This window comes from Drosophila sulfurigaster, unplaced genomic scaffold, assembly GCF_023558435.1.
Source record: "Drosophila sulfurigaster albostrigata strain 15112-1811.04 unplaced genomic scaffold, ASM2355843v2 contig_289_pilon, whole genome shotgun sequence".
NCBI classification, from domain to species: Eukaryota; Metazoa; Arthropoda; class Insecta; order Diptera; family Drosophilidae; genus Drosophila; species Drosophila sulfurigaster.
The window spans coordinates 777048-849136 of NW_026909668.1; the positions used below are offsets into that span (position 1 = coordinate 777048).

The 72089-nt window shown below is 38.5% G+C and overlaps 2 protein-coding genes and 1 long non-coding RNA gene across 3 annotated transcripts in view; 1 reads left to right on the plus strand and 2 right to left on the minus strand.

The window, feature by feature from the left end:
- Window positions 1-27317: 27317 nt before the first annotated feature.
- LOC133849724 (uncharacterized) lies at window positions 27318-29769 on the minus strand. Its single transcript, XM_062285817.1, has 3 exons — window positions 29760-29769; window positions 28699-28913; window positions 27318-27821 (listed from the first exon to the last, which is right to left on the minus strand). The coding sequence occupies exons 1-3, from the start codon at window positions 29767-29769 to the stop codon at window positions 27348-27350; spliced, it is 699 nt and encodes a 232-aa protein (XP_062141801.1). The 3' UTR covers window positions 27318-27347.
- Window positions 29770-30111: 342 nt separating this feature from the next.
- Window positions 30112-30899, plus strand: LOC133849776 (uncharacterized). Its single transcript, XR_009895458.1, has 3 exons — window positions 30112-30255; window positions 30325-30437; window positions 30507-30899. It is a non-coding gene; the product is annotated as an uncharacterized LOC133849776 (long non-coding RNA).
- A 40651-nt stretch (window positions 30900-71550) lies between these two features.
- LOC133849738 (uncharacterized) overlaps window positions 71551-72089 on the minus strand; it is a 730-nt gene continuing 191 nt past the window's right edge. The window contains exons 1-2 of the mRNA XM_062285832.1: window positions 72071-72089; window positions 71551-72012 (exon numbers count right to left, since the gene is read on the minus strand). The exon at window positions 72071-72089 is cut by the window's right edge and continues 191 nt beyond it. Coding sequence (XP_062141816.1) covers window positions 71551-72012; window positions 72071-72089 — 481 coding nt within the window. The remainder of the gene's footprint in view (window positions 72013-72070) is intronic.

A 72089-nucleotide genomic window follows, 5' to 3' on the forward strand; every position in this document is an offset into this window, starting at 1 on the left:
ATTTGAAACCTTGGAGACGGAAAAGCCATCTTTCGATTCTCGCTGGAGACTTCGACGATGGTTTAAAATGGTCTCAAGTGGCTTATGATCCGTTATTAGTTCGAACTCTAATCCAGCTAGATAGTAGAAGAATTTTTCCTCTCCCCACACTAATGAGAGACTCTCCTTCTCGGTTTTCGAATAGCGCTTTTCGGCATCTGTCAGGCTTCGACTCGCAAAAGATATTATTTTCGGTTCATCCTCTCCATTAAACTGCAACAATACAGCTCTTTTCTGAGCAGCCGTCGCAATGGGTCTGTTTTATTTGCTAACTTTGGAATAAATTTCCCTACATATGTTACAAGGCCCACAAAACTCCGAGTCTCCTCCTTGTTCTTTGGAGGTCGAAATGATGTGATGGTGTTAATTTTCACTGGATCTGCCTCAATGCCATGATTCGATAATATGTGACCCAAAAAATGTAATTTGGAGGCTTTGTAGACGCATTTCTTTTTTTATTTAATACTCCATTGTTTTCATTTAGAATTCCACGAACTCTTTTCAACGCTTCATCGTGCTCGTCCTCAGTTTTTCCAAAACGATGATGTCATCTATGTAATTTACGACATTTGAGGAACCCGACAATCGCTTATACCGAAATAATCCTAACGGAGTTATAAACGTTGTTATTTCTCGGCTTTGTTCATGTAGCTCGATTTGGTGGTATGCATCCTTGAGGTCTAGCCTGGAGAAATATCTAGCATCTCTGAGTTGAGTCATGAACGCTTCAAATGTCGGTAAAGGGTGATTTTCCCTCAAAATGGCTTGAATTGCGCGCCGCATATCCAGGCATAATCGAATGTCTCAATTTTCTTTGAAAACCAGAACCATTGGTGAAATCCCAGCACTTGGTCCATTTACAGGCTCAATAATATCTCGCCTTAGAGCATCCTGAATCTTTTCGCGCACCTTTTCTTCTAATGCTATTGGTATCCTTCGCATGGGCTGTTGTACCGCTTTTATGTCTGGATTTATTGCCAATTTGACACTGTCCCCCTTCCACTTCGGAAAAACTGGTACCTCCTCAATGTGATTCACCTGTAGTCCGAGCCGTAGCACATCCAATTTAATGGCAGTTTCTCGTCCCAGCAATGATTGTTTTCCGTTTTCAATGACGAAAAAGGAGGCAATCATTTCAGCATGTTCACCAACAGAAACTGGTGCCTCAAATACGCAAATTAAATTTAAAATTTGGTCCGAAGCGTATCCTTTGAACTGGTTCTGTGAGTTGGGGCGAACATTGAACACTGTGGCTTTATTCCTTTTTAGAGTGTACCAGTCGTCGTGACAGATGAGATTATAGCGAGACCCTGAATCGATGATCAGAGATATGTCTGTCCCCCCGATTTTGCATTTAATCCATTATTCTTGCTCAACGCAATTAATTTTTAAACAATCTTCCGTTTTTGGCTTTTTAGCATAGGAGTCCGTCTCATCTTGGTTAGAAAATCTCGATTGGAAATGTTGTCTTTTTAACTTCGCCCTACATTTTCGTTCAAAATGGCCAAGGCGCCCGCACCGATTACATTTTGACTGTCGAGCTGGACATGTAGGACACTCATCTTTGTGGCCAGTACGTCCGTATCTCCCGCATTCGAAATTTCGCCTATTTTCTTTCGGTTTACTTGCCATGACCCTGTTTACCGGCTCCTCTGTACCCTTTGTCAACATCTGTGATTGTTTTCTTATTTCCTCGTCCACTTGACAAGCCTCCAGTATCTCATCTAATGAATGTTCCTTTTCAAATAGTTTCCTTTTTAATTCTCCCGACGCCAATGCGTCGATTACTTTTGAGAAAAATCACTACGATGTCAGCTTTCGTTGATCCAAAATCGCACATTGCTATATGTTGCCTTAGCTGGCAAAAATCCTCTGCTGAACCCTCCCCGAGGGTGCTGGCTGGGTAGGATCTGTATTACCTCATTGTCAACGGGTAGCAGATCTCTACTATACGTCGATATTTCAGGAACTGCAGATCTAGCTGAGGACTCTGTTCCTTATCTTTCGGGCATCTGCCTGAAGATAAGTAGCAGAATCCATGGCACGAGGTGTCTGGCGGTCAGACTGAAAACGCTATGGGGGGCTCCCAAGAACAAAATTAGCCAAAAATGGCACAATTCAACCCGGGCTGGGATGTCAGCCCAAACGTCGGTGGAAGGCGTGACTGCTACCACCGGCGGGCACGGGGGGGAGAAATCCTCTCTACGTGACGCCAGCGGTCACACCTCTGAGGCGGTGGGAGCAGGCCGTATCAGTTGTAACAACACTGCCACCAAAAATTCGAGGTTGGTGCGCGCGGGTGCTGTGGTCTTAACCGACACGGACCAAAAGAGCGCTGCGCCAACTTCTACGGTGGAGGGGAACGTCTTCCTCTTCAGTCACCTGCCTATCGCCAGCACCTCCAAGGTTGCGCAGCGGGGCACGGGGGCTGAAGGAGAAGGCCAAAATAAGGCGGCGACCCGTATTCACGCAAGGCTTAGTGGCGTAGCTAACCTGTCCGTCAAGGACCAGGAGAGGTTTGCCTGGGCCAACACGTGGATGCGGGAAAACCAACTTAGCCCCCTTCCAAAAGACACTAAAGTGCAGACCGGTTCTACCGGCCTGCCAACAACAAGGTGGAGTCCATGGCAAGCAAGCGCCAACGGTCCGCTGAGAGTCCCAAGCAAGGGGCCCCAGTGAGCAAGAGGCTGCGAGCACCTGGCTCCACTAATACGGACTCGAACAGAACGAGACAGAGAGCAACGGTTGCTGAAACTGCCAGGCGGCATCTCGCCGTTGCTCTCATGGACAGAGGGGACCCTAACGGAAAAATGTCTGCAGAGCGGTGGCGGTTGACCCATAGTAAGCTGGTCGACGCACTGTTTGTCAGGATGGAGAATGTCCCAGATAGTCCAAAGCCCACTTTCGATGGCACTGGCTGGATGAATGGTGTCAAGATCCTGACATGCAAGGGCGACCCAACATTGCAGTGGCTGCAAGCGACCGTACCCAAACTGGACAGACTGTGGGAGGGGACAAAGCTGGACGTGGTGGACAGGAATAATATTCCGTCCATGCCGAAGGCGAAAGTCTTTTTCCCTATAGTTGTGCAGGGCGAGCGGGCGCTTCAGCTGCTTAAAAAGCAGAACCCGGATGAACCTTTACTCAGTGGTGGGTGATCATTGAGATCAATAAGGGGGCCGAGGATCTGTTGTATAAGCGCAATGAAAAGATGGCGTGACCAATGACCAGGACACACACACGCTGAGGTCAGGGGAGGTTGAGGCAGATCTCGGTCTTGAGAGCGTGACCGACGCCACCCAGAACCTCAGCCTGACTGACAAGACGGAGGAGGTGGGGGAGGAACTGTCCATGCAGACGGGCCCCCCTGCGAGTTTGCTAACCTCTAATGAGTGTGCTGCAACTCAACCTCCATAAATCCAAAACGGCTTCGGCGGAGCTACTCCTTGCCCTGGAGGAAGTGTCCGCCTACGCGGCTTTGGTCCAAGAACCGTGGATAGCGTCGGGCAACACGGTGGCTGGGCTGAAGTCGCCTAACTATGATTTATACGTCCAGACATTGGTAAGTAGATCGAGAACTGCCATCCTTGTAAAGAAGGGGCTAAAAGCTCATCTACTACCTAATTACAGCAATGACGATCTAACCGTGGTGGTGCTGGAGAGCCGTGAAGGATGTTTGCTGCTGGCTTCCTGCTATATGGCCCACGACAAGCCGGCTCCACCTGACGAGCTGCGGAGGCTGGTGGACATGGTCTGCTCCTCCAATAAGCATATTATAATCGGAACGGACGCCTGGGGAAGTCCCGACATCAACGACAGAGGTGAGTCAGTTCTTGATTTTATCCTTAACCATAAGCTTAGACTAGCCAACAGAGGTGAGATATCTACCTATGTAGGTCCCACCTCCAGTAATGTGCTAGACTTAACGATTGCAACTGAGTGTACCAATGTAGAAGAGTGGAGGGTCCTGGAAAGACCCTCCTTCTCGGACCATAAGTACATTCAATTTACCATTCCTTTTAACAGGGTACCTGCGGCTCAGCCGTTCAGAAATCCCCGTAACACGAATTGGGCGAAATTCTCTAGCCTTGTTTCTAAGTCTCTTGGTCCGCCGGGTAACATCAACTCGGTACAGGACCTAGAAACTACTGTCAATGTCCTCTCAGCAGGACTACTTTCAGCATTTCGCCAATCTTGTAGGCTCTCAAGACCGACGAGAAGATCGAAGCCACCCTGGTGGAACCCAGATCTCTCATCGCTACGTGGGGAGCTTACTAGCATGTTTCAACTTGCTAAGAAGGCGGATAACGAATATGTCTGGGACGAGTATAGGTCTCTCCTGAAGTCGTACAAGAAGATGATCCGATCATCCAAAATGTCTTCATGGAGAACCTTTTGCTCGGACCTGGATAACATCAAAGACACCTCCAGACTGAGGAAGCTGCTGTCCAAGCAGGCTTCCAGTCCTAGTCTGCTCAAGTCGGACGATGGAGCGTGGACGGAGAGCAGTGCTGAATCTCTTGAAGCACTGCTCTCAACTCATTTCCCGGGATGTATTGGAATAGAGAACAGTGACTGGCAGCTCTTTCCTAGTCTCCCTGTTATGAGACCCCCTGCCGGTCTAATTACAGATAACAAAATAATTTGGGCTATCGACTCCTTTGCGAAGGTCAGGTCGCCCGGTCTCGATGGACTTTCGCCAGCAATGCTGCAAGCCAGCAAGCCCACGATTGTTCCGTGGCTATCGGGTATCTATTCGGCGTGCCTCGCATGGGGTCATATCCCCACTCTTTGGAGGACCTCGAAAGTCATTTTCCTGCCCAAGGCGGGCAAATGCAGTCATGTGGTCCCAAATGACTTCCGGCCTATCAGCCTAACCTCTTTCCTGCTAAAAACATTGGAAAAGCTACTTGATTTGCACATCAGAAGCAACTCAATGCATCTGTTGTCCCCAAATCAGCATGCGTATACAAAGGGCAAGTCCATTGAGACTGCTCTCCATGCTCTAGTAGCCTCCATCGAAAAAGCAGACCACTATAAAGAATATGCCTTGGGTGCATTTCTTGACATTTCAGGCGCCTTCAATAACGTCACCACTGATGCTATTATGAAGGGCCTTACCTCAGTTAACACGGCACCAGCGATCCACAGGTGGGTCAACCACCTTCTTTGTGACAGGCGGGTGGTGGCTACGTGGGGCGATGCGGCCATTACAAAGGTAGTGCGAGGTGGCACTCCCCAGGGTGGGGTTCTCTCGCCTCTCCTTTGGAATTTGGTCGTAAATAGCCTACTTATAAAATTTACTAGACGGCCCCCAAGTTAATTGCCTATGCTGACGACATAAGCATTTTGATAACTGGGAAATGCCCAACCACCCTTAGTTCCGTAATGGAACTTACTTTACGGGAAGTTAAAGCATGGGCCGAATCAGCCGGGCTCAGCATTAACGCGGACAAAACGGACCTTATCCTCTTCACGAAGAGGTATAAGGTACCTGCGTGGTCCCCCCCAAAAATAGGCTGCACTATGCTAAAGCCGAGCCTAGCAGTAAAATACCTAGGTGTGGTCCTCGACAGCAAACTGACATGGAAGCTCAATGTGTTAGAAAGGGTGAAGAAGGCCACCGGAGCCTTGTACATGGCGAAAAGATGCTTAGTTGCACTTGGGGCCTCTCTCCTAATCTAATGCGGTGGATATACATCTCAGTTGTTCGCCCTATCCTCACCTACGGTGTTCTAGTGTGGTGGCAGGCCACTGAAAAAAGGACGTACCTATCCATCATGGATTACCTCAATTCGCTCGCTCTCTCATTCGCAGTCGGACGTGTTTTTTTTTCTTCCCTCTTAAATTTGTGATTTTTCATTAAATTTCATATTTATTTACAATTATTATAACATTAATTTTACTCTCTCACTTGTATTTAACTACTGATCGTTAAATCGCTGTGTGCTTTCGTGTATTTAGTAAATTATTATCATTTTTCTAAAAATATAACAACAAATTGTGTGGTCAAACTTTGCTTTGCTTTGTTAGCAAAACAATTCTGTTTTCGTTGCCGCTGCACTTTGTTTTTGTATTTTTGTTTACTTTCGCGCTCTTCTTTTTTCACTTGCTTTTCTTTGCGCTCAACGCTGTTACAATAGTTAACTCTCCCTCTCTTGGTGTTGTTGTTGGCTATCATCTATCTTGCGTCTCGCTCGACCCGCGCTTTACTCTCAGTGCTTGTGCTTTGTGCTCTCAACGCTCTTTAGAATAGTAACTCTCCCTCTCTTGGTGTTGTAGTTGCCTACCTATCTTGCGTCTCGCTCGACCTGTGCATACTCTCTGTGTTTTGTGCTCTTCGTAAGTACAGATCATATTAGTTTGCAAATAATTTATCTATTTTGATTTATTTCTTTTTTGTTTTTTAATTGGTTTAATAATATTTGTTTTAGCAACATGTTGGTCTGCTATAACAAGAAATGCCGGGTGCCAGTTGGTGCCAAAATGGGTTTTGTTTGTTGCTGGTTATGCGACAACGTTGCACATGAAAAATGTGCTGGCTTTAACGGCCGTATTGTTGATTTGATTTCGGCCAAGTCTGGTTTGAGATGGACTTGTGATCATTGTAGGGACTCTGAACGCGATATTGCTGGGTTTATACGGCAGACGCGAACTGGTTTTAAAGATATATTGGCGGGCTTTAAAAAACTCTCCGATAGCTTTTCTGCTTTGGATTCTGGGTTTAAGAGTATGAAGCTCTTGACCGAGTCTCCGAAGCGTAAAAAGGCCAATACGCGTCTGTCGATTACCCCAATCGAGCTTTCTGTCCCAGTTGATGTTCCAAGCTTATCTGTACCACCTGCTGGGGAATTAATGTCGTTTAGTTCTCCGTCCCCTCAACCTTCGGTAGCTCTGGATGTTCCAGATCATGACATTACGTCATTAAGATTGGAGTCGCCGGCTCCGGCTTCGATTTTGTTGCCGACTGAGATGGAGACGGTTGAAGAAATTCAACCATCACCATCCTCTGTTGAGATCGTTAGTGCTGTAACGATACAAGAATCGCCTCCAGCTCTTACCTCTGTTGTCCGCAATACATTAGTTGCAGTGCCGCCTCTTAAGCAGATTTTCGTTTCAAGGCTTTCCCTGATACGACATCTGATGATGTTCGGGCTTATATTAAGTCCAAATCCCAAGCCAGGGTTAAAGTAGATAAATTTAATTTCTCGTATGAACGGGAGATTTCATCTTTTAAAATAAGTGTTCCCGCTGAACAATTTAGCATGATGTGCAGTAAAGAGTTTTGGCCGGAACACCTATTAGTTAAAGAATTTGTTGCGAAAAGAAAAATCGGTCTCCGGTTTCTCTTCCTGGTAGTGGCAAGAATTTGATTGCAAAGCCTTCTTCTATGTCTGTCAGTTCAAAAAACTAACATCCTCTTTACTTCTTGGCTATCAGAATGTAAGAGGTATTTGTAGTAAACTTACTGACCTATATTTAAATAGTGTATCTTTCCTTTCAATGTCATTGCCTTTACTGAAACGTGGTTAAAAATGACATCCTTGATACGGAAATCTTTTCTAGTAGATTTTCCGTATACAGACGTGACCGCAAGGTACGTCGCGGTGGTGGGGTTTTAATCGCAGTAGATGCTCAATTAAATTCAGAATTGATTGATCACACTTCTGACATTGAGCTAGTGGCTGTTAGATTATCCTTTGGTAGTTTAAACATTTTTATTTCTTGCTCATATATCCCTCCTGCTTCAGATGATGCTTTATATTTAGCTCATTTTTCTATTATTAATGACATTTCTAATATGCTTTCTGATCGGGATCACTTTATTGTCCTGTGGTGATTTTAATATAGCTGGGGTGTCATGGCTTTCAGCCGAGAATATAAATGGACTTTCCCCCTCTGTATCCCATGTTTTTATTGATAGTCTCTTCGGGGTATCATTGTCTCAGATTAATGATATTCCAAATTGCTTAAACAGGTCTCTAGATCTTATTTTTGTTTTAGACCCAGATTCATGTTCTCTATCGAGAATATCTCCTATATCTTCCCCTGAAGACCCTTACCATCCCACTTTAGAAATTACGTTGGAGTTCCCATTTATTGCGTCAGAATCGAGTGTACGTTGTGGTGAGCTTTCTCGTTGTGTAAATCTATAATTTCACCTTACCAACATGGGTTTGTGAAGTCTAGATCCACTTCTACTAACTTATTGGAGTTCTCTTCTATTGTAATTAAAGGATTCGAGAATAAAATGCAAACGGATGTCATTTATACCGATTTTAGTAAAGCTTTTGACTCTGTTAATCATCACCTTTTACTGTATAAGCTTAATGTTTTAGGGTTTCCTCATAGCCTAATTGAGTGGATATCCTCATACCTTTCCAACAGAATTCAGAATGTTTATTTTAATGGTTTTGTATCTAAATGTGTTCAAGTCACTTCTGGTGTGCCCCAGGGCAGTCATTTGGGTCCTCTATTGTTCACTTTGTTCATAAATGATCTTCCTTCTGTTATTGAGCATTCCCGTGTACTTATGTACGCCGATGACGTTAAGCTTTGCCTGACATTTAATGATAGTCTTGCGAGCTCACTGTTACAATGTGACCTTAATCGTCTAGAATCTTGGTGCAGAGTAAATATGTTACATCTGAACTGCAATAAGTGTAAGTTTATGACCTTTTGTAGGGGTTCTTCCCAGTTAAATAACTATATGTTATATGATACTCCTCTTGAGCGAATTGAAGGTGTGAATGACTTAGGGGTTCTGCTTGATGCAAAACTAAAATTCGATAAACATATTCTGTCTGCTGTAAATAGGGCCATGGGTGTTTTGGGATTTATAAAACGCTGGTCGAAAGAGTTCAATGATCCCTACATCACTAAGACTTTATACGTCTCACTGGTTCGTCCTATCCTTGAGTACGGATCTCTTGTCTGGAATCCCCAGTACAGGGTTTATCAAGATAGGATTGAATCGGTGCAGAAACAATTCTTATTATTTGCTCTTCGTAGTTTAAATTGGAATCCTAATATTAGATTACCACCGTATCGAAGTAGACTTTTATTAGTAAACCTTCCTTCTCTTTCTGACCGTAGAACTATGCAAGGTGCTGTTTTTATACAGAGACTAATTAATGGTGAAATAGACTCTTTGGAGCTGTTAAGTCAAATTAGTTTTGCAGTTCCTGTCAGGATCACTAGGAATTTTCTTCCTCTTGTCATTTCACGTAGATCTACTAACTTTGCTTGCCATAATCCCTTCCGTATTCTGTGTGTGAACTATAATAATCTCAATAACGTAGTTTGCTCTAGTAAATCTATTCCTTTGCTTAAAACCTTATTATTAGCATATTTATCGAGTATTTAATTGTTATTTATTCTATTATACACTTATTCTAACATATTTTTAATCTAAATTAATTAGCTGTCCAGCGTCTTTTAATATTTATTCGCGGTTTTCGTTTAATGCATGCTGTTTACAAATTTATTTTGTTTTGTCCGCGCGTCAACAAGCCCGTGCTTGGTATCGCTGGGCCACTTGATGGTACTGCCGTTAGTACGTCAACGTCCAAATAAATAAATAAATGGAAAGGACACAGCGTCAAGCGCTACTGTGTATCACAGGCGCTCTCAGGTCGACGCCAACTAAAGCCCTCGAGGTAATAGCTGGTGTCGAACCATTAAACCTATACGCGCAATCCATAGCCGCAAAATCGTCCCTACGGATTGCCGCAACTGGCAATCTGGGTCTGCTAGGCTATGGTCACAGCGCCATTGGTAGGGAGACTAGTAGAGACTTGGACTATACTATCCCCCTTACCAGCACTGACCATATTAACACAATATTCTTGGAACCGGAGTGCTGGCGGGAAGGGTTATGCATTCCCGAAGCCCTCAACCTCTTCACCGACGGGTCGAAGATGGATGATGGTGTCGGAGCGGCCGTATACTGCCCAGACCTGGTCTCCAAACAATCCTATAAACTCCCAGACCATTGCAGCATCTTCCAGGCGGAAGTTTTTGCCATTGGCAAGGCTGCCGAATTGGCTCGGGGTTTACAGCGTAATCACACATCTATTAACATCTTTGTTGACAGCCAGGCTGCAATAAGATCAATGCACTCTGATGTGGTCAAGTCCAAAGTTGTCCTGGACAGCAGAAGAGCAATAGAGTCGCTGAACGCATCTGCGGTCGTGCGTATCTATTGGATCCCAAGCCACCAGGGCATTGATGGCAACGAGATCGCAGACGCTCTCGCCAAAGAGGGAGTGGGGCTCGAAGTCGGTAACATGTGCAATGTTCCGATATCCCTGCGAACTCTAGGCAGTGAAATTGAGGTGCGCTCTAGACTTCAGTGGGACGCGAGCTGGCGTAATGCCAACTCGTGCAAAACTGCAAGGCTGCCTCTACTAACAAAAACTTAACCAAATTAGTCATGCAGCTTTCAAGGAAAGACTGCAGGCTAAGGCTAGGCATTTTAACTGGTCACTGTCTGTCAGCTGTCCATGCTGTAAAGCTGGACATCACGAACAGTGATCAGTGCAGGAAATGCAACGAACCCGGGGTTAAGGAAACACTTGAGAATCTTCTCTGTAGATGCCCAGCGTTATCCCGACTCCGGTTGAAATAATTAATTCGCCGTGCCACAACGATCTTCGGGACGTTTCACGGCTACCTCCTAAGCTGCTGTTGGATTTTGCCAAAAATGCATCCATACTGCGCAATTTCTGAGACGTAGATAAGTTACCGGTACAGCTACGGACCTCCACTGGTCTATGCTTTGCCCCGTACATGGGCAGCCGGCCCTACCTAAACCTAAACCTATATGTTGCCTTAGGCGCAAAACAAATTTGGCAAAGCTTTCGTCGCCAGATGGAATCAAACTCCTGAACATATGTCTTTCAAATGACGAGTTTTGTTTGGGTGAAAAGATCGCTGTTAACTTGTCCACCAATACCTGGAATACATCATTTTTTTCAACTTCGTTAAAAACGACTACGGCATCGGGCAGTGAATACGGTACTGATTGCAGTTGTGTTCCACCTAAATAAAGTAATTTAGTCCTCTTTTGCTTGTTCGCAGTTATCTCCTCTGACTCGGCATTGATCTGAAATGCTCTGAGCCATTTCTCCCACTCACAACGAAGCAATGCTTTGTCAATGCTTTCGCACAAGAATGGTTTAATAGATAATTCCGCGTTCATCTGTAATAAATTTGAATATCTCTATATATATGTGTATATATGTATATATATATAACATTTATTTAACTGACTGACAACTCTGTCACTGACTTTAGCCAGTTCGTATCCTGTACTATGTACATACTTTGCTAAACGTATGAACATATATACGTACGTTTTTTTTTTTTTTTTTTTTTGTCTTACTGTCTCTGATCTTTGTCAGCTTAGTACATACATATATGGCTAACTGCTTCTGAAAACTTCTTTACAGATTACATCTTTTCTTTTCCTTTCTTTTTTTTCTATTATTACTGTCTCTGACTTTTGTCAGCTTAGTTTGGGGTTAACTGCCTCTGATCTTTGTCAGATAGTCTTTCACTTCCACACATTTTTATATTTGCACACATACATATGTACATATATATCTCGTGTGTAATATGTCTTCGTTTTTATATATATTTATATATATATATACCGGCATACATATATGTATGTACGTGTATAGTCAGTTCTATGCCAGTTCTATGCCTACGTGACGAACGGTGTGCAAAAGGATAGTGCAATTGAAAATTGTATATGCTTGTTATGCGTATTTTGTTTTGTATTAACCCGGTGACCGTACCAATAATAAATCAATCATTAATCACTTTGCAAATATGTATTTATGCGAGGTAGTCTGTTCACTCCGGCTCAACGAATTAGACTAAACTACAAGAATACAAGAGAGTCAGAGTGTAGTCTTTTTGAGAGTTCTAATGACTCTCTCTCTCGCTCTCAGAGATCATTGGAGGTACAGTGTAATATGCACATATGTCATACATATCGGGTGTACACTGTGATTACCATTTGTATCGAGTGTACACTGTGTTTGGCACTTATGTGGCGGCAACACTTTGTGCAGCCACATACAAATCATAATAAACAATAACAAAATCAAGTGAGCGCGTAACATGATCCGCCGCTTGTGCGAATTCGGCTAAGTCAGCATATGCACGCTGACCGCCAGTGCCCTATGCATAAGTGCATAATACACTCTCTCACTCTAAAGAATTTATGTAAGACAAAGCATGCTTGTCCATTGAGGTATAAGTATATACATATAAGTAATATATAATGCAGCCGCGCCGCTGCCGGCTGAACCGGCAGCGCAGTGCGCGCTGAACTTATGTACTTAGGGTAAGAGAGCATTTTACTTACAAATAAAGAACATTGATAAAACTGATTCAAGATTGCACTGACGTGCATGCGTTTTTAATAACAAGTGAAATACACCAAATACAAGATACCACGATTGGATATCAGTGACCTGATATAACAACAGGCTCCCACAGTATCCATGCATGCAAAGGACTTATTCCATATTTATGGCTATCAGTATACATCTGAAAGTTTATTGACTCAATATTTTTGGACTTCCAAAGTCTATTTGGCTTAGCACCACATAATGGACAGGATTGACATGAATTTGTTCTAGTTTGCACATTAAAACTTTGTCATCAATTAAAGTCAAATGTTCTTCATGTTTCACTAATACTTTTTGGTTTCCGTAATTGTAGATGTGTTCATCTTAAAATTTTTTTATTTATTCGTCCAAGTTCGTTTTTTCCATTTTTTTATGAGTTCAGTTGTTACACTAATAAATTCTATTTTAAGGGGTCGGCAGAATCTTACCGATTAAGTAGAAGGATTGGTTAAATCCTAATTTGATTTTTGCAATCTATTAATTTCAAGGGAATTATTGTGATTACAAACAGAGGCTGATCCAATCCAACAGGTTTGTATGTTGACCCATTGAATCCGTAGCTGACAATTAATTTGCAATGCGTTGCTTTCGAATGAGAAAATTCATCTTTCTGCATATCAAATATGCGGTCAGCAAAATGATTTGCAGCTTATTTACGGCTTTTATATTCGTTTAGTTAGATTGCTTTCTACTAAAAAGGCTAAAGCATTTTCAGGATTTATTGTTGTCATCTCATTCTGCTTAAATTGGTTCGCTAAGTCAGCTATATTTTCTCCATTCAATACTTTTTGCAGAACAGTGTCGACCTTTTTTTTAATTTTTGACCAATGCAGAAGTTGCATTGAACAACAGTGGTATTGAATCTTCAGTTTTATCGACCAGATCAGATGCCTATTTTCGTACGCTTAGCACTGCAAGCTCAATTGGGACAAAAGCACAAAAAGAGCTTTAGTTACTGGAGTGTTTTTTTACGCATGGCAGACGTGTCATGTGTAAATAGTGGCATTGCTAAGAAGCCGGTCGCACAAAAATCAAAAAGAAAATTGCGCGACTTAAGCCTATCCTAAATTTCCAATATAGCAGCATGTCGAGCGATTCCAGGTAGCAGCAAAATGGGTGGTGCGTCGTGTCGGATATGGTGCTGTAAAAACTCCAGTCGGTGTACCTCGATTGCATGCAATTGAAATTGCATGTGTGTTGGAGACATGGCGTGACTCCGTGTATTTGCTTATGGTATACGTCATGATGTTTGCTGCTTTGTGTTCGGTAATTCTGCTGCTCTTCGGTAATTCGACACTGCTGAATGTGATGCCAAACGCGCTGAGCGCGCGACCTAAGCATAGCATCTTGTCCAGTATTGCAGCCCTTTAAGATTGCAGTTATCGGCTAGCGAGTGATGCGTATGTCGGATGTAGTGCTGCCGAACCGCTAATCGGTATCACCTTGTTTACATGCAGGTGCATGTGTGTTGGTATGAGACAACGTGTCTCAGTGTATTGGCTGGTGATTCCTTCATGGTGTTTTGCTTCTTTTGTGTCCGTGTGTCGCGTCAAGCTGTCGAAAGCTGCTGCTGTGTGTGCATGCCGGCCGCACAATATATGCGGCACAAACATAGCAGGAATACCAGGTGCAAATCGTTGATCCAAGTGGTGCGTCTTCGGATGTGTTGCTGCAGGCCGCCGAATCGGGATCATCTGGTAGTACATACCGGTAACACGATGGGCTGATGATTCTTCCGTGGTGTCTACTGCTTCCTCTAAGGTATCTGCTGCTGCTGTTCATCGAGATTAATGCTGCCTGGGTGTGATTGCTGGCGACGCAACAAGTGCGCTTGATGCTTAATGGCAGAGAACTATATATGTAAGTATGCATCGGTTTGATTGCTGCAAATTGCAATATTTTTTATTTGGACGTTGACATACTAGTGACAGTGTCATCAAGTGGCCCAGCGATACCAAGCACGGACTTGTTGACGCGCGGACAAAACAAAATAAATTTGTAAACAGCATGCATTAATCGAAAACCTCGAATAAATATTAAAGACGCTGGACAGCTAATTAAATACAGTAGTAGTATTATATTAATAGGGAAGCAAAATATGTTAGGATATATTTAGAAGAGGATAAAAAACAATTAAATACTCGATAAATATGCTAATAATAAGGTTTTAAGCAGAGGAATAGATTCATTGTAGCAACTACGTTATTGAGATTATTATAATTCACACACAGAATACGGAAGGGATTATGACAAGTAAAGCTAGTAGTTCCACGTGAAATGAGAAGAGGAAGAAAATTCCTAGTGATCCTGACCAGAACCGCAAAACTAATTTGATTTAACAGTTCCAAAGAGTCTATTTCACCATTACTTAGTCTCTGTACGAGAACAGCACTTTGCATAGTTCTACGGTCAGAAAGAGAAGGAAAGTTTAGTAGTGGATAGTAATCTAATATTATTGTTCCAATTTAAACTACGAAGAGCAAATATCAAAAATTATTGCTGCACCGACTCAATCCTATCTTGATAAACCCTATACTGAGGATTCCAGACTGGAAATCCGTACTCAATGATAAGACGAACCAGTGAGACGTACAAAGTTTTAGTAGTGTAGGAATTGTTGAATTCTTTCGACCGGCGTCTTATAAATCCTAGTACACCCATGGCCCTATTTACAACAGACAGAATATGTTTATCAAATTTTAGTTTTGCATCAAGTAGAATTAAAATGTCATTTACCGATTCAATCCGTTCTAGAGGACCATCACATAAAACATAATTTTTGCCTGAGAATAACCCCTACAGAAGATCATAAGCTTACATTTATTTCAAATGAGATGTAACATATTTACTCTGCACAAAGATTCTAGACGATTAAGGTCACATTGCAACAGAGAACTCACAAGACTATCGTTAAATGTCAGGCAAAGCTTAACGTTGTCAGCGTACATAAGTACACGGGAATGCTCAATAACAGAAGGAAGATTATTTATGAACAAAGTGAACAATTGAGGACCCAAATGACTAGCCTGGGGCACACCAGAAGTAACTTGGACACATTTAGATTCAAAGCCATCCACTTAATTAGTCTATGAGGAACCATAAAATATTATGTTTATACAGTAAGAGGTGATGATTTACTGAGTCAAAAGCCTTATTAAAATCGGTGTAAATGACATCCGTTTGCATTTTATTCTTTATTATTTTATGGCCATGACAACCCTTTTTATCGGGTCTCGGCCTGAAGCGCAATGTGCCTCCACGCGTCTCTGTCCTGAGCGCGCCTTCGCCAGTTGGTAACACCAAGTGTGGGCAGGGTTTCCATCACCTGGTCTTGCCAACGCGTTCGGGGTCGTCGTCTCCTTCGTGTCCCAACAATCACCGCATCAAACACTTTACGAGCCGAAGCGTCTTCATCCTTACGGGCAATGTGGCCCAGCCAGCGAAGTCTTTGAGATTTCTTTTGACTGGCTACGTCAACATCACCGTACAGCTCATACAGCTCGTGGTTGTATCTGATGCGATAAACATCGCCCACGCAGATTGGACCAAAGATTTTGCGAAGAGAGAGCTCTACTATTCTCTGCTAGAGCACACCATAAACTTTGTTTTCTCCATATTCACTGCTAGTGCTACTTTTGCTGATTCCTTTTCAATAGCCCCGAAGGCTCCTGTGACATCACGCTTGGTGCGGCCAACAATATCAATATCATAAGTGTAACCAAGGAGCTGGACACATCTGTTGGTTAATATCGTGCCCGTCCGATGCACACCAGCCTTTCTTCTAATACTCTCCATGAGAATATTGAAGATTATACAAGACAGCGAGTCACTTTGTCTGTGGCCACACTTGGTAGTAAAGATTTCGGATTGGCCACTTCCTACCTTGACAGAGCTGATGGTGTTGCTCAATGTCATTCTGCAAAGTCTAGTCAGCTTTGCTGGTATACCAAGCTCAGACATGACGTATATATGCGATCTCACCGGGGGGCTATCAAATGCGGCTTTGTAGTCGACGAAGAGATGGTACGTGTCGATCTGGTTTTCGTAAGACTTCTCCAGGATTTGGCGCAAGGTGAAAATCTGGTCAACAGTGGACTTGCCAGGCCTGAACCCGCACTGATAAGGTCCAATCAGTGCTTCAGCATGGAGTTTCAGTCTTTCACACAATACGCTCGTTAGGACCTTGTATGCAACTGAAGAAGACTAATTCCGCGGTAGTTGGTGTCACCACCAGTCTTAAATCCTTGGGTCAGACGCTTGACCCTCTGGTAGAAGTTACGTGCTTCATTCCTGCATCTGCTGCTCTCTATGCTCTCACACTCTCGCCTTTCCTGCTCTTTCTTCTTGCGTCTGAAAAGGCGTTTTTTGTCTCTTCTTCTCGACCTGTAGACATCCATAATAGCTCGTGTCGCCCCAGCCTGCAGTGTTCTTTTGTAGGCGGCGTCCTTTGCAGCTGTTGCGTCATGACACTCCTGATCGTACCATGGATTCCTTGTTAGAGGACGCTGGAATCCAAGCACTTCTTCTGCCGAAGTTCGCAGGGAGTGAGTTATGAGCGCCCACATATCCCTTATGTCTTCAGGTATTAAAGGTGCTCGGCTTAATAGCCTCGAAACGTGAGTGGAGAATGCATTCTTCGCCTGTTGTGATTGCAGCTTTCCGATGTCCAGCCTTCTTAACGCACTTCGACGTACAATCTTCGCCACACATAACCGTGTGCGAATCTTAGCTGCAACAAGATAATGGTCGGAGTCGATGTTGGGATCCCGACAGAATCGCACGTCGAGTATATTAGATGCGTGCCTTGCATCAATCACAACATGATCGATATTATTTCTGGTCACTCGATCGGGAGAGAGCCAAGATGCCTTATGGATGTCCAAATGACGGAATCCAGTACTACGAACTACCATATTATGCGCAGCTGCAAAGCATATTAATCTGAGACCATTTCTCGAGGTGGTCTCATGTAGACTAAATCGCCCGACGGTGGCACTAAAGATGTCTTCTCGTCCTACCTTTGCATTAAAGTCCCCGAGGAGAATTTTAATGTCATGGGGAGGACAGCGGCCATAAGCTCGGTCAAGCTCCTCATAGAAAGCGTCCTTGGTGGCATCGTCCTTTTCCTCCGTTGGGGCATGTGCACATATCAGGCTGATGTTAAAGAATTTGGCAGTAATTCGGATCGTTGCAATTCTCTCGTTTGTTGGCCGAAAGTGAGAGACTCGGCGCCGCAGCCTCGTACTTACAACGAAACCACAACCAAATTCAAGCCGTTCTGGATGGCAGCTGTAGTAAAAGTCACAGTTCTTCTTCTTTATGCAGCCTTGTCCTATCCATCACATTTCCTGGATAGGAGTGATGTCAGCCCTACATTTGTTGAGGGTATCTGCTAGTTGTTGAGCAGCACCCTCTTTGCATTTTATTCACGAATCCTTTAATTACAATTGAGGAGAACTCCAATAAGTTAGTGGATAACTAACTAGGTCCTAGGTCCAATAAGTGGACCTAGATTTCACAAACCCATGTTGGTAAGGCGAAATTATAGATTTACACAGAAGTTGCAGTTGAAAAGTTAAAAGTTTTCAAATGCTTTTGGAATCGCAGACAATTTAGATATACCGCGATAATTTTGAACTTTAGTTTTGTTTCCTTTTTTAGAATAGGTATAATATATGATTTTTCCAGATTTTTGGAAAAGAGCATGAGGTAACGGATAATTCAACAATTTAAGAAGCGGTTTACAGATACTACCAGCACACAACTAGGCACTCCATCCGGGCCTTCCGAAAAAAACAGGTTTTATAGCCAACAGTTCCGTTAAAATAGAGCTTTCAGTAATTAAAGGACCAAAAATACAATTAGATGAATTTACTTGATAAGGATAAGAGAAGGAATTTTTTGAAAACTTGGGACAGAATATTTCGTTTGGAAAAAGTCAGCAAATAAATCGGCAATACCAGGATCATTAGATACTGTCATATTCTCCAAAGACATAAATGCTGGCGATGACGCGGATCTACGCTAAGAGTTAACGAAGTCATAAAATCGTTTTGGATCACGCTGAAATCTTAATCTGCATCTACTCAAATAATTATTATAAAACTCATTATTATGAGTGCGGAAAGCAGCTTGAGCAACAGAATCAAGAGAAGAGCCAGTTTTCTTTAATTTTTTTTTAAAAGTCTCGACTTACGATTTGTTAAGTTCGATAATTTTTTAGTAAACTAGAAGGGTTTATTAGACAAATATGGAATTCTTGATGGAACACAAGCATCAAATAGCGAGTTCAAAGTAGTATAAAAAAATCAACCGCTATATCCATGTTCCCAGACAAAGAAAGTTGCGACAAGTCAGTTTGATATATAAGCAAGGAAAGTTTCTCAAAATCTGTTTTCCGAAAACAACGAGAACGCTCACCACAACGTACACTAGACCCTGACGCAAAATATGGAAGCTCCAACATAATTTCGAAAGTGGGATTGTAAGGGTCTTCGGGACAGGATATAGGAGATATTCTCGATAGAGAACAGGACTATAGGTCTAAAACAAAAATAAAATCTAGAGACCTGTTCAAACAATTTGGAATACCATTAATCTGAGACAATGATACTCCAAAAAGACTATCGATAAAAACATGGGATGTAGAGGGGCACAGTCCATTAAAATTCTTGGCGGAATGAGATACCAGCAATATTGAAATCACCAAGGGCTATAAAGTAATCACGATCAGAAAGCATGTTAGAAATGTTATTGATTATAGAAAAATGGGCTAAATACAGAGCATCATCTGAAGCATCATCATCTAAAAATGTTAAAAATACCAAAGGATAATTTTACAGACACAAGCTCAATATCAGAAGTGTGATCTATCAATTATCAAGTAAATTGAGTCTCTACTGCAATTAAAATCCCACCACCGCGACGTACCTTGCGGTCACGTCTGTATACGGAAAATCTACTAGAAAAGATTTCCGTATCAAGGAAGTCATTTTTTAACCATGTTTCAGTAAAGGCAATGACATTGAAAGGGAAAGATACACTATTTAAATATAAGTCAGTAAGTTTACTGCAAATACCTCATACATTCTGATAGCCAAGAAGTAAAGAGGATGTTAGTTTTTGAACTGACAGACATAGAAGAAGGCTTTGAATTAAAATTTTGTTACTTTTGGGAAGAGAAACCGGAGACCGATTTTTCTTTTAGCAACAAATTCTTTGACTAATAGGTGATCCGACCAAACTCTACTCCACATCATGCTAAATTGTTCAGCAGGAACACTTATTTTAAAAGATGAAACTTCCTGCTCGTACGAGAAATGAAATTTGTCCACCCTAACACTGGCTTGAGGTTTGGACTTAATATAAGCCCGAACATCATCAGATGTCGTATCAGGGGCAAGCCTTGAGACAAAAATCTGTTTAAGCGGTTGCACCGCAACTAACGTGTTGTAGACAACTAAAACAGGAGCTGGAGGCGATTCTTAAATCGTTGCAGAACTGATGATCTCGATAGAGGATTGTGATGGTTGAATTTCTTCAACCGACTCCATCTCAGCCGACACTAAAATCACAGCAGTAGCAGAAAATTCCATACTTAATGACGTAATGTCATGGTGTAGAGCCTCCAGAGCTACCGGGAGTTGAGGAGACGGTGAACTAAATGACATTAATTTGCCAGAGGGTAGTACGGATAAACTTGGAACATATACAGGAGCCTCAAGAGCTTCATACTCTTAAAACCAGAAGCTATCAGGGAGTTTTTTTAAGCCAATACATTCTTAAAATCAGTTCGCGTCTGCCGTATAAACCCAGCGATATCGCCTTCGGGGTCTCTACCCATTTTGTCACCATTTTTATACCCGCTACCCATAGGGTAGAAGGGTATTATAACTTTGTGCCGGCAGGAAATGTATGTAACAGGTAGAAGGAGGCATCTCCGACCCTATAAAGTATATATATTCTTGATCAGCGTCAACAGCCGAGACGATATAGCCATGTCCGTCTGTCCGTCTGTGTGTCTGTGTGTCTGTGTGTCCGTCCGTCTGTCCGTATGAACACCTAGATCTCAGAGACTACGAGAGATAGAGCTATAATTTTTTTCGACAGTATTTGCTATGTTTGCACGCAGATCAAGTTTGTTTCAAATTTTGCCACGCCCACTTCCGCCCCCGCAAACCAAAAAATCGAAAAACAAGCGTAAATTTAAAGCTAGAGCTGTGAATTTTGGTATATATAATAATAACTATAGTAGTTATGATTCCTGAAAATTTGGTTGCGATCAGATAAAAATTGTGGAAGTTATAAAAGAAATACTTTTGTATGGGCAAAAACGCCTACTTATAAGGGTCTTAGTTACTTTGGCTGACAATCTGGTATATTGAGCCGTCTATGGTATATTTTGAATGTGGTACTATATTGATATACCAAACATACCATTTGGTATATTTTAGTATTTTTAAGTATTTTCGGTATATTTTCAAAATGATACCGCAATATTTTGCCTTTATTAAAATGGGTAGTGGTATCTCACAGTCGAGCACACTCGACTGTAACTTTCTTACTTGTTTTGTTATAGCAGACTAACATATTGCTAAGACAAAGTTAGTTAAACCAAACAAAAACAAAACTAAGAAATATAAACAAAGTATGATAGGTAAATGAATTGCAAACTAAAACAAGTAAGAAAGTTACAGTCGAGTGTGCTCGACTGTGAGATACCCGCTACCCATTTTAATAAGGGCAAAATATTGTGGTATTATTTTCAAAATATACCGAAAATACTAAAAATACTAAAATATACCAAATGGTATGTTTGGTATACCGATACAGCACACCATTCAAAATATACCATAGACGGCACAATGTACCAGATTGTCGGCCAAAGCAACTAAGAGCCCTAGTAAGTGGGCGTTTTTGCCCATACAAAAGTATTTCTTTAATAACTTCCACAATTTTTATCTGATCGCAACCAAATTTTCAGGAATCATAACTACTATAGTAATTATACTATATACCAAAATTCACAGCTCTAGCTTTAAATTTACGCTTGTTTTTCGATTTTTGGTTTGCGGGGGCGGAAGTGGCGTGGCAAAATTTGAAACAAACTTGATCTGCGTGCAAACATAGCAAATACTGTCGAAAAAATTATAGCTCTATCTCTTATAGTCTCTGAGATCTAGGTGTTCATACGGACAGACGGACGGACACACAGACGGACAGACGGACAGACACACAGACGGACAGACGGACATGGCTAGATCGTCTCGGCTGTTGACGCTGATCAAGAATATATATACTTTATAGGGTCGGAGATGCCTCCTTCTGCCTGTTACATACATTTCCTGCCGGCACAAAGTTATAATACCCTTCTACCCTATGGGTAGCGGGTATAATGATCTGTACTTACAAAGAGCACAAAGCACAAAAAGTAAGCGCAGGTCGAGCGAGACGCAAGATAGGCGATAGCCAACTACAACACCAAGGAGGAGAGTCACCCTTCTAAACAGCGTTGAGAGCAAGAGTCATAGAGAGCACAAAGCACAAGCACTGAGAGAGCGCGGGCCGAGCTAGACACAAGAGTCTTGTGACAAGATAGACAATAGCCAACAACAACACCAAGAGAGGGAGAGTTAATTATACCCGCTACCCATAGGGTAGAAGGGTATTATAACTTTGTGCCGGCAGGAAATGTATGTAACAGGTAGAAGGAGGCATCTACGACCCTATAAGGTATATATATTCTTGATCAGCGTCAACAGCCGAGACGATCTAGCCATGTCCGTCTGTCCGTCTGTGTGTCCGTCCGTCTGTCCGTCCGTATGAAACACTGGATCTCAGAGATAAGAGATAGAGCTCTAATTTTTTCGACAGCATTTGTTATGTTTGCACGCAGATCAAGTTTGTTTCAAATTTTTGCCACGCCCACTTCCGCCCCCGCAAATCAAAAAAATCGAATAACAAGCCTAATTTTAAAGCTAAAGCTACGAATTTTGGTATATACAATAATTACTGTAGTAGTTATGATTCCTGAAAATTTTGTTGCGATCAGATATTTGTGGAAGTTATTAAAGAAATACTTTTGTATGGGAAAGACGCCTACTTACTAGGGTCTTAGTCTTAGTTGCTTTGGCCGACAATCTTGTATATTGTGCCGTCTATGGTATATTTTGAATGTGGAACTGTATCGATATAACAAATAAGACTCTTTGGTACATTTTTAGTATTTTATAGTATTTTCGGTATATTTTGAAAATAATACCGCAATATTTTACTTTTATTCAAAATTTTTCTTTATTACTTGTTTTCAATAATACGAATATTCCGAAATTATAAACAAATGCAATTGCTTTAAAAAAAAATGTATCTCTTGTTTTAAAATTACGTTTACTTTCAGTAAAAAGTTTTCTTTTATTTACTTGTACTTGCTTAAATATGTTTTATCTCAAATATGTTTTTACTTTATGTTACTAACGGTAGCGACATATATATATTTGAAGATATTTTGATAAGAATTTTAGTAATTAATAATAAACTTTAATTTTTATATATGTATGCATATATATTGTCTTTTTATTATCTACAATCAAGCAAAATAAAAGCAAATATGAGTAAGAAGATTCAAGCTCAATAAGTTATTTAAGGTCGCAACTGCTTGGGACAAGTGGAAAGGCACGATTAACTAAGCAAGAAATGAATATACAATCGATAGCTGTCAAATATTATAAATAAATCGATAGAGTCACTTGAATTAACTTGTCTCAGCAGTAATTTGCAACAGTGCACTATGGGAAAAAGTCGATTTTTTGGCATAATCTCTAGTTTTAAAGATAAAAACTTGAAATTTGTTATATATACTATTAAGATTAATGTGTAATTTCGGATTTTGTTGCTTTTGAATCGGACCATTGCACAGTGGTTGGGCTTGTATGGAGCCGCGGCCATAAATATTTCCCGTAGAGATATCGCTATGAAATTTTCCCCAAAAATCTAAAAAAATATTTTGTATATATAGTAAAAAAATTGTCTAGATCGGAATACTATATCCTATAGCTCCCATACAACCTTATATGCCGATAGTGCGCCAAAATACTTCCGGTGGAGTTACAATGCTAAAATTTGATTATTAGCATCCAAGATATGTATAAGAGTATTTTAATTATCTTTCTGCTTGCTTCTATCAAACTAATTTCTCTTCGAGTTTTTTCTGCATTCGTGCCCTCTTCTGTGCACCAAAGATCAAAGATGTACATGCGTAAAAGCTCGTAGTTATAAGAAGCGCAAATAAAAATGATAATATAAAAATAATCGAAAAAATAATATGTAAAATTGTCCACAAACATAAAAAAAACATCACAAAGGCAAAGAAGGAGCAGCAGATTGCGTCGCAAATTTGACCTTGAAAACAGTAAGATAGCTTGAGTTTATTAATGAGTATATACACATCTGCCAAAATCTGCAGCTGAACTTAACATTTTTATTACCTGAAAACATTGGCAAATGCACTGATATCACTCATAAAGGGGGAATCAGGGGGCAACATATCTAAAAATCTACTTAAACAGAGAAAATGACGATCACAATTCACTGAAAATTAGTATTAATTAAAATTTAACAATAACAAATAATAAATAATTCAAATTAATTTCCGTAAAAGAACTTGTTAAAGTAAATATCTTCAACTTTAATACCCTTTTTAAATAATTCAATTTGGTGAATTTTGCGAACGTCCGACCACTTTGAACTTCACTTTTGTTTTGACGAAAAGCTCACTAAAGGCAGCTGCAGCACCAAAATTGAAGACGTGTTCACACTTTGCATTCTATTTTTAGAATGTCCCGTTAGATTTCCGGAAAAACTAGCTTGCAATGACAAAATGTGGACAATTTTGAGTCAAATTTTTTACATTTTGACTAATTATTTTTAAGTCGATTTTTCGATTTATGGCCTACGGGCGCAACCACAGTGCATTGCCTTCATGTAAATTCAAAAAATAAATTTTTTTTTTTTAAATAATTTGTAAAATAATTTGATTTTATGCCAAAAATATTGACTTTTTTCCTATAGTGCAGTGCTGAATTCAAGCTATGAAAGAAATCAAATTCGAGAATTTAACTTTCAATTGTAATGAATTTAATATATTCTGTAATGGAAGTAAATTTTTAAATAAAAAGCCAGGTGTATAATAATAAATTAACGTCTGAACTAAAGAATCACAGTCCATTCAATAGCCTCCTTTAGTAAGCTGAACCCGCTATGAGAGCGAAGTGCACGTGATCGGCGCCGGCTTGCAGTAGGAAACACACCGTATCCAAATGACCCATGTAGCTAGCCAGTGACAATGCACTCTCGTTGAAATTATTCGATCGGGTGTTGAGAAGAAGTATGAGAGAGACATTTAAGTATGAGAAGTATGAGAGAGACATTTAGCATTAGATTAATCAACAGATTAAAGGGCGAGAGTAGTTTATACATTCTCTATACATAAGATATCTAATAACGAAATCATTAATCGATTCGATTCAATCAAATCTAGGATTATAATCACTTGTCAATGCACAGTGGTTCCGCCCATAGGCCAAAAATAATAAAAGTCATAACAACAAAAATTTACGAAAAGTAAACAAATCGTTACTAAAATGTCCAAGTTTCTTCATTGCAAACTAGATTTTTCTGAAATCTAACGGGACATTCTAAAAATAGAATGCAAAGTGTAAACACGTCTTCAATTTTGCTGCTGCAACTGCGTTTAGTGAGCTTTTGTCAAAACAAAAGTGAAGTTCAAAGTGGTCGGACGTTCGTAAAAATTCACCAAATTGAAATATTTAAAAAGGGTATTAAAGTTGAAGATATTTACTTTTACAAGATCTTTTACTGAAATTAATTTGAATTATTAATTATTTGTTATTGTTTAATTTTAATTAATACTAATTTTCAGTGAATTGTGATCGTCATTATCTCTGTTTAAGTAGATTTTAGGTATGTTGCCCCGATTCCCGCTTTATGAGTGATATCAGTGCATTTTCCAATGTTTTCAGGTAATAAAAATGTTAAGTTCAGCTGCAGATTTTGGCAGATGTGTATATACTCATTAATAAACTCAAGCTATCTTACTGTTTTCAAGGTCAAATTTGCGACGCAATCTGCTGCTCCTTCTTTGCCTTTGTGATGTTTTTTTTGTGTTTGTGGACAATTTTACATATTCTTTTTTTCGCTTATTTTTATATTATCATTTTTATTGGCGCTTCTTATAACTACGAGCTTTTACGCATGTACATCTTTGATCTTTGGTGCACAGAAGAGGCATGAATGCAGAAAAACTCGAAAAGTAATTAGTTTAGTAGAAGAAAGCAGAAAGGTAACTTAAATACTCTTATACATATCTTGGATGCTAATAATCAAATTTTAGCACTGTAACTCCACCGGAAGTATTTTGGCGCACTATCGGCATATAAGCCATACTAAGGTTGTATGGGAGCTATAGGATATAGTATTCCGATCTAGACAATTTTTTTACTATATGTACAAAATATTTTTATAGAATTTTGGGCAAAATTTCGTAGCAATATAACAACTACAAGTATTTTTGGCCGCATCTCCCATACTGGCGGAACCACTGTGCAATGGTCAATTTACTGCCCATGACTCGATACTAACCTCGTCTACTTTTACATGGCCGGCAAATGCGGGATAAGCGATATGGTCCGACCACATTTTGCTCCTCAACGTTGACGCCATGTCTTAGCAGTACATTCACTACATTCACATAACCGCCCCGCAGGCAAGCATGAGCGGCGTGTTCCCATTGGCACAACGTGCATTTACATCGACGTTGTGGCTGAGCAGCACCATGACAATGTCATTATGACCCGCAAAAGCCGCTTCTATCAGTGGCGTTGAATCTTTTCGTCCCTCGAATTCCTTCTGTATTCCCAACAAAACTTTTATTCTAGAAGAAAAAAATCGAAACACAATTGACAACAACAATACAATAAATAAGCAGATTTTGTTTGTTTTTTTTTATTATTTCATTTATTATTATTTCTCTATCTTATTATGTATTTATACATTTACATTTATAGACAATGTATAAACACATAATATCAACGGTTGCTACGATTAAAAATGAGCCAATTTGAATAAAAAATAGCCAAATTTTTATTTTTTATTTTGATTTTTCTAACTTTTATCATTAGAAAGTAATATAAAAACATAGACAAACCATTTTTCTTCAATGAAACAGCTTATCTTATCTTATCTTAAAAAAAATTAATTCCTTGCATAGCGTTATGCTGTTAATTGCAAAAAATTTTAGCTCTGCTGCAGCAGAGCTGTGTGGGAGTGATAATAAGTTGTGTACAAAATTAACACACTTTCATTTAATCCATTTGTAGTCATTGAAATGTTATACCAAAATGATTGCAATTGTAATTGTAACTGATGGCAATACACATTTGCTTACAACAAAAAAAGAAAATAAAAGAGGAAGTGCAAAAAAGGAAGCACAGTATGTGGATGAAGGAATGGTACGCTAAGCGCCAAAAATTCACACATACGAATCTTTTAAAGGAGTTAAATGAAACGTCTCCTATGGAATGGGCAGTGCTATTTATGAAGAACTTTTAAACTTCGTAGAGCCCGAAATACGAAAACAGGACACACTAATGCGTGAGGCAATAAGCGCAAATGAACGCCTTTCAGCAACTTTGCGAATTTTTGGCTAGTGACCAAAGCTATGAAGACCTGAAATTTTTAACAGGAATTTCTCCACAGAGCCTTGGACGCATAATTATTGAAACGTATACAGCGATAATTAAAATACTAAAGCCTTATATCAAGGTAAAAAATTTTATATTAAATTTTTTGTAATACATATCAATTGGTTTAAACGTATTCATCGTTGTTAAATAAATCTGCAAAGGATGCAGCAGGAACGTTTCTATTTTCTGAAATTATTATTTGATTGTTTATGTCTTGCGACTGTGATGATTGAAAAGATGATGAGTCGCTCATAAGTGGAGTGCTCGCACGAAAAATTTGTTGTCGAGGATACACCGGGATTGGCATCTGGCATTGCATTTGACTATTATTTATATTTATTTTATTCGGAATATTTGCAATGCTTGACACCCCTTGATATGTCAGCATATTCATCCGCCCTTGCATAAGGAGCTCGTCCATGCCTTTTTTGGCAAAAAGCTGCTGCTCCTTCGACAACTGCTTGAACATGGCAGCCCATCCTTCAGCATATATGTCAGCTTCACATTTTGGTTGCTTTGCGCTGATGTTGTCCAAGTGCGCTATTGCCTTCTGTAGGAACTCCGATGATTCATAATGTCTTCGTTTCGACGCCTTCGGCTAAAAAATAAAATTGACTATTAATTACGTATTTCATATTATATTATTTCAGATACCAGGAAATGAAGAAGAGTGGAAAGAAACTGCTGATGACTATGAGAAAAAATGGAATTTCATAAATTGCATAGGAGCTATCGACGGAAAGCATGTGCATATCAAGAGACCAAAGTCATCAGGATCTTTCTATTTTAATTACAAAAAGGACGTTCAGCATTGTCCTGATGGCGATTGTCAACGCAGAATATGAATTTATTTGCGTGGAAGTTGGAGCAAATGGAAGGGCATCAGATGCTGGTGTATTTGCACAATCTGAATACAAAAGGCGCTATGATGACCAATCGCTATTCATTCCGAAGCCTCGCCAAATACCAAGTACTTCATATGAACTGCCATATGTGGTAGTAGGGGACGACGCCTTTCCATTGTCGCAAAATTTGATGAAGCCGTACAGTCGTCAAAAATTGGAAAAGGAGGAGCTCATTTTTAATTACCGCCTCTCAAGAGCGGTGCATTTGGCATTATGGCCAACAGATTCAGAATTCTTCTAAATACTATCCCTTTAGAGCCGGAGAAGGCTTCTGTTATTGTTTTATGTTGTTGCTATTTGCACAACTATTTATCAAAAAAGAATGGCGCAGTATATTTGCGAGACTCAGCAGATGCAGACTACTCATTTCATTCCAACCATCAAATGGACGATTTGGAACCATTGAGAGGTGGGAATTGCCCAGAAAATGCAAAACAAATTCGTGATAAATTTCGCGAATATTTCAACACTATTGGAGCAGTACCTTGGCAGAATGACCGAATATAATATAAAAATATGTTCTTAATATGCACAATAAACTTTTGCTTTTAATTTTATTAAAATACTTACTGTTTCATTTTCCTGGCCGTCATCAAAACTGGTGATTCCATCGACCGAGGATTCTGTGTCATGCAGAAAAGAAGAATCGTTGAAGTACCACAGGCTCAGCTGGTACACATCGTCCGTTCCAGCGCCAGATTTTTCGCTTCTTATTTTTTGCAATTCTCGTCTATATGACGCACGCAACGAGTTAACTTTTTTTTCACTGTGTCTATTGTGGCGTCCTCATCGATTTCTTTATATTTTTCCAATAGCACTTCCCATGACTTATTTCGTAAATTTTTATTTTTATAAGCATCGCATTTGGCATGCCATACAGCAGGCTGATTTTCCAGAGAAAAAATTAATTCTTGTAAAAATTGTTTGCTCATTTTGCGCTGCGCAAATACGTGCTCTACAAAACGATTGCGCAAATGATGTTCGTGCAAACGTTGCCATCCATTGGCGAACATGTTCGTGCAAACACAGACAAAAGAGAATAATTTTAATCTCATGCGAACATTTTGACGAACACGAAATTTGACGACGAACGCTACCATCCACGAGAAAAATTTCCTGCTTAAACCAGAGATAAACAATATAGTACATGATTTCTTTACTTACTTGTCCATTTTGTACAATTTATTTTCGCACACTTTGAGACACCACAATCCCCGCCAAATTTAGAAGCACATGTGAAAGTTACCATACTTTTAGAATTGCAACAAAAATGCATTAATAAACAAGTAAGAAAGCTACAGTCGAGTGTACTCGACTGTGAGATACCCGCTACCCATTTTGAATAGAGTTATCATACCAGCGGAACAATTTAGTTTCGATCAGGCATTTTAGGTTTCAGACATTTATCACTGTTTTAGAATTGCAACAAAAATGCATTAATAAAAATGAATTCGTTTTTTCAAATTTATAATTTGTATAGCTATTAGCAAAAAAGAGACAAATTCAATAAAAATGGTCCGAAGAGCCAACGAGAAAAAAAAGAGCCAGTTTTGGCTAAAAAGAGCCAAATCTGGCAACCGTGATAATATCGTACATAAATGTATGATACGTTACGCTTACAGCCTACTTACTGTTATTCATTACTATAAGTGCAGCCATTCGGTGGAGTATAATTCCCGCTGTACAGTGGTTGGGCATGTATGGAGCCGCGGCCATAAATACTTTCCGTTGAGATATAAATGTAAAATTTTTTCCAAAATTCTAAAAAAATATTTGAAATTCATAGTACAAAAATTGGTCATATCGTACGTCTATATCATATAGATGCCATAGGAACGATAGGATAGAAATAAGTATGAAAAACTTTTTTGTTTTTCAAGATATGTAAACCAAACTTACAGTATGCTTGGACCAGTTTTATATATGCTTGCCAAATATGGTCCACATCGGAAAACTATATCATACAGCTGCCATAGCAAAAATTGTAAACACAAATAAGTAATTGAGCTGTTTCTTTTCCAAATTGGAACCTAATTGGTCTGAAGAAGCGTGTAGATGACGGTCGGGGATTTTTCCAAATTATTTTTTGACCTTTGGGATCACTGGAATTTGTAATCAGCTGCAATGGTACGTATGAGGTAACGAAAAGAGTAGAGTCGTCCAAATTATTGTTAAGCGCTTTCTGTTTATATTCAGACTGTCCGGTGCTACCATCGAATCCCCATTTTCCTATCAAAATTAAGTTTTTAGCGGAATCATCCTTAATGTTCTCAATAACTTCGTGTTGAAGTTTTAAAATCCGTGAGGCTGTATGGTTTAACAAACATTGCAATTGAACTTCAGCTTTTGCTTCAGTAACGCTGATATCTTCTGGGAAGCTGTTTTTTTTTGCTTTCAAAACCTGCTCGTAAATAGGCAATATATCAAATGAAACAAGTGTATTAATAAACTTACGAATAAGCAAATATTGATGTTTCGTTAAATTCGTCTCCACAAAAAGTGATAAAACTTCGTCAATATTGGCTTGACAATGTTTTGGGCCTGAAGACAAGCTGCACGATCGAAGCAAGGAAGCAGCAGAGTTATCAATTTTCGCTATTTCAGCAATCCTTCGACGTTTTGCTCTATTCGAACAATCTGTAAAATCAATTTGCTGCCGTCCAAGATTGGCACTTTCTTGTTTTGGTTGAGACAACTCATGACCACAGGTCAAGACAATTGTTTCTATTTCATTAAGCCAACTTGATTGATATTGCATAATTGCAGTTTTCTTCCGCTTGTAGCTATCCCAAAAAGTAGCAATTTTTTTGTATATGCAATTAATTCGTTATGGTAGTTGGCTTAGTTTGGGAATGTAACCGTTGTTTTCAATTTGCTCTTGCATAACTTCAATAATTTTTTTTAATCTTCCATCGTTGGTGCCACCTTCTGCACACCAAAGATTAAAAATATATAGTCGTGTAAATGCACACTTCTCGGAATCTCCTAAAAAGTGAATTTCAATGAAATAAATAAATAAAAATATTTCAAAAAACATTACAAACACGAGCGACGAGAACAAAACAAAAGCACAATACGGAAAAACTTTCCCTTGGTAAACGTTAGATGGCATCAGTATTTTTCCGATTATATTAACCTCTGCAAATTTCTGCAGCTGATTTTAGGCATACAGTACCCTAAAAGTCAGACGAACACATTAACATACATACTATTTGTGGGATTTCGTGGCATCACAACTAAAACTTTAACTAAACATGAAAAAGACGTTCACAAAATAAATAAAAAAGGGTTCATCGATCTAAAATACACAAATAAAATTTAATTAGTCAGTAAATTTTATAAAACCAATTTATTAAAGTTACTACCTTCAACTTTAAAATGCATTTTAAATAATTACATTTGGAGAATTTATGCGAACGTTCGCTGCGCGCTGCGTTAGAACTTCGAATTTCGAAATGAGTCAAGAGGCTCTGGTGTTCGAATCGCAGTCGGGCCGAGCGCTGCGATTCGAACACCAGCCTCTTTCATCTCGAAATTAAGTTCTAATGCAGCGCGCAGCATGCAAAAAGATAAGATGTACCACGACAATAAACCATTAAATTTAAACTTACTCTTTTTATTTTTATAAAGAATAGTTTTACACGTAAAAACTACTAAAAAAGCTGAGTAGCTCAACAGTATATAAATTCTTAATCAGCGTCAACAACCGAGACGATCTAGCCATGTCGGTCTGTCCGTATGAACACTGGATCTCAGGGACTATAAGACATAGAACAATAATTTTCGACAGCATTTGTTATGTTTGTACGTAGATCAAGTTTGTTTTAAATTATTGCCTCGTCCACTTTCGTCCCCAAAAATCGATGAAACTCGAATAACATGCGTAAGTTTTAAGCTAGAATAATTTTGGTATATACAATAATAACTATAGTAATTATGATTCCAGAACATTTGGTTGCGATCAGATAAAAATTGTCGAAGTTATTATAGAAATGCTTTTGTATGGGGTCTTAGTTGCTTTGACTGACAGTCTGGTATATTTCGCACTCAATGGTATATTTGACTATAATTCTGTACCAATGTACCTAGAATAGCCTTTGCTAAATTTCGAGTATTTTTGCGATTATTTTGATATATTAAAAAAATATTGCCGCTACATTTTGCCTTTATTCAAAATGGGTAGCGGGGGGTCTCAGAGTCGAGCACACTTGACTGTAGTTTTTTTGATTTTTTATGTTCTTTAAATGATCAGCTTAAAAGTATGCAATAATTCGATCTCCAATTACAAATTTGTATAACATAATTGGTTTGTTTATATAAATTTAAAACGTAAACAGTACAGTTCCCGTCAGATTTGGAATTTTATACCCGCTACCCATAGGGTAGAAGGGTATTATAACTTTGTGCCGGCAGGAAATGTATGTAACAGGTAGAAGGAGGCATCTCCGACCCTATAAAGTATATATATTCTTGATCAGCGTCAACAGCCGAGACGATCTAGCCATGTCCGTCTGTCTGTCTGTCCGTCTGTCCGTCTGTGTGTCTGTCCGTCTGTCCGTATGAACACCTAGATCTCAGAGACTATAAGAGATAGAGCTATAATTTTTTCGACAGCATTTGTTATGTTTGCACGCAGATCAAGTTTGTTTCAAATTTTTGCCACGCCCACTTCCGCCTCCGCAAATCAAAAAAATCGAATAACAAGCGTAGTTTTAAAGCTAGAGTTGCGAATTTTAGCATATATAATAATAACTATAGTAGTTATGATTCCTGAAAATTTGGTTGCGATCAGATAAAAATTGTCGAAGTTATTAAAGAAATACTTTTGTATGGGCAAAACGCCTACTTACTAGGGGTCTTAGTTGCTTTGGCCGACAATCTGGTATATTGAGCCGTCTATGGTATATTTTGAATGCGGTACTTTATCGATATACCACATATACCATTTGGTATATTTTTAGTATTTTTGCAGTATATTTGGTATATTTTGAGAATAATACCGCAAAATATATTGCTTTCATTCAAAATGGGTAGCGGGTATCTCACAGTCGAGTACACTCGACTGTAGCTTTTTACTTGTTTGAAGTGTGATTGCGTGAAAATTATGAAAACAGCAGGCAGCGGGAATTCTGGCTTTTTGAGAAAATTTAACCATATTTATTTTTTGTTTACTTTTACTTGATTTTTAAAGATGTTTTAATTAAATTTAATGGTTCTGCCTCTGCAGGCGGTATCGTAGCGCGTTCAAGTCGCTCAGCCTGTGAAGAGCTTAGCATATATTCGCTCTGTTCCAGCTTGCACTCGTTGATCACAAGCAGCTAATCCTCATCCGGTCGAGTTGGTGGCATGCCTAGAGTGTCGCTGACACTGCACACCGACTCTTCTTGCAGCTCAGCCACTGGCTGGCTGGTAGCTTGCTCAGACTCCTTGAGCATTTCCTCTAACTGCGCACAGCGTGCAACACGCACTCTTTTCTTTTTGGTTGTCTGCCAATGCAAAGCCTGTTGTGGAAGATTAGCATCGTCATCAATCACGATCAACTCCGTGTGATGATATAACTGTAAATGATATGAAATAATGAAATTAGCAAGTCTGATGAGATCGATATATCTCGACTGTAAACTAACAACTTACACTGTCATATTTGATCTTGGCTTCGTTAAGCATAGTCTCCAATCTTGTCAGCCTGTACTCGGTATAGCACGCAAACATCGCCGACGACATGCTATATATAAAAGAGATTTGATTAGCATTGTAATTATGGTTTTTACACGCATACATAGAAGCGAAAGCAGAGCGCAACGAAATACGCTCGTGCTCATCGTTCCGCATTTGATCTGCGACTAAACTGAGTGTGTGAATGAGCCGAAGAGGCTCTGGTGTTCGAATCGCAGCGCTCGGCCCGACTGGGGTCGCCATAATTCAGTTTTTAATGATAGGATTTTTTGTATGGGATGACGCATCTATGTATTGTATGGTTAGTGATAATACTGTTTTTAATGCTATAATTTTTTTCATGCAGATGAAATGATCAACTCAAAAGTATGCAATGTTCTTTTGTATTTCAATGACAAATTTCGGTGGTATAAGTTCAGGTTTGTTTACATAAATGATATGCGCAAACAGTAGATTTTATTAATTTTAATATTGCAATTCTCAAGTGGTTATAGATTGACAAATAAGGAAAGGTTTTAAAAGTAAGAGTTGTTGTTGCAACTACAAGTGAATGGCACGCGCCAATTATTATTTTTGTTTGTCGCCGCTAGAATTAGTTACCAATTAAATAAATTTACTTGAGGGAACACCACGAGGGGGCCATTGGAAGCAGTGGTGTCATTTTTTTCTAAGCAAAATAAGCTGGATCAGCGAAAAAAAAAGCAAAAAAAAAACGGAATACCAAAAGAACAAGTAAGAAAGCTACAGTCGAGTGTACTCGACTATGTGATATCCGGTACCCATTTTAAATAAAAGCAAAATCTGCTTGTATAAATTTATTCCTAAAATTAAATGAAGTATGAAAATCATTTCGAAGGTTGTACAATTTACTTACAACTCAGCTGCGTCTCAGCATGCGTATACGTAATATTTACTGCAAACATTTTTGTTGATTTTCTGGATGTTTATTTTAATTTTTATAATTATTGTTATTATACCATTTGTTTTATTACTCTTAACAATTATTGCAATCTCATTGTTTGTTACATTTTCAATGCATTTTGCGTTGCCTTTTTCCATTTTTAATTTTTCATTTTCTGTTTTCCATTTGGTTTAAAATGAGCAAAATTAACAAAGTTAATAAAAACGTTTTTACTAATTTTTCGTTTTGCTTTGTTTATAATCGTTTTAAAATGTTGAAACTGTTTGCTGTTGTTGTTGTTTGTGTGTGTGTTAATTTCAATTCGAAAGAGTACAAAAATCGAGTGTATTTCGAAAAAAGAATTTGAATTTGGTAATTAGATTAATTTCTTGAATATATCATTTTGCTTTCACTTTTGTTCTTGTTGTTTGCAATTTGATAATATCATTTTTTTTTTGTATATTTGATCTTTGAAATGTGCGGCTTATTAATTTCTTTTCTGCATTTAGTTAAGTTAATTCGTTTTTTTTTTCGTGAGCATTTTTGCTATATTGTTGTTGCTTGTTATTGTTTGTTTTCTTGATAAACTTGTTGTTAAAAATTCTTTTGTACATTTTTTTGTTTTGTGTTTTTTCTGCTTCAATTCAATTTAACAATTATTTTTTTTTTGTTGGGGATTTTTTGTTTTATCGTTTAACAATAAACTTAATATGTTTATAAATTTTAATACCAATTAAAAACGTCTTACAAATTAATAAACACATATTATATAAAATTGAATTCGTCGAAAAGTTTGTTTGTTTTGCATTTTCATTTCTTGTTATTGATTTGATTAGATAGAGATAGCGAGCAGTTGATTCATTTGTTTAAGGCTATCCGAAAAGTTATTTAGCTGCTGTTGATTTCTCAGTTTTGTAAACTATACAATTTAAAATTGAAAATATTTTTGGTTGGCTCGCTTTGGTAGCCTCATTAGCAACGCTTTAGATTGGTATTTATTTTGGTTTTAGTTGGTTTTAGGAGTTGTGTTTTTGTCTGTTTGCAATTCTAGATTCTGGCTCTGTCTTTAAACAATTGGGGAAATTCGTTGGCGATTTCGCGCACTAACTGCTGATCGGATACACTGCATTCAAAAATAAAGTACACATTGTTTGGCTTTACCTTCTCGATTGAGCAGCAACAAGAGCTTCTCGGTGAACACTTTGGCTGTGGGCCGATTCTGCATGGCTTCGATGATCACATTCACCGCATGCTCGCTAAACTGCTGATTGAATGCCAGTATCAGAGCGATCACCATATCCACCAGCACCTCCGGGTCTCGGCTGTTGACAATGATCAAGGGTCGGAGTTGCCCCTCGGTTGTTGTAATTCTCTGACGGATTTCAATTTTTTTTTGAAGTGTGATTGAAGAAAAAATATGATGGGCAGCGGGAATTCTGGCTTTTTGACCAAATTTAAGCAGCTTTTTTTTAAGTTTACTTTTACTCAAATTTCATTGATGTTTAAATTGAATTCGTACTTGAATTAGAGCGTCTTCCAACAAATTGACGATGCCAAAGGAAGCCTACAAGCAAGAAGTCAGAGATGTCTGGCTGCAGAGTACGGAATTTAAGGAGTGTATGAGGCCGATAATATTGACGATATCTTAAATATACTTAACCTTTGTACATTAATGTATATTATATATTTTATGTTAAGTATTAAGCATGTAGATACATACACGCATACATAGAAGCGAAAGCAGAGCGCAACGAAATACGCTCGTGCTCATCGTTCCGCATTTGATCTGCGACTAAACTGAGTGTGTGAATGAGCCGAAGAGGCTCTGGTGTTCGAATCGCAGCGCTCGGCCCGACTGGGGTCGCCATAATTCAGTTTTTAATGATAGGATTTTTTGTATGGGATGACGCATCTATGTATTGTATGGTTAGTGATAATACTGTTTTTAATGCTATAATTTTTTTCATGCAGATGAAATGATCAACTCAAAAGTATGCAATGTTCTTTTGTATTTCAATGACAAATTTCGGTGGTATAAGTTCAGGTTTGTTTACATAAATGATATGCGCAAACAGTAGATTTTATTAATTTTAATATTGCAATTCTCAAGTGGTTATAGATTGACAAATAAGGAAAGGTTTTAAAAGTAAGAGTTGTTGTTGCAACTACAAGTGAATGGCACGCGCCAATTATAATTTTTGTTTGTCGCCGCTCGAATTAGTTACCAATTAAGTAAATTTACTTGAGGGAACTCCACGAGGGGGCCATTGGAAGCAGTGGTGTCATTTTTTTCTAAGCAAAATAAGCTGAATCAGCGAAAAAAAAGCGGAATAACAGAGAAAAAAGTTAGGAAAAAAACTTATTTTAATGAAGCAATGTGGTGTATGTTTTTCATTTATAAACCCTCAGTTCAATACGTAATATAAAATATAATTGGTAATTATCTGACAGATGTCACGTGCTACCATCTTTACAGTGAAAAAAAACATAAACTGAAACAATTTTAAGAATAAGTGAAGGTTATTCTTAAAGCTTTGGATAAGCACTATATTTAGAGCTAAGATTAATTTTAGGAACTTGTTCTGTTTTATGATAAAATATATATGTAAATTCGTTAATTTTGCGTACGAATATGTTTATTTTTGCAATTATCAGATAAGAAAACAAAACAGAAAAAAATCCAAAACCATTCGCAGCTTGTAAACTTCCTTTGGCATCGTAAATTTGTTTTAGCCCAAGCGAATTTCACAATGCACTATGGGCAAAAATCCCCGAATTGCGGCATTTTTACCATTTTTGAAGATAGAAACATGAAATTTTGTACACATACCTAAAAAATAAAGATAGAATTTCGGATTTTTTTTTCGAATTGGACAACGTCTTCCCTCCCTCCCACCTTACCATAAAATTGCAATTTTCGATTTTTTTCCTAAAATTTTTTTTTAATATTTTAATGTAATATATTTAATAAAATTGTATTAAATATTTTTAATTAATATATTTTTAACAAATTTGCATTATAAAGTTGATATGGATACCTGAAAAATTAAATTAAAAATTAGTTAGAGCCCAATATTAAGTTTTGTGTCTCCATACCATGATGCCCAGTTAATAATTTATTCTTCCCAAAGCTCTTCCTCCAACTCCAGGGAATCCAGCCCGAGTATTTCAAATTCATTATCTGCGACTTCTTCTACCTGTTCAACATTATGGTCTACACATGCCCCTGTTGTTGGAAGGTCAATGTCAGGAGATTCCAAAAGAGATATAACATCTCTTGGCAGCCTTTTTTTGTAATTTAGTCTTTGGCGTTCCTTTAGATTTATGGTTGAAAGCAGTGGGTCAGAGGAATCCAATGCTCTATTAAACACATCTGATATAGTATTCAGCCGACTGTTTTTTCTTGCTTGGGAAAGCCTATCGCGTTTGTACAATTTATTGCGGGCTTCTGACGCATTCTCCCCCAGAGCACCTAGAGGAAGTACGGAGGTTTCCATTATTTGAGGCCCATGCACCAATACTTTATGCACAGTCGGTGACATTGGATACCAATCATAAGTTTCAACATATACAGGTTGTAGGTTGAACGTTTTCGTACATAAATTTTTGAATTTTGCTGGGCATACTTTATATTCACACGATGCAGCAATTAAAATGATATAAAAATTATACAAAATGTTCTCGTTGAAATTTAAAATTGTTGATAACGTTTTGGTATCTGCAAAAGCTCTTCTGGCGGTAGTTCCATCATTACTATTGTCACTTCTATTTTGTTTAGGGTTGTCTACGTTCAAACCCATTTCATCCCATAATCTACGTTGAATCCTTTTTTTCCGTAACGCAAGGCCATCTTTGTCTGAGCCTGTGACTCTCCATTTTTTTAGCTCCATTCGGTATGCTACTTTTAATACGAACTCGAAGAATCGTATCCATGCATGTAAAGGACTTATACCATATATATGGCTATCAGAATACATATGAAAGTTTTTTGACTCAATATTTTTCGTCATCAAAAGTGTACTGGGCTTAGCACCACATAATGGACAGCATTGGCAGGAATTTGTATCAGTTAACACATTTAAAACTTTGCCGTCTATTAAAGTCAAATATGCTTCATATTTTACTATTATTTTTTGCTCTCCGAAAGTATAGGTGTGGTCATCAAGGTTTTTTATTTGCTCGTCCAAATCCGTTTTTTCATATTTTATAAGATCAGTAGTTTTCTTAATAAATTCCATTTTCAGGCAGAATCTGACCGATTGAGGAGATGGATTTAACCAAATAATTTGATTTTTGGAATCTATTAATTTTAAAGGAATTATTGTAGTTACAAACAGTGACTGATCCAATCCAACAGGCTGATCCGTGTGAAATCGCTGTTTATATATACTTTGACCTGTTGAGCCATCAAAACCGTAGCTGACCATTAATTTGCAATGCGTTGCTTGCGAATGAGTAATTACGTCTTTCTGCATTTCAAATATGCGGTCAACAGAATGATTCAATAAATTCTGAAGTGATACTTGAACTTTATATTCAGAATAAGTTATTAAATCTTGTTCTGGTCTGCATTTCAATTTCATTTTTGTAATTTCCGAATAAGGGGGATAAATATCGCATCCATTGAGCTTACTTATGGCTTTTATGTTAATGTATTGTCGTTTTGTTAAATTGTTTTCAATTAAAAAGGCTAAAGCATTTTCAGGACTTATTACTGTCACCTGTTTCTGCTTAAATTGGTTCGTTATACCATCTATATTATCTTTATTCAATGCTTTTTGCAGTAGAGGAGAAGTGTCGCCCGTTTTCAACTTTTCGGTCAATGTAGAAGTTGCATGCAACAACAGTGGCATGCAATCTTCACTTTATCGACCAGATCAGATGCCAATTTTCGCCTTAACCTTGGTCCTGCCTCAATGTCTGTCAAGCGTTTGCGACCAGACTTGTCGCGTGGAATATCATCTTTAAAAAACTCAATTTTTAAAGATGATGCGAGCCATTGCGCATGCTTTTTTTTGAAACGGTCGAGCATTCTGTTGCATTTTGGCAAATTAGTGGTAATAAATCCAAAGAATACCCTGAGCTTATCTTTTATTATGTTTTGCTGGACATCACTTAATTCAGCCTCATCAATATTTTGTAAAACAAACTGCTGCACAGCAGCTTGTTGGCGGTTGTTGTCGCTCCAAACATCAAGCAACGTTGAATGTAAGAATGTAACTGCAACTGCAACATTGAGTATTGCCGTAAATCGGGCAAAAATGTGCAAAAATGTTAACCACTATTTGATTGTTAACAGTTTGGTTAATAACATTCAGCTTTAATATTGCCTCGACCGGCCTAGACGCACAAGTTACAATCCACAGAAACACAGATACATTTGTTAGCAGCGGCCTAAAAACATACCAACAACACATTGTACGATTGGACAACATAACACATGTACTAAAAATGTAGTTTCAATAATTAATATTACATACCTTGACGATTAAATTCCATATCTAAGCTTTTTTGTTTAATTTACAATTTGAAGATACAACTCACAGAAAAAATCATAAACTTTCGCGCCAAATTCTTTTTTTTTAGATCATAGATCAGATCATAGTCTTTAAATATGGACGAATAACAAAATACCAGCGATGTCTAAAATTTTTTAAAAATATGTTTCAGTATATTTGAAGTATTCTAATTTAAAAAATAAAGTCAATTTAAAAATACCGAACACAAAACAAATGTAAAAGCTTTTTGCCCATAGTGCAATGTTAGATATGCAAGTCGCTTCAATTTAGGTGCAAACTTTTGAGGGAAGTTATTCGATACAAGTAAATATCGATATTTTGTCGATAGAAATATATTTTTAGCATTTCAGCTGTTAAATTCAATTTAAACATCACTAAAATTTTGAGTAAAAGTAAACTAAAGAAAAAGCTGCTGGCAAAAATTTGAAACAAACTTGATCTGCGTGCAAACATAACAAATGCTGTCGAAAAAAATTATAGCTCTATCTCTTATAGTCTCTGAGATCTAGGTGTTCATACGGACAGACAGACAGACGGACAGACAGACGGACAGACAGACAGACGGACATGGCTAGATCGTCTCGGCTGTTGACGCTGATCAAGAATATATATACTTTATAGGGTCGGAGATGCCTACTTCTACCTGTTACATACATTTCCTGCGGGACAAAGTTATAATACCCTATGGGGAGCGGGTATAAAAATTAACAGCTGTACTTAGATTTAGTCTTGTACATAACATAATGTACATTAAACATCCAATTTCATTTCGACATGTATCATCTGAGCTAAGAGCAAAATGATTACGTTTAGTTGGTAGAGGACAGTTAACAGGATTGCAATTTTCCATATTATATTTTAAAAGTATTGATTTTATATAAGCAGATTGACTTAGACTAAGTTGACCATCACTTCTATCAACTTTAATACCTAAGAAAAATTTAATTTAATTTAAATCCGTCATTCTGAATTTGTTCATTAGGTATAATTTAATTCCATCATTACTTGTTTGTTGTTGGTAGATATCACTAAGTCATCTACATATAAAAGAATATATATATATTAGAGAATATATCTCCTTTATCAAGAAGATATATACAACGATCAACTGGTAAATTAATAAAGCCTATTTTTGTTAATGCTTTCTCCAATATTTCAAACCAACACCTAGCAGCTTGCTTGCGGCCATAAATTTTCTTTCTTTATGTAGTCTACAAACCTAATTTCTCTAACTTTAAGACCTTCAGGTATTTGCATATATATTTCTTCTTTTAATATTCCATTCAAAAATGCTGTCTTCACATCCATATGGTGTACTTAAAGGTCATACTGATTTGATATGGATATAATCAATCTTAATCTAGATATTCTCGCTACAGGTGCAAATGTTTCATTATAATCAACTAAGTATTCTTACGTAAAACCGCGAGCAATAAGTTTGGCTTTATATTTTATTGGTTCACCGAATTCATTTTGTTTGATTGTAAAAACCCATCTACAATCCACTATATTTTTATTTTTAGGCTTTTGTACATTTGACCAAGTTTTATTTAACATATGTGTGTCCAGTTCTTCTTAAATAGCTTTCTCCCAATGTGATCTATCTTTATTGTATTTAACCTCGACAAATTTATATGGTACAGAATAGATTAAAGACTGAGTATTGATCACACAATTATTTATTAAATCTCGATAAGATACTTTTGGTTTGTGTCATTTAAATCACTTTTTCTAATATTTATCTGCGATTCCAAGTCTCCTTTTTCATAAGACTTTTCACCAGAAATTTCTGGATCGGCATTCTCAATTCTACCATGTCGCTAGGCTGTTCATCTGCTTGGTCAGAATTCTCATTATTATTGAGGATATTTTCATTATCAGTATTCGACAGAATACTTTCACCATCTTCATTATTAAGATGCATGTCCTTCTCAACCACAGCTCTAAACTATACCATATTTGTTTCATCAACAACAACATCTCTTGCTGTTACAAATATTTCTTTTTCAACACACCATACTCTATATCCATTTGGTTCATACCCACAAGTATACCTTTCAAGATTTATCATCAAACTTCCTTTTAGGTAGTTTACTATGAACATATTCTGTGGAACCAAAAACTTATAAATATTTTAAGCTTGGTCTTTTGTTATGCCACATTTCATATGGTGTTTTCAATACATTTTTAAGTGCATTACTTGGACTTCTATTTATTAAATACATTGCTGTTAACACAGCTTCACCCCAGAAACTTTTCTGTAGGTCGGCTCCTATAATTAAAACACGAGCTTTTTCAGTTATAGACCTTATCATCCTTTCGGATACACCATTCTGCTGAGGTCTGTGGAGAACTGTTAAATGGTAGCTAATGCCTTTTTCAACACAAAATTCTCGCATTTCATTCGATAAATATTCCCTCCCATTATCTATGTACAAATTAAGTTCTTTCAGATTAAAATGGGCTTCGCTCTTTAGAATAAAATCCCTAAAGGCAGCAAAAACATCTGACTTGTAAGTTAACAAATATGCTACACAGTAATGTGTATATTGAGCTATAAAAACAACATAGTAATTCCTTTTATTTATTGTGGGAGGACTTTTCGGACCACAGGCATCGGAATGTACTTCGAATAATGGCCTATCATCATTTCAAAATGAAGCCTAGTTTGTTTTCCTTTTATGCAGGCTTCGCATAAATCATTACCTGGATTAACATTAGTTAGTATATTAGTATCTTCAAATGAATTATGGTTTTTAATTTCAACAAATTTTCCCAGACTTGCCCTAACCTCTCATGCCATGTTATAATTTTTTTATTTAATACAAATGCCTTTTTAGGTATTGTGAACCTTTCAGAAGGAACATTATCACTAAAATATGCGTTCATAATATTTATTTTATTTTTATTCACAACCACACCTCCTGGATGAAATGCAATTGTAAAATCTGCATCTTGCATCTTTTTAACAGAGATAAGGTTTTGTGATACATCCGGACAAAATAATACATCGTTTAGGTTGATATTGGTCAAAGTATCGGTTAACAATTCCATTGATCCCTTTTTAGTTGCAATTATAAATTCGTCTGACTTTGCTACAGCAATTTTGATAGGTGATTCAAGATGGCGAATGTTTGAGAGTAGATTTTCATTGTTGGTCAAGTGATCAGATGCACCCGAATCCAATAGGAAAGAAATATGCTTATCGCCAATATTATTGTGACGTTATTTGACGTTTGCAAAACCAGATCTTTCTTTTTCATTTTGCCCTTGAGGCAATTGTGCCTTTTTTACTTTATTTTTCTCATTTTCTTTCTCTCTCTTACACTTATAGCAATCCTTCTTTCTTGCCACAGTGAAAACATTTTGATTTATTATTGTTGAATTTGAACTTTGATTTGAACTGTGCTTTATCATGAAACTTATTAGTTTTGTATTGAAATTGTTTATTATGTTGAAATTGTTTATTTTGCAAAACTTGCAAAACTTTTAACTTTGTATCTTTAGATTTCTGCTTTAATTTAATTTCGTGATCAAGTAATCTGTTTTTGCGTAAGCTGAAGTCAAATTGTTCTCGACAAGTGTTTCGATGGCAGTAATGACACCATTATACGATAGAAGCAGAAAAAAAAGATGGCTGATTTTGTCCATATCATCTAATTTTGACCCAGATGCAGATAGTTCGGTTATTAAATCGTCAAAAATATTAAAATGATTTATAAAATCCATATTTTTCTAACTTCTTCCACTCATCCGTATTTTCATCATTTTCTACACCTCGATTGTTGTCAATTACTTTAATTGAGTCATTTTCACTCAAAAGCGCTCTTATACGAAACTTCCAGATGGCATATTTTTCGCCGTCAAACGGCTTAATATTTCTTTTAGATTTATCCATCCTTAGGATTATAATTCACATTGTGCACTTATCTTTGATGGGTGCCTGGGTATATAACCTGTTGGAAATCAATCAATCCTTTTGATGTATCACTTAATCAGTTTTATATTATATATTTTTATTCAATTTATCAAATAAAACAGTTGTATATTTTATGCAGCAACTAGCGGACACGTCTTTATTCTTCGATAATTAACGACGAAAGAGGAAGAGGTTTAGAAAAGTGAGGCCATGTAAGGCCAATCGATATTCGATATCTTTATATGTAATATATACTGTTTTAACATTTTAGTGATGAGATGTTCCGATAATATATGTATATATACTGTTATTGCATCCAATGTGATGCTACATTTCCACACATTTTGATTAAAATTTACCGCATTCAACTGTTAGTGGATCAGTGACTATTTCAGTCTTGTGGTCATTAGTGTACTGTGATCTATTTTACGAAACATAATCATATATAACCAATAAACAGATACATTAGCATGTTTTTATGAAGAGAGTTGGTTGTACAGATCAGCTATCAGACTGTTAAATAGATCAGCTAGCTATTCTTTTAAACAGACCTGGTTGTATCGACCAGGTAACTGTTCTTTAAACAGACCTGGTTGTAGAGATCAGGTACCTGGTTGTATCGAACAGCTAGCTGTTCTTTTAAACAGGCCTGGTTGTACAGATCAGGTATCCGGTTCTGATAACGGATCTGTTTCTGTTAACAGATCTGTTTCAATTTCCCATATCCCCATTTAAAATTATGAAATTAAATTTTCAATTACATTTATTCACACAATGTAAAAGGAGAAAAGTGGCTGAAAAAGAAAGCTGAAAATTCCCCAATTTCCCATTCCTAATGAAAATTTCGAATTAAATTTCATTAACATTTATTTGTAATAAGTATCAGAACTAATAAAGCTGGAAAAGAAGGCTGAAATTCCCCAAATTTACCAGTCCCCATTAAAATTTTTTTTTATTCTATTTTGTTAATATAATTTATTGTTTTGCATATATTTTATTACATTTTCAATTTGAATACAATTTCTCCATCATCCTGTTTTGTTATAGTATAATTACCAGTATTTAATTCTTTAATGTATACAGATTTAACTTCATCATACCATTTCGGGAGGTAAATTAAATACTTTTCCAATGTTAATTTTAGAGAATTGCTATTAAATTTACTAGGAACCTTAGACGCTCCATATATTCTGAATTCCGTATTCCTTGGAAGAGCGCGGAAAGGGAGCTTCTGTTTCTTCTTGATTGCATTCAAATAATTCGCTGTTGATTCAATCTCCATGTCATTGGCGAGGAATTGAATGTCCTTCGGTGAAGTCAATCTCCTCTCCGTTGCTAGCCCCAAACGATGGACTCATCCTGATTATTTGGTATCGGTGTGTGTGTGTGTGTGTGTGCGTGTGTGTGTGTGTGTGTGTGTGTGTGTGTGTGTGTGTGTGTGTGTGTGTTTTCTCTCCCCGGAACTGCCGTGAGGTATTACTTCAGGGGGAGGGTTCGGCCTTTATCAGCCCTCTTCTGGGTTGGCTGCGATTCGCGCTCTTTCTTCTCTTCTTAGCTGCTTCATTGCTGCCACTGCCATCGTGTTCACCGCCACCCATTTATCCTTCGGGCTTACCATATGCTCGACTACGGTCTCCGTCTCGACACGCCCCTCAAGGCGGACTTCTAATTCTTCTCTAGCACCCGCGAAGCGTCCGCAGTGCAAAAGGACGTGCTCTGCATCTTCCACCACCTGCGGCTCGCAGTGTGCGCGGTAAGGGTCTGATGCATGGCCGAAACGGTGCAGGTATCCCTTAAAACACCCGTGACCACTTAATAATTGTGTTAGGTAAAGTTCATCTCTCCGTGACCTCTGTCTAACCACATTGACACGTCCGGTATCAGGCGATGTGTCCACCGACCTTTCGTGCCGCTGTTCCACCTTGCCTGCCACTCCTGGATGATGCTGGCTCTATCCCTGGCCTTCGCGCACTCTGCTGCCTGTAGATCGAATGGCGCTGTTCCTGCAAGGACCATCGCAGCTTCTCCCGATACCGTCCGAAATGCGCAGCACATTCTGAGCGCGCAGATCCTGTGCACCGAGTTCATCTGCCTCAGGAAGGTACCGCTCTCCGTTCCCTTTAGCCAGATCGGGGCTGCGTAAAGGCTGATGGACCTGACCACGTTGGTGAGCAGTAACCTTCTTTTCTGCCTAGGGCCCCCTGTGTTCGGCATTATTCGAGCTAAGGCCGTGGATGCGGTTGCTGCCTTACTCGCCGCGTACGTGAGGTGTGCTCGAAAGTTGAGTCTGTTGTCCACCTTGACTCCGAGATAGGTCATAGTGGCTTGCGAGCGTATCGTTGTATCCCCAACTACGATGTCAACAAACTCCACCTTTTTCCTGGAAGTAACTAACACGGCCTCGGTTTTATGCTCCGCCAGTCGGAGCCCTACTTCTTCCAGCCAATCCCGTACTGCTTTGACTGCAGTATTCGTCTTTGCCTCTATGTCTGTCAGGTGCTTCGCGACCGTCACGATCGCTATGTCGTCCGCAAATCCGACAATATTTACACCGTCCGGCAACCTTAGGCGGAGGACTCCGTCGTACATAGCATTCCACAAGGTGGGGCCGAGCACTGATCCCTGAGGAACGCCTCCAGTGACCTCGTAGTTTTCAGTGCCTGTACTGGTCGTGTACCAGAGCTTTCTGTCGCTAAGGTAACTTGCGATTATCCGGGTGAGATAGCACGGGATATCGAAATGCTGCAACGCGTGCAGGATCCTATGCCAGCTGGCAGAATTAAAGGCATTTCTTATATCAAGTGCGGTGATGAGGCAGTACTCCTTACTGCCCCAGAGCCAGCGCTCCCCCGCGATTGCCTTCTCCGCCTTGTCCATAATTTGTCTGATAGCCTGGATCGTAGTGCGACCCTTCCGGAAACCAAACTGCCATGGTGATAGGCCCCCTGCACGGTTTATAGCGACCTCCAGGCGCTCCCGTATTAACGTTTCTAGCGCTTTGCCCGCCGTGTCTAGTAAGCAGATCGGTCTATACGAAGAAGGCTCCTCCGGAGGTTTCCCACCTTTCGGGATTAGCACGAGCGACTGCTTTTCCATCGGGCAGGGAACACTCCTTCCTCTAGGCACCTATTGTACAGCCTCAACAGGTCCTCCGGATAATTCTCCAAGGCGGCTTTGATGGCCAGACCAGGGATACCATCGGGGCCGGGCGACTTGTTCACCTTGATGCCTCTAGCGACATCCCGGAGCTCTTCCCGAGTAACTGCGGGGAAGCTGATACGGTGTCCTTGCAGTAACATATTTGGCCTTCCTACCCTACTCTGTAGTGGGAATAATTCGCGCACAATCCTGCCAAGGAGGGTTGGGCAGGATGGACTGGGAGTTCTAAACGCTTTCAGCCTCTTCATCGTCAGCTTGTATGCCATACCCCACGGGTCGTTGTCCGCCTCATTCACCAGATGCTGGAAGGACGCCTTCTTGCTTTCCTTGATAAGGTTTGCCAGAATCCGTCTCTTGGTTTTGTGTACTCCTCTTAGGTACTCATACGCGGAGCCAGGGGCAGCACGCTGGTAGTTTTTCCTAGCTCGGAGGCACTCTCTCCTTGCGTCCGCAATCCCGTCGTTCCACCAGTGGACTTGCGGAAGACGACTTCCTCCCTGCACTCTCTTGGACATTGAGGCATCGCAGGCACTCGCTATCCTTGCCATTACCTTGCTGGCCATAACCTCCACCGTGCCATCGAGCTCTGCTCCTCTGATCATATAATTGAAGACCTCACTATCGAAGGACTTCGTATTATATGAGAGTCTCTTGGGGGTGTTTCTCCGTAGCAGGTTTCCTCCAATCTCCGTAATAATCGCAGAGTGGTCGCTATGCGTGTAATGCCCGCATACCTTCCAGGATGCTCTGCGTGAAAGGCTGCCACTTACGAAAGTAACATCGATGGTGGATCCCATACTACCCCTACTAAACGTGTACTGGTTGCCAGAATTTAGCAGCACAACATCCAGGGTTGCCAACGCCTCCAGCAGAGCTTGACCTTTGTCGTTACTCCTCGCACTCCCCCACTCCGTGGCCCAAGCGTTAAAGTCCCCTGCAATAAGGCAGGGCGTCTTTGTCCTCGCGTCATCCGCAAGTTCGTCCGCAGCCGTCCTGAAGCTTTGTAGATCCATGGATGGAGGCAGATAGCAACTATAGAAGTAAATCGGGCCTATCCTGGCTCGAACAAAAAAGCTACCGCTCTTTACTTCTGACACCATCGCCGGGTTTCCCGCAACTCCACACCGCTGCCTTACCATTTCTGTCCCCGACCCACGTATTTGGGGATTTCTGTCTGTAGGGTTCGCATAGAATGGCAACATCAATTTTCCTTTCCCTAAGGGTCTGTTCTAGCAGGTCCTGGGCCGCTGCGCCGTGATTCAAATTTAATTGATATATGCGCATCATTTATGTGACCGAGCGACAGCCTTCTTGAAATACGGACAAAGCGGACTATTTGTTGCGTGCTTGCAATCCTTTTCTCCTTTTCTCGTGCACAGCATGCAGGCTTTATCCTCCTTGCAGTTCCTGGCCTGGTGCCCTCTTCCACCACAGTTAAAGCAGTGGTCCTTACAGTCCGTCTCGGATGTACATCTACTTGCTACATGGCCGAACTCCATGCATCTGAAGCAGCGAATAGGCTGTACCTTCTGTCTAATGCGACAGATGACCCAGCCTATCCTGATTTTGCCTGCAGATAGTAACTTCCCCGCCAAGCCGCCGGATACTCTCAGTGTGGCTGTTTGGGTGCCTCCATACGCTGGCCGAAGCGATTGTAGTGAGGATCGGCTAATGTCAGTACCTCCAAACTGGGTGACCAGAGCCTCCAGGATTTCTGCTTCCGTCGTCAGCTCATCAATGTCTTTAACCTCTAACGACACGGTTTCCGATAGCGTCCGGACTTCCGCCTTGTCACCTAAGAGTGTGCTCACAGCCTCTTGCACGACCTTCGTGTTAGGATCAGAAGCGCGCACCAGTTCGAAGAGTAGTTCGCCTTTCGCGGTCTTCCTGATTCCCTTCACTAATTGAGCTAGATCCTTGAGTCGAGGTTCGGTTTTCACTGAACGCAAGATATCCACGTAGCTCACTCCCGTCGCTCCTTGAATGACAATCGCATCTGGTCTTGACTGCCTAACTCGCTTCTTCTTTGGCTCCACCTTCGTCCAACTCTCGCGCTGCTGCTTATCGCCGCCTTTGCATCTACCCTCTCTTGCCTTGTTTTCCTTCATAGGTTTACCAGCCTGTATCATTGGCTCCCTTGCGCGGGACGCAACTGTTGCCGCTGTGTCTGCGGGGGCTGTCACCTTTCCGCCTCCGGGGTTCCTTGACGACTCCTTTCCAACGTTTCTCTTCTGGGATGATTTGTCTTCGCCTTTCTGCACGGGCGAAGAGGTGCCGAGGCTATCCACCTTAATCTCCTTGTACAGGTTTGTGATCTCCTCGATCAGATTCCTCATTGGTTGATGAATAGATCTCCGACCCTCGAGCATCTCGTTAAGCAGTCCTATTTTATCCCCGAGTACCGAGAATTTCGCCGGGTCCGGTCTTAGCGTCGACGAGCCTTCCTTCGTAGGGTTGTCCGATGGTGGGACTGATTTTGACCTCTGCGTTTGCGCAACCTTAAGGTTAAGTTGCATTGGCGGGGGTCGTTGTTCTCCCTGCTGTGCTTCCAAACCTGTAACCGATTCGGACGCTCGTTCAGATGTCACAGATACCGCAGCAATTACTGGCACTCTTATCGGCGAGTGCGAAACCCTTGACTTCCTTGCGAACGGATCAACCTTCGCCACTCCTTCCGATCGCTGTCGATCCGCTGACTCATGCAAATCTCTCATCTCTCTCTCCTCTCCTCCCTTCCTTCCTTCTCTTGTTGTAAACATCGTTGTGATTGGGTCCCAACTCTAAGTCGTTATCAATGTTCGTAGTGCAGTCGTGTCTAATGATCTCATGGTTGTCTATGTAACAGGGAGGCCATGCGAGGGTTGACATACGCCTTCATGGGGTCGTATGTTCAGAGCCAGATCCACGTAGGTCAGGAGTATTCTCAACTGAGCCTGTACGCCCAACTGAATGGGGACGAACCATTGAGCGTGCCTAGAGGTCAGCCACGATTTTAACGGGACGGGGGCAATCACAGCATTAGCCTAGTAGTCGTTTCGACAAGATATCACTCTGTCTACTCAGATACTAGAATACTGTGATTGTCAGCCCAACTCATCAAGTCAGAGGTGGTGTTTCCAGTATCCTAATCAAGGCGGTACTGGGCTCGGCCTTGATACCACTTTAGTCGCCTTTTACGACAAGCAGTGGTTGGCTGAGGTGGTATTCTCATAACCGCCACCACACGGTGTGTGTGTGTGTGTGTATGTGTGTGTGTGTGCGTGTATGTGTGTGTGTGTGTGTTTTTTCCTGGACGTTGACGCACCGCAGTACGTTCAAGTGGTCCTGCTGGTCTCCCGCTTTCAACGCACTCCCCCCGGAACTGCCGTGAGGTAATACTTCAGGGGAAGGGTTCGGCATTTATCGGCCCTCTTCTGAGTTGGCTGGCATTTGTGCTCTCTCTTCTCTTCTTAGCTGCTTCATTACTGCCACTGCCATCGTGTTCACCGCCACCCATTTCTCCCTCGAGCTTATCATATGCTCGACTACGGACTCCGTCTCGACACGCCCCTCAAGGCGGGCTTCTAGTTCTTCTCTAGCACCTGCGAAGCGTCCGCAGTGCAGAAAGACGTGCTCTGCATCCTCCACCACCCGCGGCTCGCAGTGGGCGCAGTAAGGGTCTGATGCATGGCCGAAACGGTGCAGGTATCCTTTGAAACACCCGTGACCACTTAGTAATTGTGTTAGGTAAAAATTCATCTCTCCGTGACCTCTGCCTAACCACCTTGAAACGTCCGGTATCAGGCGATGTGTCCACCGACCTTTCGTGCCGCTGTTCCACCTTGCCTGCCACTCCTGGATGATGCTGGCTCTATCCCTGGCGTTCGCGCGCTTTGCTGCCTGTGTGTGTTTGTGTGTGTGTGTGTGTGTGTGTGTGTGTGTGTGTGTGTGTGTGTGTGTGTATGTGTGTGTGTGTGTGTGTCTAGTACTGCTGGTACTATTAAGTGCTGGTACTGCTCCTGCTCTTCAGTGTTTATCGTGTGTGCTCCTGGCGGTGATGATACTGCTGCTGGTATTGTTCAGTGATGAGTGCTGATGACCGAATGATATTTTCCTTCGAGTGGTTAGCTGATTTTATACTTGTCACTTTCCCCTTCCACTGTTGTTTTCAAAGGTTTTCATTACCTAAGGACGTTTTCCTTTGATTGGTTGACTTTCTACCTGTTGCTAGCTGTAGGACTTCTCAAGTGCTAGAGAAGGACAACCATCCCACTGATAAGTGTCTCCCTACCCTTCAACCGACATACGCCACATTAAAAATTCTAAACACAAATGTCCACAGTTTACAGTCCCAAAATTTGGAAAACGTTCATAATTGTACTTAATGTTTTGAAAAAATCATAAACTTTCGCGCCAAATTCTTTTTTTTTAGATCATAGATCAGATCATAGTCTTTAAATATGGACGAATAACAAAATACCAGCGATGTCTAAAATTTTTTAAAAATATGTTTCAGTATATTTGAAGTATTCTAATTTAAAAAATAAAGTCAATTTAAAAATACCGAACACAAAACAAATGTAAAAGCTTTTTGCCCATAGTGCAATGTTAGATATGCAAGTCGCTTCAATTTAGGTGCAAACTTTTGAGGGAAGTTCTTCGATACAAGTAAATATCGATATTTTGTCGATAGAAATATATTTTTAGCATTTCAGCTGTTAAATTCAATTTAAACATCACTAAAATTTTGAGTAAAAGTAAACTAAAGAAAAAGCTGCTGGCAAAAATTTGAAACAAACTTGATCTGCGTGCAAACATAACAAATGCTGTCGAAAAAAATTATAGCTCTATCTCTTATAGTCTCTGAGATCTAGGTGTTCATACGGACAGACGGACAGACGGACAGACAGACAGACGGACAGACAGACGGACAGACAGACAGACGGACATGGCTAGATCGTCTCGGCTGTTGACGCTGATCAAGAATATATATACTTTATAGGGTCGGAGATGCCTACTTCTACCTGTTACATACATTTCCTGCGGGACAAAGTTATAATACCCTATGGGGAGCGGGTATAAAAATTAACAGCTGTACTTAGATTTAGTCTTGTACATAACATAATGTACATTAAACATCCAATTTCATTTCGACATGTATCATCTGAGCTAAGAGCAAAATGATTACGTTTAGTTGGTAGAGGACAGTTAACAGGATTGCAATTTTCCATATTATATTTTAAAAGTATTGATTTTATATAAGCAGATTGACTTAGACTAAGTTGACCATCACTTCTATCAACTTTAATACCTAAGAAAAATTTAATTTAATTTAAATCCGTCATTCTGAATTTGTTCATTAGGTATAATTTAATTCCATCATTACTTGTTTGTTGTTGGTAGATATCACTAAGTCATCTACATATAAAAGAATATATATATATTAGAGAATATATCTCCTTTATCAAGAAGATATATACAACGATCAACTGGTAAATTAATAAAGCCTATTTTTGTTAATGCTTTCTCCAATATTTCAAACCAACACCTAGCAGCTTGCTTGCGGCCATAAATTTTCTTTCTTTATGTAGTCTACAAACCTAATTTCTCTAACTTTAAGACCTTCAGGTATTTGCATATATATTTCTTCTTTTAATATTCCATTCAAAAATGCTGTCTTCACATCCATATGGTGTACTTAAAGGTCATACTGATTTGATATGGATATAATCAATCTTAATCTAGATATTCTCGCTACAGGTGCAAATGTTTCATTATAATCAACTAAGTATTCTTACGTAAAACCGCGAGCAATAAGTTTGGCTTTATATTTTATTGGTTCACCGAATTCATTTTGTTTGATTGTAAAAACCCATCTACAATCCACTATATTTTTATTTTTAGGCTTTTGTACATTTGACCAAGTTTTATTTAACATATGTGTGTCCAGTTCTTCTTAAATAGCTTTCTCCCAATGTGATCTATCTTTATTGTATTTAACCTCGACAAATTTATATGGTACAGAATAGATTAAAGACTGAGTATTGATCACACAATTATTTATTAAATCTCGATAAGATACTTTTGGTTTGTGTCATTTAAATCACTTTTTCTAATATTTATCTGCGATTCCAAGTCTCCTTTTTCATAAGACTTTTCACCAGAAATTTCTGGATCGGCATTCTCAATTCTACCATGTCGCTAGGCTGTTCATCTGCTTGGTCAGAATTCTCATTATTATTGAGGATATTTTCATTATCAGTATTCGACAGAATACTTTCACCATCTTCATTATTAAGATGCATGTCCTTCTCAACCACAGCTCTAAACTATACCATATTTGTTTCATCAACAACAACATCTCTTGCTGTTACAAATATTTCTTTTTCAACACACCATACTCTATATCTATTTGGTTCATACCCCACAAGTATACCTTTCCAAGATTTATCATCAAACTTCCTTTTAGGTAGTTTACTATGAACATATTCTGTGGAACCAAAAACTTATAAATATTTTAAGCTTGGTCTTTTGTTATGCCACATTTCATATGGTGTTTTCAATACATTTTAAGTGCATTACTTGGACTTCTATTTATTAAATACATTGCTGTTAACACAGCTTCACCCCAGAAACTTTTCTGTAGGTCGGCTCCTATAATTAAAACACGAGCTTTTTCAGTTATAGACCTTATCATCCTTTCGGATACACCATTCTGCTGAGGTCTGTGGAGAACTGTTAAATGGTAGCTAATGCCTTTTTCAACACAAAATTCTCGCATTTCATTCGATAAATATTCCCTCCCATTATCTATGTACAAATTAAGTTCTTTCAGATTAAAATGGGCTTCGCTCTTTAGAATAAAATCCCTAAAGGCAGCAAAAACATCTGACTTGTAAGTTAACAAATATGCTACACAGTAATGTGTATATTGAGCTATAAAAACAACATAGTAATTCCTTTTATTTATTGTGGGAGGACTTTTCGGACCACAGGCATCGGAATGTACTTCGAATAATGGCCTATCATCATTTCAAAATGAAGCCTAGTTTGTTTTCCTTTTATGCAGGCTTCGCATAAATCATTACCTGGATTAACATTAGTTAGTATATTAGTATCTTCAAATGAATTATGGTTTTTAATTTCAACAAATTTTCCCAGACTTGCCCTAACCTCTCATGCCATGTTATAATTTTTTTATTTAATACAAATGCCTTTTTAGGTATTGTGAACCTTTCAGAAGGAACATTATCACTAAAATATGCGTTCATAATATTTATTTTATTTTTATTCACAACCACACCTCCTGGATGAAATGCAATTGTAAAATCTGCATCTTGCATCTTTTTAACAGAGATAAGGTTTTGTGATACATCCGGACAAAATAATACATCGTTTAGGTTGATATTGGTCAAAGTATCGGTTAACAATTCCATTGATCCCTTTTTAGTTGCAATTATAAATTCGTCTGACTTTGCTACAGCAATTTTGATAGGTGATTCAAGATGGCGAATGTTTGAGAGTAGATTTTCATTGTTGGTCAAGTGATCAGATGCACCCGAATCCAATAGGAAAGAAATATGCTTATCGCCAATATTATTGTGACGTTATTTGACGTTTGCAAAACCAGATCTTTCTTTTTCATTTTGCCCTTGAGGCAATTGTGCCTTTTTTACTTTATTTTTCTCATTTTCTTTCTCTCTCTTACACTTATAGCAATCCTTCTTTCTTGCCACAGTGAAAACATTTTGATTTATTATTGTTGAATTTGAACTTTGATTTGAACTGTGCTTTATCATGAAACTTATTAGTTTTGTATTGAAATTGTTTATTATGTTGAAATTGTTTATTTTTATTTTGAAAATTCTTTAATTTATTCACAGCTTGCAAAACTTTTAACTTTGTATCTTTAGATTTCTGCTTTAATTTAATTTCGTGATCAAGTAATCTGTTTTTGCGTAAGCTGAAGTCAAATTGTTCTCTACAAGTGTTTCGATGGCAGTAATGACACCATTATACGATAGAAGCAGAAAAAAAAAAGATGGCTGATTTTGTCCATATCATCTAATTTTGACCCAGATGCAGATAGTTCGGTTATTAAATCGTCAAAAATATTAAAATGATTTATAAAATCCATATTTTTCTAACTTCTTCCACTCATCCGTATTTTCATCATTTTCTACACCTCGATTGTTGTCAATTACTTTAATTGAGTCATTTTCACTCAAAAGCGCTCTTATACGAAACTTCCAGATGGCATATTTTTCGCCGTCAAACGGCTTAATATTTCTTTTAGATTTATCCATCCTTAGGATTATAATTCACATTGTGCACTTATCTTTGATGGGTGCCTGGGTATATAACCTGTTGGAAATCCAATCAATCCTTTTGATGTATCACTTAATCAGTTTTTTTATATATTTTTATTCAATTTATCAAATAAAACAGTTGTATATTTTATGCAGCAACTAGCGGACACGTCTTTATTCTTCGATAATTAACGACGAAAGAGGAGGAGGTTTAGAAAAGTGAGGCCATGTAAGGCCAATCGATATTCGATATCTTTATATGTAATATATACTGTTTTAACATTTTAGTGATGAGATGTTCCGATAATATATGTATATATACTGTTATTGCATCCAATGTGATGCTACATTTCCACACATTTTGATTAAAATTTACCGCATTCAACTGTTAGTGGATCAGTGACTATTTCAGTCTTGTGGTCATTAGTGTACTGTGATCTATTTTACGAAACATAATCATATATAACCAATAAACAGATACATTAGCATGTTTTTATGAAGAGAGTTGGTTGTACAGATCAGCTATCAGACTGTTAAATAGATCAGCTAGCTATTCTTTTAAACAGACCTGGTTGTATCGACCAGGTAACTGTTCTTTAAACAGACCTGGTTGTAGAGATCAGGTACCTGGTTGTATCGAACAGCTAGCTGTTCTTTTAAACAGGCCTGGTTGTACAGATCAGGTATCCGGTTCTGATAACGGATCTGTTTCTGTTAACAGATCTGTTTCAATTTCCCATATCCCCATTTAAAATTATGAAATTAAATTTTCAATTACATTTATTCACACAATGTAAAAAGGAGAAAAGTGGCTGAAAAAGAAAGCTGAAAATTCCCCAATTTCCCATTCCCTAATGAAAATTTCGAATTAAATTTCATTAACATTTATTTGTAATAAGTATCAGAACTAATAAAGCTGGAAAAGAAGGCTGAAATTCCCCAAATTTACCAGTCCCCATTAAAAATTTTTTTTTTATTCTATTTTGTTAATATAATTTATTGTTTTGCATATATTTTATTACATTTTCAATTTGAATACAATTTCTCCATCATTCTGTTTTGTTATAGTATAATTACCAGTATTTAATTCTTTAATGTATACAGATTTAACTTCATCATACCATTTCGGGAGGTAATTTAAATACTTTTCCAATGTTAATTTTAGAGAATTGCTATTAAATTTACTAGGAACCTTAGACGCTCCATATATTCTGAATTCCGTATTCCTTGGAAGAGCGCGGAAAGGGAGCTTCTGTTTCTTCTTGATTGCATTCAAATAATTCGCTGTTGATTCAATCTCCATGTCATTGGCGAGGAATTGAATGTCCTCAGCAAGAGGAGTAATAAGAGGAAGATTAACTTCGGTGAAGTCAATCTCCTCTCCGTTGCTAGCCTCAAACGATGGACTCATCCTGATTATTTGGTATCGGTGTGTGTGTGTGTGTGTTGTGTGTGTGTGTGTGTGTGTGTGTGTGTGTGTGTGTGTGTGTGTGTGTGTGTGTGTGTGTGTGTGTGTGTGTGTGTGTGTGTGTCCTGGACGTTGACGCACCACAGTACGTTCAAGTGGTCCTGCTGGTCTCCCGCTTTCAACGCACTCCCCCCGGAACTGCCGTGAGGTAATACTTCAGGGGGAGGGTTCGGCATTTATCGGCCCTCTTCTGAGTTGGCTGGCATTTGTGCTCTCTTCTCTTCTTAGCTGCTTCATTACTGCCACTGCCATCGTGTTCACCGCCACCCATTTCTCCCTCGAGCTTATCATATGTTCGACTACGGACTCCGTCTCGACACGCCCCTCAAGGCGGGCTTCTAGTTCTTCTCTAGGACCTGCGAAGCGTCCGCAGTGCAGAAAGACGTGCTCTGCATCCTCCACCACCTGCGGCTCGCAGTGGGCGCAGTAAGGGTCTGATGCATGGCCGAAACGGTGCAGGTATCCTTTGAAACACCCGTGACCACTTAGTAATTGTGTTAGGTAAAAATTCATCTCTCCGTGACCTCTGCCTAACCACCTTGAAACGTCCGGTATCAGGCGATGTGTCCACCGACCTTTCGTGCCGCTGTTCCACCTTGCCTGCCACTCCTGGATGATGCTGGCTCTATCCCTGGCGTTCGCGCGCTCTGCTGCCTGTGTGTTTGTGTGTGTGTGTGTGTGTGTGTGTGTGTGTGTGTGTATGTGTGTGTGTGTGTGTGTCTAGTACTGCTGGTACTATTAAGTGCTGGTACTGCTCCTGCTCTTCAGTGTTTATCGTGTGTGCTCCTGGCGGTGATGATACTGCTGTTGGTATTGTTCAGTGATGAGTGCTGATGACCGAATGATATTTTCCTTCGAGTGGTTAGTTGATTTTATACTTGTCACTTTCCCCTTCCACTGTTGTTTTCAAAGGTTTTCATTACCTAAGGACGTTTTCCTTTGATTGGTTGACTTTCTACCTGTTGCTAGCTGTAGGACTTCTCAAGTGCTAGAGAAGGACAACCATCCCACTGATAAGTGTCTCCCTACCCTTCAACCGACATACGCCACACTAAAAATTCTAAACACAAATGTCCACAGTTTACAGTCCCAAAATTTGGAAAACGTTCATAATTGTACTAATTGTTTTGAAAAAATCATAAACTTTCGCGCCAAATTCTTTTTTTTTAGATCATAGATCAGATCATAGTCTTTAAATATGGACGAATAACAAAATACCAGCGATGTCTAAAATTTTTTAAAAATATGTTTCAGTATATTTGAAGTATTCTAATTTAAAAAATAAAGTCAATTTAAAAATACCGAACACAAAACAAATGTAAAAGCTTTTTGCCCACAGTGCAATGTTAGATATGCAAGTCGCTTCAATTTAGGTGCAAACTTTTGAGGGAAGTTATTCGATACAAGTAAATATCGATATTTTGTCGATAGAAATATATTTTTAGCATTTCAGCTGTTAAATTCAATTTAAACATCACTAAAATTTTGAGTAAAAGTAAACTAAAGAAAAAGCTGCTGGCAAAAATTTGAAACAAACTTGATCTGCGTGCAAACATAACAAATGCTGTCGAAAAAAATTATAGCTCTATCTCTTATAGTCTCTGAGATCTAGGTGTTCATACGGACAGACGGACAGACAGACAGACGGACAGACAGACGGACAGACAGACAGACGGACATGGCTAGATCGTCTCGGCTGTTGACGCTGATCAAGAATATATATACTTTATAGGGTCGGAGATGCCTACTTCTACCTGTTACATACATTTCCTGCGGGACAAAGTTATAATACCCTATGGGGAGCGGGTATAAAAATTAACAGCTGTACTTAGATTTAGTCTTGTACATAACATAATGTACATTAAACATCCAATTTCATTTCGACATGTATCATCTGAGCTAAGAGCAAAATGATTACGTTTAGTTGGTAGAGGACAGTTAACAGGATTGCAATTTTCCATATTATATTTTAAAAGTATTGATTTTATATAAGCAGATTGACTTAGACTAAGTTGACCATCACTTCTATCAACTTTAATACCTAAGAAAAATTTAATTTAATTTAAATCCGTCATTCTGAATTTGTTCATTAGGTATAATTTAATTCCATCATTACTTGTTTGTTGTTGGTAGATATCACTAAGTCATCTACATATAAAAGAATATATATATATATTAGAGAATATATCTCCTTTATCAAGAAGATATATACAACGATCAACTGGTAAATTAATAAAGCCTATTTTTGTTAATGCTTTCTCCAATATTTCAAACCAACACCTAGCGGCTTGCTTGCGGCCATAAATTTTCTTTCTTTATGTAGTCTACAAACCTAATTTCTCTAACTTTAAGACCTTCAGGTATTTGCATATATATTTCTTCTTTTAATATTCCATTCAAAAATGCTGTCTTCACATCCATATGGTGTACTTAAAGGTCATACTGATTTGATATGGATATAATCAATCTTAATCTAGATATTCTCGCTACAGGTGCAAATGTTTCATTATAATCAACTAAGTATTCTTACGTAAAACCGCGAGCAATAAGTTTGGCTTTATATTTTATTGGTTCACCGAATTCATTTTGTTTGATTGTAAAAACCCATCTACAATCCACTATATTTTTATTTTTAGGCTTTTGTACATTTGACCAAGTTTTATTTAACATATGTGTGTCCAGTTCTTCTTAAATAGCTTTCTCCCAATGTGATCTATCTTTATTGTATTTAACCTCGACAAATTTATATGGTACAGAATAGATTAAAGACTGAGTATTGATCACACAATTATTTATTAAATCTCGATAAGATACTTTTGGTTTGTGTCATTTAAATCACTTTTTCTAATATTTATCTGCGATTCCAAGTCTCCTTTTTCATAAGACTTTTCACCAGAAATTTCTGGATCGGCATTCTCAATTCTACCATGTCGCTAGGCTGTTCATCTGCTTGGTCAGAATTCTCATTATTATTGAGGATATTTTCATTATCAGTATTCGACAGAATACTTTCACCATCTTCATTATTAAGATGCATGTCCTTCTCAACCACAGCTCTAAACTATACCATATTTGTTTCATCAACAACAACATCTCTTGCTGTTACAAATATTTCTTTTTCAACACACCATACTCTATATCCATTTGGTTCATACCCCACAAGTATACCTTTCCAAGATTTATCATCAAACTTCCTTTTAGGTAGTTTACTATGAACATATTCTGTGGAACCAAAACTTATAAATATTTTAAGCTTGGTCTTTTGTTATGCCACATTTCATATGGTGTTTTCAATACATTTTTAAGTGCATTACTTGGAGTTCTATTTATTAAATACATTGCTGTTAACACAGCTTCACCCCAGAAACTTTTCTGTAGGTCGGCTCCTATAATTAAAACACGAGCTTTTTCAGTTATAGACCTTATCATCCTTTCGGATACACCATTCTGCTGAGGTCTGTGGAGAACTGTTAAATGGTAGCTAATGCCTTTTTCAACACAAAATTCTCGCATTTCATTCGATAAATATTCCCTCCCATTATCTATGTACAAATTAAGTTCTTTCAGATTAAAATGGGCTTCGCTCTTTAGAATAAAATTCCTAAAGGCAGCAAAAACATCTGACTTGTAAGTTAACAAATATGCTACACAGTAATGTGTATATTGAGCTATAAAAACAACATAGTAATTCCTTTTATTTATTGTGGGAGGACTTTTCGGACCACAGGCATCGGAATGTACTTCGAATAATGGCCTATCATCATTTCAAAATGAAGCCTAGTTTGTTTTCCTTTTATGCAGGCTTCGCATAAATCATTACCTGGATTAACATTAGTTAGTATATTAGTATCTTCAAATGAATTATGGTTTTTAATTTCAACAAATTTTCCCAGACTTGCCCTAACCTCTCATGCCATGTTATAATTTTTTATTTAATACAAATGCCTTTTTAGGTATTGTGAACCTTTCAGAAGGAACATTATCACTAAAATATGCGTTCATAATATTTATTTTATTTTTATTCACAACCACACCTCCTGGATGAAATGCAATTGTAAAATCTGCATCTTGCATCTTTTAACAGAGATAAGGTTTTGTGATACATCCGGACAAAATAATACATCGTTTAGGTTGATATTGGTCAAAGTATCGGTTAACAATTCCATTGATCCCTTTTAGTTGCAATTATAAATTCGTCTGACTTTGCTACAGCAATTTTGATAGGTGATTCAAGATGGCGAATGTTTGAGAGTAGATTTTCATTGTTGGTCAAGTGATCAGATGCACCCGAATCCAATAGGAAAGAAATATGCTTATCGCCAATATTATTGTGACGTTATTTGACGTTTGCAAAACCAGATCTTTCTTTTTCATTTTGCCCTTGAGGCAATTGTGCCTTTTTTACTTTATTTTTCTCATTTTCTTTCTCTCTCTTACACTTATAGCAATCCTTCTTTCTTGCCACAGTGAAAACATTTTGATTTATTATTGTTAAATTTGAACTTTGATTTGAACTGTGCTTTATCATGAAACTTATTAGTTTTGTATTGAAATTGTTTATTATGTTGAAATTGTTTATTTTTATTTTGAAAATTCTTTAATTTATTCACAGCTTGCAAAACTTTTAACTTTGTATCTTTAGATTTCTGCTTTAATTTAATTTCGTGATCAAGTAATCTGTTTTTGCGTAAGCTGAAGTCAAATTGTTCTCTACAAGTGTTTCGATGGCAGTAATGACACCATTATACGATAGAAGCAGAAAAAAAAAAGATGGCTGATTTTGTCCATATCATCTAATTTTGACCCAGATGCAGATAGTTCGGTTATTAAATCGTCAAAAATATTAAAATGATTTATAAAATCCATATTTTTCTAACTTCTTCCACTCATCCGTATTTTCATCATTTTCTACACCTCGATTGTTGTCAATTACTTTAATTGAGTCATTTTCACTCAAAAGCGCTCTTATACGAAACTTCCAGATGGCATATTTTTCGCCGTCAAACGGCTTAATATTTCTTTTAGATTTATCCATCCTTAGGATTATAATTCACATTGTGCACTTATCTTTGATGGGTGCCTGGGTATATAACCTGTTGGAAATCCAATCAATCCTTTTGATGTATCACTTAATCAGTTTTATATTATATATTTTTATTCAATTTATCAAATAAAACAGTTGTATATTTTATGCAGCAACTAGCGGACACGTCTTTATTCTTCGATAATTAACGACGAAAGAGGAAGAGGTTTAGAAAAAGTGAGGCCATGTAAGGCCAATCGATATTCGATATCTTTATATGTAATATATACTGTTTTAACATTTTAGTGATGAGATGTTCCGATAATATATGTATATATACTGTTATTGCATCCAATGTGATGCTACATTTCCACACATTTTGATTAAAATTTACCTCATTCAACTGTTAGTGGATCAGTGACTATTTCAGTCTTGTGGTCATTAGTGTACTGTGATCTATTTTACGAAACATAATCATATATAACCAATAAACAGATACATTAGCATGTTTTATGAAGAGAGTTGGTTGTACAGATCAGCTATCAGACTGTTAAATAGATCAGCTAGCTATTCTTTTAAACAGACCTGGTTGTATCGACCAGGTAACTGTTCTTTAAACAGACCTGGTTGTAGAGATCAGGTACCTGGTTGTATCGAACAGCTAGCTGTTCTTTTAAACAGGCCTGGTTGTACAGATCAGGTATCCGGTTCTGATAACGGATCTGTTTCTGTTAACAGATCTGTTTCAATTTCCCATATCCCCATTTAAAATTATGAAATTAAATTTTCAATTACATTTATTCACACAATGTAAAAAGGAGAAAAGTGGCTGAAAAGAAAGCTGAAAATTCCCCAATTTCCCATTCCCTAATGAAAATTTCGAATTAAATTTCATTAACATTTATTTGTAATAAGTATCAGAACTAATAAAGCTGGAAAAGAAGGCTGAAATTCCCCAAATTTACCAGTCCCCATTAAAAATTTTTTTTTTTTTTTATTCTATTTTGTTAATATAATTTATTGTTTTGCATATATTTTATTACATTTTCAATTTGAATACAATTTCTCCATCATCCTGTTTTGTTATAGTATAATTACCAGTATTTAATTCTTTAATGTATACAGATTTAACTTCATCATACCATTTCGGGAGGTAAATTAAATACTTTTCCAATGTTAATTTTAGAGAATTGCTATTAAATTTACTAGGAACCTTAGACGCTCCATATATTCTGAATTCCGTATTCCTTGGAAGAGCGCGGAAAGGGAGCTTCTGTTTCTTCTTGATTGCATTCAAATAATTCGCTGTTGATTCAATCTCCATGTCATTGGCGAGGAATTGAATGTCCTCAGCAAGAGGAGTAATAAGAGGAAGATTAACTTCGGTGAAGTCAATCTCCTCTCCGTTGCTAGCCTCAAACGATGGACTCATCCTGATTATTTGGTGTCGGTGTGTGTGTGTGTGTGTGTGTGTGTGTGTGTGTGTGTGTGTGTGTGTGTGTGTGTGTGTGTGTGTGTGTGTGTGTGTGTGTGTGTGTGTGTGTGTGTGTGTGTGTGTGTGTGTGTGTGTGTGTGTGTTTTTTTTTTTTCCTGGACGTTGACGCACCGCAGTACGTTCAAGTGGTCCTGCTGGTCTCCCGCTTTCAACGCACTCCCCCCGGAACTGCCGTGAGGTAATACTTCAGGGGAAGGGTTCGGCATTTATCGGCCCTCTTCTGAGTTGGCTGGCATTTGTGCTATCTCTTCTCTTCTTAGCTGCTTCATTACTGCCACTGCCATCGTGTTCACCGCCACCCATTTCTCCCTCGAGCTTATCATATGCTCGACTACGGACTCCGTCTCGACACGCCCCTCAAGGCGGGCTTCTAGTTCTTCTCTAGGACCTGCGAAGCGTCCGCAGTGCAGAAAGACGTGCTCTGCATCCTCCACCACCTGCGGCTCGCAGTGGGCGCAGTAAGGGTCTGATGCATGGCCGAAACGGTGCAGGTATCCTTTGAAACACCCGTGACCACTTAGTAATTGTGTTAGGTAAAAATTCATCTCTCCGTGACCTCTGCCTAACCACCTTGAAACGTCCGGTATCAGGCGATGTGTCCACCGACCTTTCGTGCCGCTGTTCCACCTTGCCTGCCACTCCTGGATGATGCTGGCTCTATCCCTGGCGTTCGCGCGCTCTGCTGCCTGTGTGTGTGTGTGTGTGTGTGTGTGTGTGTGTGTGTATGTGTGTGTGTGTGTGTCTAGTACTGCTGGTACTATTAAGTGCTGGTACTGCTCCTGCTCTTCAGTGTTTATCGTGTGTGCTCCTGGCGGTGATGATACTGCTGCTGGTATTGTTCAGTGATGAGTGCTGATGACCGAATGATATTTTCCTTCGAGTGGTTAGCTGATTTTATACTTGTCACTTTCCCCTTCCACTGTTGTTTTCAAAGGTTTTCATTACCTAAGGACGTTTTCCTTTGATTGGTTGACTTTCTACCTGTTGCTAGCTGTAGGACTTCTCAAGTGCTAGAGAAGGACAACCATCCCACTGATAAGTGTCTCCCTACCCTTCAACCGACATACGCCACACTAAAAATTCTAAACACAAATGTCCACAGTTTACAGTCCCAAAATTTGGAAAACGTTCATAATTGTACTTAATGTTTTGAAAAAATCATAAACTTTCGCGCCAAATTCTTTTTTTTTAGATCATAGATCAGATCATAGTCTTTAAATATGGACGAATAACAAAATACCAGCGATGTCTAAAATTTTTTAAAAATATGTTTCAGTATATTTGAAGTATTCTAATTTAAAAAATAAAGTCAATTTAAAAATACCGAACACAAAACAAATGTAAAAGCTTTTTGCCCATAGTGCAATGTTAGATATGCAAGTCGCTTCAATTTAGGTGCAAACTTTTGAGGGAAGTTATTCGATACAAGTAAATATCGATATTTTGTCGATAGAAATATATTTTTAGCATTTCAGCTGTTAAATTCAATTTAAACATCACTAAAATTTTGAGTAAAAGTAAACTAAAGAAAAGCTGCTGGCAAAAATTTGAAACAAACTTGATCTGCGTGCAAACATAACAAATGCTGTCGAAAAAATTATAGCTCTATCTCTTATAGTCTCTGAGATCTAGGTGTTCATACGGACAGACGGACAGACAGACAGACGGACAGACAGACGGACAGACAGACAGACGGACATGGCTAGATCGTCTCGGCTGTTGACGCTGATCAAGAATATATATACTTTATAGGGTCGGAGATGCCTACTTCTACCTGTTACATACATTTCCTGCGGGACAAAGTTATAATACCCTATGGGGAGCGGGTATAAAAATTAACAGCTGTACTTAGATTTAGTCTTGTACATAACATAATGTACATTAAACATCCAATTTCATTTCGACATGTATCATCTGAGCTAAGAGCAAAATGATTACGTTTAGTTGGTAGAGGACAGTTAACAGGATTGCAATTTTCCATATTATATTTTAAAAGTATTGATTTTATATAAGCAGATTGACTTAGACTAAGTTGACCATCACTTCTATCAACTTTAATACCTAAGAAAAATTTAATTTAATTTAAATCCGTCATTCTGAATTTGTTCATTAGGTATAATTTAATTCCATCATTACTTGTTTGTTGTTGGTAGATATCACTAAGTCATCTACATATAAAAGAATATATATATATTAGAGAATATATCTCCTTTATCAAGAAGATATATACAACGATCAACTGGTAAATTAATAAAGCCTATTTTTGTTAATGCTTTCTCCAATATTTCAAACCAACACCTAGCAGCTTGCTTGCGGCCATAAATTTTCTTTCTTTATGTAGTCTACAAACCTAATTTCTCTAACTTTAAGACCTTCAGGTATTTGCATATATATTTCTTCTTTTAATATTCCATTCAAAAATGCTGTCTTCACATCCATATGGTGTACTTAAAGGTCATACTGATTTGATATGGATATAATCAATCTTAATCTAGATATTCTCGCTACAGGTGCAAATGTTTCATTATAATCAACTAAGTATTCTTACGTAAAACCGCGAGCAATAAGTTTGGCTTTATATTTTATTGGTTCACCGAATTCATTTTGTTTGATTGTAAAAACCCATCTACAATCCACTATATTTTTATTTTTAGGCTTTTGTACATTTGACCAAGTTTTATTTAACATATGTGTGTCCAGTTCTTCTTAAATAGCTTTCTCCCAATGTGATCTATCTTTATTGTATTTAACCTCGACAAATTTATATGGTACAGAATAGATTAAAGACTGAGTATTGATCACACAATTATTTATTAAATCTCGATAAGATACTTTTGGTTTGTGTCATTTAAATCACTTTTTCTAATATTTATCTGCGATTCCAAGTCTCCTTTTTCATAAGACTTTTCACCAGAAATTTCTGGATCGGCATTCTCAATTCTACCATGTCGCTAGGCTGTTCATCTGCTTGGTCAGAATTCTCATTATTATTGAGGATATTTTCATTATCAGTATTCGACAGAATACTTTCACCATCTTCATTATTAAGATGCATGTCCTTCTCAACCACAGCTCTAAACTATACCATATTTGTTTCATCAACAACAACATCTCTTGCTGTTACAAATATTTCTTTTCAACACACCATACTCTATATCTATTTGGTTCATACCCCACAAGTATACCTTTCCAAGATTTATCATCAAACTTCCTTTTAGGTAGTTTACTATGAACATATTCTGTGGAACCAAAAACTTATAAATATTTTAAGCTTGGTCTTTTGTTATGCCACATTTCATATGGTGTTTTCAATACATTTTTAAGTGCATTACTTGGACTTCTATTTATTAAATACATTGCTGTTAACACAGCTTCACCCCAGAAACTTTTCTGTAGGTCGGCTCCTATAATTAAAACACGAGCTTTTTCAGTTATAGACCTTATCATCCTTTCGGATACACCATTCTGCTGAGGTCTGTGGAGAACTGTTAAATGGTAGCTAATGCCTTTTTCAACACAAAATTCTCGCATTTCATTCGATAAATATTCCCTCCCATTATCTATGTACAAATTAAGTTCTTTCAGATTAAAATGGGCTTCGCTCTTTAGAATAAAATCCCTAAAGGCAGCAAAAACATCTGACTTGTAAGTTAACAAATATGCTACACAGTAATGTGTATATTGAGCTATAAAACAACATAGTAATTCCTTTTATTTATTGTGGGAGGACTTTTCGGACCACAGGCATCGGAATGTACTTCGAATAATGGCCTATCATCATTTCAAAATGAAGCCTAGTTTGTTTTCCTTTTTATGCAGGCTTCGCATAAATCATTACCTGGATTAACATTAGTTAGTATATTAGTATCTTCAAATGAATTATGGTTTTAATTTCAACAAATTTTCCCAGACTTGCCCTAACCTCTCATGCCATGTTATAATTTTTTATTTAATACAAATGCCTTTTAGGTATTGTGAACCTTTCAGAAGGAACATTATCACTAAAATATGCGTTCATAATATTTATTTTATTTTTATTCACAACCACACCTCCTGGATGAAATGCAATTGTAAAATCTGCATCTTGCATCTTTTAACAGAGATAAGGTTTTGTGATACATCCGGACAAAATAATACATCGTTTAGGTTGATATTGGTCAAAGTATCGGTTAACAATTCCATTGATCCCTTTTAGTTGCAATTATAAATTCGTCTGACTTTGCTACAGCAATTTTGATAGGTGATTCAAGATGGCGAATGTTTGAGAGTAGATTTTCATTGTTGGTCAAGTGATCAGATGCACCCGAATCCAATAGGAAAGAAATATGCTTATCGCCAATATTATTGTGACGTTATTTGACGTTTGCAAAACCAGATCTTTCTTTTTCATTTTGCCCTTGAGGCAATTGTGCCTTTTTTACTTTATTTTTCTCATTTTCTTTCTCTCTCTTACACTTATAGCAATCCTTCTTTCTTGCCACAGTGAAAACATTTTGATTTATTATTGTTGAATTTGAACTTTGATTTGAACTGTGCTTTATCATGAAACTTATTAGTTTTGTATTGAAATTGTTTATTATGTTGAAATTGTTTATTTTTTATTTTGAAAATTCTTTAATTTATTCACAGCTTGCAAAACTTTTAACTTTGTATCTTTAGATTTCTGCTTTAATTTAATTTCGTGATCAAGTAATCTGTTTTTTGCGTAAGCTGAAGTCAAATTGTTCTCTACAAGTGTTTCGATGGCAGTAATGACACCATTATACGATAGAAGCAGAAAAAAAAAGATGGCTGATTTTGTCCATATCATCTAATTTTGACCCAGATGCAGATAGTTCGGTTATTAAATCGTCAAAAATATTAAAATGATTTATAAAATCCATATTTTTCTAACTTCTTCCACTCATCCGTATTTTCATCATTTTCTACACCTCGATTGTTGTCAATTACTTTAATTGAGTCATTTTCACTCAAAAGCGCTCTTATACGAAACTTCCAGATGGCATATTTTTCGCCGTCAAACGGCTTAATATTTCTTTTAGATTTATCCATCCTTAGGATTATAATTCACATTGTGCACTTATCTTTGATGGGTGCCTGGGTATATAACCTGTTGGAAATCCAATCAATCCTTTTGATGTATCACTTAATCAGTTTTATATATTTTTATTCAATTTATCAAATAAAACAGTTGTATATTTTATGCAGCAACTAGCGGACACGTCTTTATTCTTCGATAATTAACGACGAAAGAGGAAGAGGTTTAGAAAAAGTGAGGCCATGTAAGGCCAATCGATATTCGATATCTTTATATGTAATATATACTGTTTTAACATTTTAGTGATGAGATGTTCCGATAATATATGTATATATACTGTTATTGCATCCAATGTGATGCTACATTTCCACACATTTTGATTAAAATTTACCGCATTCAACTGTTAGTGGATCAGTGACTATTTCAGTCTTGTGGTCATTAGTGTACTGTGATCTATTTTACGAAACATAATCATATATAACCAATAAACAGATACATTAGCATGTTTTATGAAGAGAGTTGGTTGTACAGATCAGCTATCAGACTGTTAAATAGATCAGCTAGCTATTCTTTTAAACAGACCTGGTTGTATCGACCAGGTAACTGTTCTTTTAAACAGACCTGGTTGTAGAGATCAGGTACCTGGTTGTATCGAACAGCTAGCTGTTCTTTTAAACAGGCCTGGTTGTACAGATCAGGTATCCGGTTCTGATAACGGATCTGTTTCTGTTAACAGATCTGTTTCAATTTCCCATATCCCCATTTAAAATTATGAAATTAAATTTTCAATTACATTTATTCACACAATGTAAAAAGGAGAAAAGTGGCTGAAAAAGAAAGCTGAAAATTCCCCAATTTCCCATTCCCTAATGAAAATTTCGAATTAAATTTCATTAACATTTATTTGTAATAAGTATCAGAACTAATAAAGCTGGAAAAGAAGGCTGAAATTCCCCAAATTTACCAGTCCCCATTAAAAATTTTTTTTTTTTTATTCTATTTTGTTAATATAATTTATTGTTTTGCATATATTTTATTACATTTTCAATTTGAATACAATTTCTCCATCATTCTGTTTTGTTATAGTATAATTACCAGTATTTAATTCTTTAATGTATACAGATTTAACTTCATCATACCATTTCGGGAGGTAATTTAAATACTTTTCCAATGTTAATTTTAGAGAATTGCTATTAAATTTACTAGGAACCTTAGACGCTCCATATATTCTGAATTCCGTATTCCTTGGAAGAGCGCGGAAAGGGAGCTTCTGTTTCTTCTTGATTGCATTCAAATAATTCGCTGTTGATTCAATCTCCATGTCATTGGCGAGGAATTGAATGTCCTCAGCAAGAGGAGTAATAAGAGGAAGATTAACTTCGGTGAAGTCAATCTCCTCTCCGTTGCTAGCCTCAAACGATGGACTCATCCTGATTATTTGGTGTCGGTGTGTGTGTGTGTGTGTGTGTGTGTGTGTGCGTGTGTGTGTGTTTTTTTTTTATTTCGACTTTGCTCTACTATTACTAATGTTAATATGATAACGAGATACATGATATAACTAAATTATGATGGGTAAAGGGCAGTGCGATCTCCTGTGGTACGGCCGTAAAGCATTGCTTCACAAGAGACATAGCGCCACCTATTCCATCGACTCTCTCCTGGCTCTCTCCATGCTTCTTTGGGTCTGCATCACAGTTGACACAAACTCACAAATCGCAACCCAGTTGTCCACTGATTGCAGCATAAGCGGGACCAAATTTCCCACCGCAATCGATACGCCCAGTGCCCTTTCCAAGTCGTTGCGTAGTGATCCATATAGCTTGCAGGCGAAGATGGTATGCTCAGCATCCTCCAGTGTTCCACACTCAGAGCAGTTGCCAGAAGCTTCGCGACCAAATCGGTGCAGATAGCTTCTGAAGCATCCATGGCCACTTAGAACCTGAGTCAAGTGGAAGTTGACTTGGCCGTGCTTCCTGCTGGTCCATTCCCGATGTTCGGGATAAGCCGATGCGTCCAACGGCCTTTTGGAGACATATCCCAACGTCGCTGCCACCTCTCTAGGCATTCTTGCCGTCCTGCTGTCGAACGGTTCGCGTTTCGGCGTTGCTGTGGTGCCGGGATCGCAGCTGCCGATAGGTAGCAGCTCGCTCTCTGGCCATTTCCACAAACGGAGGTACACCAGCGATGACGAACGCTGCGTCCTCAGAGATTGTGCGGAATCCACTAATGATGCGGATGGCACTCTTCCTGAACGCTGCCTCCAGCCCTTGGCAGTAGCTTCTGGTGTCCAATGCTCGAACCCATACTGGTGCCGCGAACAGTGCGATGGATCGCATGGCACCCGCGATTAACGATCGTCGCAATTGTTTTGGGCCTCCAACATTCGCCATGAGCCTTGACAGTAGCCGGTTCATGCCTGCAGCTTTATTGCTCGTCGCTTCCAGGTGCTCTCGAAAGCTGAGCCTTGTATCGATCAAACTCCCAGATACTTGATCGCTCTTTTTGGACGAAATAGTTGTACAGCCAACCGAAATTTGCGCTACCTCTACATGTTTTCTGCTGCTTATCAGCACGGCTTCAGTTTTATGCGGCGCAAGTGCCAGCCCAACTGAGCCAAGCCACTGCTGGATGGTCGCAATTGCTTGGTTGCACACACTCTCGGCCTGCATCAGCTCCTTCCTCACGACAAGGACAGCGATGTCGTCTGCGAAGCCAACCATGTGCGTGCCCGGGGGGAGGGTTAGTCTCAGGACACATACACACACGTGTGTGTGTGTGTGTGTATGTGTGTGTGTGTGTGTTTTTTAAACAGGGACGTTGACGCACCGCGGTACGTACAAGTGGCCCCTGCGAAACCAGGACTATGCCTGTTTAAACTCCTGTCTACTTCTCCGCCGGAACGACCGTTAAGTATTACTTCGGCGGAGAGTATGGCCTTATCGGCCGTCTTCCGTTCTCCGGGATCTTTCTTCCCGCCGTAGCTCCTTCATGACTGCGTTCGCCATTTCATCTGCAGCCTCCCAGTTGTCCATGTTTGCCAGCATGTGGTATACAAGATTCGATGGCGTCACCGGTTCCCCCATACTTCCGTTCCACTCTTTCTCGTTCTCTTCTGGATCTCGGACGGTTAAAAACACGTGCTCGGCGTCTTCCGGGTATCCTATCCCGCATCTGGGACAGAGTGGGTCTGCCTCATGCCCAAAACGGAAGAGGTAGTCTTTAAAACAGCCGTGTCCGCTCAAAAGTTGCGTCAGGTAGTAGTTCACCTGTCCGTGTTTCCTATTTACCCATTCACTCACTCCGGGATGAGGGTACGCGTCCATGCGCCTTTGTTGGATGAACTCCACCTGCGCTGCCACTCGCTTAGGGAAATCTGCCTGTTCGCTGCTCTGCTTCCGCTGTGGGTGTTACTGTTCAGCACGAGTTCTCGGACGTGGATATCAAAAGGCATCAGACCTGCCAGTACTTCGGCGGC

Bases quoted from the DNA above. Each gene is read 5' to 3' on its own strand.
- LOC133849724 (XM_062285817.1), bottom strand. The intron at 27,822-28,698 runs GTAAGTATTTTA...TTTATTTTTTAG, and splicing joins ACGGCCAGGAAAATGAAACA to CCGAAGGCGTCGAAACGAAG.